This window comes from Enhydra lutris, unplaced genomic scaffold (genome assembly GCF_002288905.1).
Source record: "Enhydra lutris kenyoni isolate GAN:26980312 unplaced genomic scaffold, ASM228890v2 scaffoldscaffold52, whole genome shotgun sequence".
In the NCBI taxonomy this organism is placed as follows: Eukaryota; Metazoa; Chordata; class Mammalia; order Carnivora; family Mustelidae; genus Enhydra; species Enhydra lutris.
This window is the reverse complement of record NW_019154136.1, coordinates 12,147,100-12,219,188: the sequence shown is the minus strand read 5'-3', so window position 1 is coordinate 12,219,188 and position 72,089 is coordinate 12,147,100. Positions and strand designations below refer to the sequence as shown.

The 72,089-nt window shown below is 46.1% G+C and overlaps 1 protein-coding gene across 1 annotated transcript; it reads right to left on the bottom strand.

The window, feature by feature from the left end:
- Positions 1–32,349: 32,349 nt before the first annotated feature.
- LOC111157144 (matrix remodeling associated 5) lies at positions 32,350–58,558 on the bottom strand. Its single transcript, XM_022518401.1, has 7 exons — positions 58,388–58,558; positions 56,174–56,389; positions 50,719–50,848; positions 50,118–50,508; positions 42,837–47,801; positions 39,291–40,191; positions 32,350–35,368 (listed from the first exon to the last, which is right to left on the bottom strand). The coding sequence occupies exons 1-7, from the start codon at positions 58,432–58,434 to the stop codon at positions 33,460–33,462; spliced, it is 8,559 nt and encodes a 2,852-aa protein (XP_022374109.1). The 5' UTR covers positions 58,435–58,558; the 3' UTR covers positions 32,350–33,459.
- Between the last annotated feature and the right edge of the window lie 13,531 nt (positions 58,559–72,089).

The following is a 72,089-nucleotide window of genomic DNA, read 5'->3' as shown; positions in this document are numbered from 1 at the left end:
TGATTTGAATCTTCCTGAGTTGCCTCTCTCTTCTGCCAATCTGGTTAGGTCATGCCATCAGGGACACATGTGTGCAGCTTTCCCAGTGCCAGGTGATGGTGGCCACATGGTGAGCCTTGGGAAAGTCGCTGTTGAGTAAATGAGTGATAAATAAATGAGCTGATTCATTCCTGATAAGACCCAAGTACACTGGAAGAGTCATCTACAATGCGGGCATATCAGAACTTTGATTTATCTCCAAACAGTCAACCCACAGCTCTCAAGGAGAAAAACACCACATTTTAATTTCATGTGTACCAATTATTTCTATAACTTCTCAAAATTGTTTTGCTAAGGATGTAGCCAGATAAACAAATGCCTATAAGCTCAATTGCATAAAAGGTTTTACTCCAAGTAGAGACATAATTTAGCTGAGTTTCAAAGTGTTTTTTGGGGGAATCACTGATTCATAGAGGCACCAAGGGCTATGGCCTCAGTTCTTACTGGCTCAGGATGACCTAACCCCAGAATGACATCTTGTCAACCAGATGTTCCCTCTGTCAGGAGAACGTGATCCTGGGCTCATCCAGCTGGATGTGGTGAGAGTGCCGTCCTCTGTTGTGTTTGGTTTCCGGGTTCAGATTGGAAATTGCACACAACCTAACTAAACACGTAACCATGGATGGTCACAGACCTTGTCCTTAGCTGAGGGTGGGCTGGTTCTCTGGTGGTTCTTCTTGGATGTGGTCAAACAACACTTGGGTAGGTTTGCTTGACTCCTATACCCCGAAAGCTGTGTGCTGTGGCACTGTTGCACACAGCTCAAAAGCATCAAAGTTTATTGGAACTAAAAAAAAAAAAAAAGGCATTTTTTTCCCTTTTCCTTTTTCCTTTTTAATTTTACTTTTTACTTTTTCCCCATCTGGTTTTGGAACATGTTAAAAACAACAACAACAACACTTTTATTTGGAACATATTGCTCAAAGTCCACTAACTGATGGTGAAAATAAAATAAAAATAAGAGTCTCGCTGCAAACCAGAATCCAGGTCTTTTAAATCATGGAACTGTCTCTTTGGGGTTGCTTCCCCCTTCTGTAACCATGGCATGCTACCAGCACTCTGTGACCCTGAGCTTGGGAATTCTATCATTCTGCTCAAGAGACCTGACTGGTGGGCATGACACAAGGTTTCTCCCTCCCCAGAACCTGAGGGGGGATCTTGGCCCATTTTCCAGAAGGAAGAAACCAGGCACTGGGTCACATCATAAAAATCTGGCCCCATGTTAATGGTCTTTGCCAGGGAGGTTAACCCTCCCTTCTGAGTCACAGATAGACATTGGTGATGTCCACCAAGATCTTTATTGTTCCTGTTCCTTCTTTTCCTGAAAAACGTAGGGGAGCTAAAACTTCCCAAGTTAGCACAATACGCCTGCCTCTCTGGTCTGTGGGGTTTCATGAGCCTGATTCCCTGAGGGGGCAGGGATAAAGAATTCCCTTTCCAGGATAAGAGCAACCAGCATGTTCAGTGGAATTCCACCCTCAAGGCCATAGCAAGCATGCTTCAAAAGCTGAAAAAAAAAATGCCTTTAGACATATGACTGTACTTGTATCTTTTAATATTTTTAGGATTTTTAGCTTAAAAAAATTTTTTCTTTGGCTCCAGACATCCCTTGGCTTGTGGTCTCACTTGAAATCTGCCTCTGTGTTCACGTGGTTTCTGTGTCTGTGTCTCCTGTTCTGTTAGAAGGACATCTGTCATTGGATTGAAGACCACCCTGACCCAGAAGGACCTCATCCTCGTCCTTATTTTAATTACCTCTGCAAATGCTGTATTTACCAAGCAGATCCCATTCCCAGGTAGCTGGTGTTAGGATGTGGACATATGTCTTGGGGTTACCCTTCAACCCACTACAATACAGATGCTTCCTAAGTGAAGTGGGAAGAATTGTGTTTCCCAGTGAACTCATGCTGTCCCAGGCTTTGGTGGGTTGCTGACTTTTGGGGACAAGAGGACGTCTTCCTGTTTCAAGCTCCATCCTTGGCAGAGCATTTAGTGCTTACAGAACTGTCTGTGTTTATGTTCTTCCAAGATGTCTGTAAACGGCACTGAAGCTCGTTATTCATGCTTCTTTCCCTTGTTCTCACACTGGGAAGCCTAAAATACTGTTAATTCACCAAGGAGCATTTCAGACCATGTCTGAGTCAATTATGTCACCCCCACCACCGTTTCTTTTTTCCACAAATTCCTTGGTATTAAAACCAAACACAACAATAACAGTACCAACAGCAACTACGGCATACCAGTTTTACTTAAATCACTGGACTCTAGAAAACATTGCCCCCTTTGCCAACATCCTGTTCCTGTGGCCACGGCAAAGTTAGGGTAACAGATAGGGGAACAAAAGGCTTTGCAAAAGGTTTCCTTGTTGGTAGACACTTGCCCAGAGTACACCATGGTTCATCCTAATGACTATAGGTCACCATTTCAGAGCAGTGAGAAAGCAAACGGTTGCCTGGTTCCTACAAGGAGCTCTCCCTCTTTCCAAGGTGGGGGATGAGGGGAGTTTTTGTGAATCTGGACACTGTTCAGCAGAGGATCATACCCCCCCCCCCAAAATGGCAGAAGCGTTCTTGGAAGCTCATCTGGCATTACCACCTGCTCCCCGGACGGATGCGAACGTGTACCACATTCTGTGAGCAGGTGCGTTGATCTATACATGGTCTTGGGGAGGTTGTCCGTGATCTGTCCTTAGCAACGATCCCAGCATCATGCATTTCCTGGAGGTCAGAAGAGAAATGGACATGGGTTCTTTGGGTGCAAACACAACATCAAGACTCACTTGGTCTGAGCAGGGATCTTGGTCATCGTATCTATGTATGCTTCTGAGCAATGCCCAGTAGGACTCAAGCATCTCCCAGTTGCTCCATGAATGAACCCAAGGACAAATGAATGCATTTGGCCCCACACAAGCCAAATTCCTCAGGGCATCCCAGATGCTACCTACAGAGCTCCAAATGTGGTGTTCACTTTTAATTCATGTGAACCATACATGCACACTTGTTCCTTGCCAATGAGGCAAAACTGCTAAGCCTACATTCTTTCTCAACATACTTCCCACAATGGAGGACAAGTTCAGATTTTACCTTTTTCCTTCTAGAGCCTCCGGGCTTGTCTTCACTTTGCATTAGCTGAGTTCACCCATTGATTGTCTTTGAAAAAAAAAAAATGATGTGATTTATGGGCTCTATCTGTCAGCCACAATTCTGAAGCACAGATGATAAGCATGTGTTTTTCATAGATTTTCCACATAATGCAAATTTTTACAGTCCCCCGTTCCTTTTCCCTGTAACTGACTGCCATTAAATGAGCTTTTGTAGGATGAATGCCATCTTCACTAAATTCTGGGAACATGCTAAGATAGGAATTTGGCATGTTACTGTGATCCCATACCGCTGAGTTACCTACTGGGAAACCTTGAGTTTATTTGTTTCACTTCTTTGGGCATTTGCCTGGCGGTTCTCTCTGCTCTGGTGTTGAATCAGAAAAGTCATCTGCAGGAGCACCCAGCTGACTCAGTCAGTAGAGCATGTGACTCTCGATCTCAGGGTGGTGAGTGTGAGCCCCATGTCAGGTGCAGAGATTACTTCAAAATATAATCTTTTTAAAAAATTAAAAAAGAGGGGCATCTGGGTGGCTCAGTGGGTTAAAACCTCTGCCTTTGGCTCAGGTCATGATCTCAGGGTCCAGGTATCGAGCCCTGCATTGGGCTCTCTGCTTAGCGGGGAGCCTGCTTCCCTCTCTTTCTCTCTCTGCCTGCCTCTCTGTCTACTTGTGATCTCTCTCTGTCAAATAAATAAATAAAATCTTTTAAAAAATTAAAAAAATAAAAAGAAAAGAAGTATCATTTCCTACCTTCTGTGGTTCTCTGCATATGTGTTGAAATGAGTAGGTTAATGATGGTCCTGAAAGTTATTTTTTATATCTTAGTCCCTGTAGTCTGTCTGTAGATATAATTAAGTTAAGTGTTTTGAGATGAAGAGGTCATTCTGGATTAGTCACATGGCTCTAAGTCCAAAGATGGCTATCCCTCTTTTTTTTTTTCCCCTTAAGATTTATTTGAGAGAGAGAGTGAGCAAGGGACAGGGGCAGAGGGAGAGAGAGAGTCTTTTAAGCGGACTCCATGCTGAGCAGGAACCTGATGCAGGGCTTGATCTCAAGACCCTGAGATCAGGACCTGAGTCAAAACCATGAGTCAGTCACTTAACCTACTGTCCCACCCAGTACCCCAAGGATGAGGATTCTTGTATGACGTGCATAGAGAAAATTTTTTTAAGCTTTATTGTTCTTTTTAAAATTGTGTTATATTGGTCACCATAGAGTACATCATTAGTATTTGATGTAGTGTTCCAAGATTCATTGTTTGCATATAACACCCAGTGCTCCATGCAATCCGTGCCCGCCTTGATGGGTATCAAGGTATCACCAGGCTCACCCAACCCTCAAACCCTCTTCCCTTCTAAAACTCTCCATTTGTTTCCCAAAGTCCATAGTCTCTCTTGGTTCTTCTCCCCCTCCAATTTCCCCCCTTCACTTTTCCTTTGTCCTCCATGTTATTCCTTAGGCTCCACAAATAAGTGAAACCATATGATAATTGACTTTCTCTGTTTGACTTACTGCACTTATCGTATTCTCCTCTAGTCCCGTCCATGTTGATGCAAAAGTTGGGTATTCATCCTTTTTGATGGCTGAGTAATATTCCATTGTGTATATGGACCACATATTCTTTATCCATTCGTCTACACTGTTGGTGGGAATGCAAATTGGTGCAACCACTTTGGAAAACAGCCTGGATGTTTCCTTCAAAAAATTAAAAATAGAGCTACCCTATGACCTGACAATTGTATTACTGGGTGTTTACCCCAAAGATACAGATGTAGTGAAAAGAAGGGCCATACGTACTCCAATGTTCATAGCAACAATGTCCACAATCGCCAAACTGCGGAAAGAGCCAAGACGCATAGAGGAATAGATGGACACACAAGGAGAATGCAGTGTGGCTGTAAAGTCAGATATTTCAAGAGATGTGTTCATAAGACAAGGAATCCCTACAGGTACCAGAAGCTGGGACAGGCAAAGAATGAATTCTCCCTAGCATTTGCCGAGGCAGTGCAGAACACCTTGATTTTGGACATCTGGTCTCCAGAAGTATGAGAGGACACATTTCTTTTGCTGTTAGCCACCCAAATTGTGATCATTTGTTAACAGGAACCACAAGAAAACTCATGTCCCAGATGTCTGCACACTTGAGATTGTGTGCTTGTCATTTCTTCTCTTGTTTGAAGCACACGTTTGGTCAAGGTCAACATTCAGGGAATGATTGCTTTCCTAAAGCACCATTCATTATGATGCTGGGCTATAAGTGACCATTTTTTTCCCCCATCATGGCTATATTACATTATATTCAGACATGATTCAGTACAGAAATTTCATGCATTTGATTTCTCTGACACCTCACCTCCTTATCAAATGGAATGCATTTTGCATTGTGGCTGGATGGCATTAAGTTAAATGGAAACGGGGTGCTCCTTGTAGCCCTGTGAAGACAATTTTATTGCCCTGATGCTTATCAAATGCCAACTATGAGTCCAGCACCAGTAATGAGCAATAATGCAGAAATGAGCAAATCCAACGGGTTTTGAGACAATGGAGGTTACCATCCAGCAGAAATAAAAATGAGGATTACAGTCAGTTTTGTTATTCACAGTTGTGATGTCCTACAAAGTCACTATAAGCACTGAATTCCTAAATACTGAACTATAAATACAGGATTAGGGTCCTGGGAGCCTCCGGTGGCACGACCATACACAACCTATGTGTTTTTATTTAAAGACACCTTATCGACTAGACATAGTTGATTCATTTACATTGAACTCACGGCCAACAACATGAGAACTCACGCCTGAACAAAGCTTACCTGACACATGTATTTTCTCAGTAAGGCTCACCCCAACTTTCTTGTCCTTGGGAGCAGTGGAGAGCTCTTTAGTAGTACACATGGAGCCATTTTAAACAGAAAATCACGAACAAGAAGCACAAAAACATGGCACCCAACAGACCACCTGAAGAACACTTGATTTGATGCTTGAGAAGGGAAACGAGGAGGCAGAGTGTCATCCTGGTCTTGCTTAGCTGACATTGTGTGTAGCAGGAGACACATTTTTTTTTTTGGCCACTCTGTGCTTGTCTGAGTGATGACAGCAAAAGTGCCAAGTCTATTGACAAGCGAATTACCAATCAGCTCTAGTGGTGGTAGGTGTACTGGTGGATATGGATTCTGTAAATAAGGAGGACAAGTGTGCTTGGAAAGAATATCCATAAGGCTCAGGTTTGCAGGGGCGCCCTGGGTGGCTCCCTGGGTGGCTCCCTGGGTGGCTCCAGCCCCTGGGTGGCTCAGTCCATTAAGCATCTGCCTTTGGCTCAGGTCATGATCTCAGGGTCCTGGGATCCAGCCCCATGTTGGGATCCCTGCTCAGTGCGGAGTCTGCTTCTCCCTCTCCTTCTGCTTTCCCCCCCACTTCATGCTCTCTCTCTCAAATAAAATCTTTTTTTAATTAAAAAAAAAAGCTCAGGTTTGCAAACTTTTATAATGACACACCACTAACTCTTTGGGTCGTTAGTAAATTTTTCTGGCTTTGGATTTTTGTTGTTTTGATTACTTTATGAAGAACATGTTGTGTGAAAACCACTGTGCAAAGGCATTTCCATGCTTTTCTTTATTTTTAAATTATTTTTTATTATGTTATGTTAGTCACCATAGAGTATGTCATGAGTTTTTGATGTGCTGTTCCAGGATTCATTGTTTACCTATAACACCCAGTGCTTCACGCAATCCATGCCCTCCTTAATAACCATTACCAGGCCAACCCATTTCCCCACCCAGTCCCCTCTAAAACCCTCAGTTTGTTTCTCAGAGTCCATAGTCTCATGGTTTGTCTCCCCTTCTCATTTCCCCCCTTTCATTTTTCCCTTCCTTCTACTAATGGAATATTAGTCAGCCATCAGAAATGATGAATACCCAACTTTTGCATCAACATGGTTGGGACTGGAAGAGATTATGCTGAGTGGAGTAAGTCAAGCAAAGAGAGTCAAGTATCATATGGTTTCACTTACTTGTGGAACGTAAGGAATAGCATGGAGGACATTCGGAGAAGGACACATGCTTTTATTTTTCCCCTTACTCCACACAAACTGGTCTGTGCAAAAGTCACTACTACTGCTTTTTTTGTTTTGTTTAGTTTAGTGTTTTTTTGTTTGTTGTTTGTTTTTTGTTTTTGTTTTTGTTTTTTTAAATTGCACTTGAAGGATTTGGAAATATGCCCAAACTTGAAAGTAGTTACTCTGGGAATCCTTTCTGGGTCAGAGGAATATCGAAAGTTATTATTGGACATAAAAAGGTGAATGGCTTCTGTCTGCACTTCCAGGTTTCTTAACCCCTTCTTCTGCTCTTCCTCTGGGTCCATGTGTATTTTCCATGTCCCCCCCTTCCTTGTCCACACCCATGTCACTTCTCTGTCCCCATCACTCTGTGCCAGACTCCTAGCATTGCAAATCCCAACTGAAAAGTCATTTTGTTCCAGAAAATGACCAGATTCGTCTACCTGCAGTGAAACTTTCTCCTCTTCTCTCCTCTTCTTTCTTCTGGGGCTTTGTTCCCACATAATATTCGCACTTGCTGGTCTGCTTTGTGTCCATGATCTTTCTGCAGATGTCCCCAACTTCCCCAACTGAGTCTCATCTACACAGGCAACGACTCTGTCAGCTATACTGGCCAAGGGGCCATGCGTACACTACAGTGTATTTTAAGTGTGTACATGTTCATTCGATTGGTGGAAACCTATCAACAACACAGAGATAGGCAAGATGGGTTCAAAGACCTTCATGCTGGCTTGGATAGGTGTGCCGTGATCTAAGGTGTGGGGGACGAGAGTGTGTTTCTGGTGCAAACAACAAGGAAGAGTAGTTTTTCCACCTATAGGTTGAACGCTGGAGTGCTGGCCAGAGTTTTTACAGACCCTGGAGACCAGCTACTTGGGTTACAATTCTGAGTAGCAGCAATCCTTCCGTTGATGCTGATGGTAAGAATTAGACAAGCACAGGTAGGTCCACACCCCCACACTGCTGGCTGTATCAGGAACCCTCCATCTACATAGGCCCACACCACCATTAGAAACATATTAAACACACTTGCTTGCCTGGGGACACATATTTTAAAGCCATATTTTTAAAACCGCTAGGCTCAGAGAAATACATATGGTTTTAAGAAATGGATTTGCACTGGAGCCTCTTAAACACAACATTGAATTGGACAGGTAAATGAGATCCAGGTGCCTCCTTCTCCTTGGTCCGACCCGTGATCTGAATCTGCTGTGATAGGCATTTCCTCAGCTCTGATGCATGTGTGTGGTTGTTCCTCTGCTTTGCACTGAACCAGTAAAAGGAGGCTTTAAGGCATTTCGTGAGCTCCCTTGCAAGTTATTTTTAAGAGCGAAAAGCATGCAAAAACATACGTATCTACCATTATCTTGAGGTGGGGCAAGAGGGAGAGTCTGTTTGCTTTTTTGTTAATAATGTGCATGCTTTTTGGTACTATATTTTTAAAAATTGGGGTAAAAAACACACTATATAAAATATATCATCTTAGCCATTTTTAAAGCATATAGTTTGGTAGCTAAGTATATATTCATATCGTTGTGCAACATATCTCCAAAACACGTTTCATTCTTGCAAAACTGAAACTTTATACTCATATAGGCCATTTTTCTTTTTTAAAGATCGTTTTATTTGATCTATTTTATTCATCATGATAAGTGCACTCCTTAACACCCATCCCCTATTTTCCTATCCACCCACCCCCTTCCCCTCTGGTGACCCTCAGTGTGTTCTGCAGAGTTAAGAGTCTGTGTCTTTTTTTTTTTTTAATTTGATAGACAGAGATCACAAGTAGGCAGAGAAGCAGGCAGAGAGAGAGGAGGAAGCAGGCACCCTGCCGAGTAACGCTGGGCTCGATACCAGAACCCTGAGATCATGACCTGAGCCAAAGGCAGAGGCTTAACCCACTGAGCCACCCAGGTGCCCCAAGAGTCTGTGTCTTAATTTGTCAATATGAGTGAAATCATATGATATGTGGAATTGAAGAAACAAAACAAATCAGCAAAGAGAAAAAAAGAAAGAGAGAAAGAGATCAACATTTTTTGCTGAGTCATAGTCCATTGTAGATATAGTGCTTGATACTCGACAAGTGAAAACATTTTTTAAAAATGTACATTTAAAATGAGATTAGTATATAGAATTGTTTACCATCATACAAGATATGCAGTAGGCATTCAATTAAAAAAAAAGCTGTTAAGAAAATAATAATAAATAATTGCATGAAGTTGGACTAATGAAACACACTCTATCGTTAAAGCCTGTTTCCAGTGTTCTGGAGAAATGTTCTCAGATTCCTCCAATATTTGATTATTAGGTCTAAAATATAGGAATATTGTTTAAAAACTGTGTAAAATTGTAGAAATCTTGACAGTGTTTTAAGGCATAAGAATCCATAAATACACAGATGCACACAGGTAGATAACAATTTCTGCCCTTTGGTGGTTTAGAGGAAGAAAAATAAAATCTTCCTCTACCCTCTTATGTTCAGTCCCTGGGACCCTGTAAATTAAACTGACAAAAGACAAATTATCAGGAGAAAAGTCATGCTCATTTTCTTCAATATTAATATTTTTAAGTTAAACTGTTTACCAACACATTAGAAAATAATCTAGTGAAAGAGAAACAGCATTAGCAAAAAAGTCAATGGCCTGTATTCAATCTACAAGAGATTTTTGTAGATTGACATAGTATCCTGCTACCTTGCTAACTTATGAGTTCTAGTACCTTTTTTTTTTGTAGCTGTCTAAGAATTTTCTAAGATGATCATATCCTCAGTGAATAAAGACAGTTCTACTTCTTCCCTTCTGATAGAGCTGTCTTTTATTTACTTATTTACCAATTTTTAAACCTTATTTCAATAGCCAGGATCTGTGGTATAATGCTAAACCCAAAGGATGAGGATCTGTTGTAGGGTTTTTGTTTTTTGGGATTTTTCTTTGTGGATGCCTTTTTATAAAGTTGAGGAACTTTTTTCTTTTCTCAGTTTACTGAGAGTTTTTAGCATGAATGGATGTTGGATTTCAGTCAAATTATTTCCCTGCATCTGTTGAGAGGATCATGTGGTTTTTCTTTCTCATTCTGTTAACATGGTGAATTCCACAGATGGGTTTGAGATGGCTAACTCATCTTGCTTGGCCATTTTGTGTTTTGAGACCTGTGTCAACCCCATTAGAACAAGCCCAGTGATAGAAAATGGGGGCCTAGCTGTAGTATAGTCTTGAGGGGATTCCAAGTCCCATCTATCCTGAAGGGTAAACCCCAGGAGATTAATGTTGCACTGCCTGGGGACCAGGAAGGAACAATGGGAGATGATAATAGGGTCATGTCTCTAATCTGTGTCAGGACATTCAGTAAACAGGCTCCCTTTCTCTGTTTCAGTGCCTGTCCAATTCAGGTGAACCACATGGCTGAACTGGGTAAAATCTTCAATGTCTGTCTTGAATTTTCTAAAGCTGGAATGAAATCCATTGTTTAACCAATGCAAACGCTCTCCATGATAGGAGCTGAAAAATCACTTGGAGGTCTGATTCCCCAGGAGAACCACAGGAAGCTGTAAATTCTGATAGTTTGAAATGGCGTGTGGCTGTTTGATATAAAACAACCATGAGTAAGGAATCTGATCTGCCATCAGCTACTTAGCTGGTTAACACTGCTTTTGCTAGCTGGTGAAGATGTTTTTGGTCGTGGTGGCCACATGCAAAACTCTTCTCCATAAAGTCATTTTGGAGCCCGAAAATGGCAGACCCCAAATGTGCCAGGTTTTGTTGCCTTCTTTGCATTTCTAACAGAAATAAATCCCATGACTGAGTTAGAATTGCATTTGCCTGGCTAATGGCAAATACTGACATTGTGTCTGACCAAAGTCTTGCATAAAATAAACATGATGCATTCACATCTCCCTAACATACTGGCTCTCTTAGGCTCCAGATGTTACACATTAAATCATTATGATACATTTTATGATGTAGGACTTTTTCTTGGTTTTACCTTACCCTGCTATAGCATTTTATATTTTTTTTTGCAAAGACCTTGCTTCCTTTCATTTTGCTGGAAGAGGTGATACGTTCCCATAATAGGATGTATCTCTTTTTGCCATTTGGTTGTACCATATTCTGGGTACTGCTGTGGCTCTTAGACCCTTGAAAGCAACATCTGTGACAAGTCCTTCATACCGTCCCAGGAGAGAAGACAAAAAATATGGGTAGAGTCAAGGTTGCCATGAAATACAGAGAGTGCTTAGGAACTCTACTAAGTATTGGAGACACGAAGGTAAATGACAACAGGAACTGCTTAAATAGTTCACTTAGATAGAGAGGGAAAATTCATAAGAGGAAACCCCACAGGGTGGGTGTTATATTGGGTTCCTAGAAGAGGTAACCCTTGAACCAGACCTCAGAGAATGAACTGGAACCTACAAGATGGAGAAATTAGGCAAGAAGTTTCCAGGTAGAGAAATGTGTGAGCTCCAAGGTTGGGAAGGCACACATGCTGTTGGAACACGGCAAGAATTTCAGGGTGTGTGGGGAGTGAGGGAACAGATAGGCAACTGAGGGTGAACTTGAGGGCATAAACTGGGGGCTGAGACCTGGAGGGGCTCCCAGCATTAAGGGCTCAGGAACATATCTTTTGTCAATAGGAGGCCAACCAAAGATTTTCATGTCCTATTATGTTACTGAATCGCAAGAGAGGCAAACAAGGACATACTTTTTTAAAAAATTGAAACAGAGCTGACACAAATTGTTACATTAGTTTCAGATGTAGAACATAGTGATTCAACAGTTCTGTGTGTTGTGCTGTGCTCACCACAAGTGTAACTACCACGTGTCACCATACAACACTATGGTCATATCATTGAGTGTGTTCCCTATGCTGTGCCTTTTATCCCCATGATTTGTTCATTCTGTAACACAATTCAGTGTATACATCTTACTCCCCTTCACCCATTTTGCCCATCCCCCAATGGCAACCACTGGTTTGTGGTCTGTATTTGCGGGTCTGTTTGGCAACGGCCATTCAACAAGGTCTTTGGACCCGCCATGCCAGTAGCCTTCATTTTTGACTTCACCACACACTTAGGGCAGAGGCCCAGTGCAAATTGCTCTGTAATCAGACCATTTCTATTGAAAAGGAAACTGGTCCTGTCACTTGGAGCTGGCTTCAGTAACGCGGTCAAACCCTGAGATGAATTTACAATGCAAAAACAACACGACTCTTCACATCCAAGTCTGGTTGGTGAAGGTGGAGGCTGAGAGCCTCCGTCCTGCCCACGGGCTTCCCTCTCGTTGACACATTTGTTTCCATGGCTCTGTCTTTAGTAGACCGTCCCTTTGCCTTTGCTGGGGGAGAGCTGAGTTCTGCCAGTCAGCCCGATGTTGCAGCCACGCCAAGCGAATGCTTGGTGGATTGTTGGCTCACTCCGTGTGCCAACAGCCCTTCCCACTGCTCTGTCAGCCCGCTAATCCCTGAAGGGACTTTCGTTCCAAGGTGGCCTTCTGCCTTCCAGCTGCATCTGTACTGCTCCCCTGAATCCCTGCACTGTGGAAACCCCGTGTACAGATCAGCCTCTGAACCGACCTGCGTGTCGAAGCCTGCCGTCCCTGCTATAGGTCTGAGGCAGCCTGGTGTTTACGTTTTGGGTAGAAGAGGTTCCACTAGAAGCAGCAAATAAATACCACAGAGCAGCTGGGCATGCAGGGACTTGCAAACACAAGTCAAGGGGACTCGCTCTGCTCCTTGAAGAGAAGGCGACCCAGAGCAAAGAGTAAGTTTGAGAGTTTATAAGAAATGTCTGTGTGGCTCTGGGACTGCCAGTAAATATTTCAGTTACAGACATATTTTCCACAATTAATGACTGTATGTGTGGGCAGGAAGTGGGGTCGGTAGGAGAAGTTGGAATAACATTCTAAGACCATAAATCTTTAATGAGTGTGGAGAAAGAGGGAGAGAGGGAGAGAAGGTGCCACCGTCCCAGAATACAGAGTCCTCAATTGTTGAAAAAAAAAACAGGATGAGAATAAGTTGTGCCTTTCTCATGTCCTCCTATGTCCTAAGCCAAGTGTTCTCTAGACACTCTGTTTCTCTACCACCTGGTCCTTCACCATTCACGGCAGGGAGATACCGTTGCATTGTGACCCCATGAGCCACAGCCGACTCAGAACCCAACAACAAGGGCTGTGTAAGAACAAGGTAAAGCTAAGAACTCACCAAGGACCTAAAACTGCCATTCAAAGAAGTAAGAATTTCTATATCCAATAAAGATAGCTTTTGCCCCAAAACGCAGTCTCATTGATTGGGTGGTAGGGTTTTCTTTCCTCGGCATGTGGCCAAATACTGGCCTTCTCATCTCCATGCATTGAAAGATGGGGATGATTTTCACCCTTCGGTGATGCCAGGTGTCAAATGCCTGGGTTTCAGATGCATTGCTACTGATTCAAAGTATTGGGGTGTCTGCAGGCCAGGTCACTGAGTCCCGTGACTGCTTGGGTCACTTTGTACAAACAAATATTGGAGGAAGTCTGTGCCCATCTGGTGCACAGAAGACTCCCCTCTTCTCTCTGGTTGTCAGTAAAGACCCATCAAGCCTGCAGTGTGCATCAGAGCTGGAGTCACAAAGGGCCGTCAAGCTGTCTCTTCAAACTTCCGCCCGTGGCTCTGGGGACTGCGGGGGCACATGTAAAATCCAACCCAGCATGTGGAAATGTCAGCCAGATAGGTGAGTGTCAAAATTTCTCATCCTTCTGAAAGTCAGATGAAGGGTAGCTATTCCCCCCAGTCCTCCCCCTCAGGGAGTGTCTGAATCAGTAAAAGCCATAACTGCCATTTTTAAGGGCACACATTTAGCTTTTGCTTAGGATGGGAACACTTGTTTTTGTTTTTTCCCTTACAATCTCAGGAAAAAGTCAGCTAATCCTGATTCTTTGCGGAGAAGGTCTCTTCTGCATGAATCACATGAGGATACTCTAGCACACGGCTTATTTTATGCATTCATGCTAAGTTTTATTTTTTTGTTTGTTTGGTTGTTCTTTTTTAAAATTTTATTTTATTTTATTTTTTCAGTGTTCCAAGATTCATTGTTTACGCATCACACCCTGTGCTCCATGCAATACGTGCCCTCCTTATTACCCACCACCAGGCTCACCCAATCCCCCTCCCCCTCTCCTCCAAAACCCTCAGCTTGTTTCTCAGAGCCCACAGTCTCTCGTGCTTCGTCTCCGCCTCTGATTTCTCCCAACTCACTTTTCCTTTCCTTCTCCTAAGGTCCTCCACACCAAACTTTATGTATTTGAAACACAGTTTGCAGTTGCTTCAGGATTGGATGTAGAAGGGAGAGCACCAACACCTTCATGGAAGTCTGGGTGACATGGGTGACTGGAAAGACATGGGTGACAGAGAGGGTGGTGTGTTGGAAATGTTCAGTGATTCTCCCGACATGCATGGGGGTCCCTTTAGTCGGTTCTGTGCACTCTGCCTGGTTATGCATGTGCTTTGCTTCTCCCGGCCAAGACCCTCTGCAGAAAACCGGCCTTGGCTTCCTGGAACTGCCTCCCTCACGTCCAGAGAGGTGTGGATTTAGCTCAGCCCTCAGCCCAGGGTGGTATGAACCCACCCTGATGCATAAGTACCATCCAGAGTCCCTTGCAAGTTCAAGCAGAGGCTTCCTTTTGCAGAATTGGCTTGAGGTCCTACCTGGCTTGCTTTATCTTCCTCCAAATATCACTCACACAATTGGTTTGTTGGGAACACTTCTTCTCGTGGTCTGCTTTTCAGAAATCAGACCTAAGGCAGATGAGTAAACCAATGCTTGAAAATAAAATGAGCACCTGGGTGGCTCAGTTGGTTAAACATCTACCTTGGGCTCAGGTTGTGATCTCAGGGTCCTGGGATCAAGCCCCGCATTGGGCTCTCTGCTCAGCAGGGAGCCTTCTTCTCTCTTTTCCTTGGCCTCTGACTCCTGCTTACTTTCACTCTCGTAAATAAATAAAACCTTTTAAAAAACTAATAAAATAAAATGAGGCAGAACCTGAAGATCTTTTTTTTTTTTAAATAACTCAATTTACTTATTTTTGTAAGCATTAATGATAGCTTGGTTTTGCTTTTAAGATGAATGTATTAAATAGTTTAGGTTTTTATTTTTCTCTGTGGTGTCTGTCCCCAAGAGGATCAATGCTGGCAATTTACAGGCATGAATTGTACTTTCTTTGTAATTTGAGTCTAGGGTCCACAGCCACACAGAGTGCTTTCCCAGGACATTTCTGAATAAGCAGGAATATTACGCTCAATAACATACTTATCTGCTCTACAATATGTTCTCCCCCCTCCCCCCCACACCTACAGTGAACTGATAGTGGGTCTATGGCCATGTGGGCCTTAGATGGGAGAAGCCAGACACCCAGATCTCTGCCTGTTCAGAAAGGCCAGGACAAATGAAAAGAGAAGCTTCAAAGACCTGGAGAAAGAGCAGGGAAGTCTTAGTATTTATACTTTTTGGAAAAGAACTAGTACTTCCTCTTTATCTCAACAAAGGAGATGAAACTCTACTTTTGTTTTCTTGAAGGAAGTGAGTATATTAAACTTAAGAAAATTCAGTTTTGTCTTATAGTTTAGCCATTTTGGCAGATAGCTAGATAGGTTAGGATGGATGGTGGATAAGGATGGATGGATGGATGGATGGATAGATAGATAAGAGGGGATGGGTGGATAGATAAGAAAGGATGGATGGATGGTTAAGAAATGGATGGATGGGTGGATGAATGGTTGGATGGATGGATGGATGGATGGTTGGATGGATGGATGGATGGATAGATGGATGGATGGATGGATAGATGGATGGATGGTTGGATGGATGGATGGATGGCTGGCTGGATGGATGGATGGATGGATGGGTGGATGGTTGTATGGACATGTACACTGACAGGGAGATAGATATGAAATTCAGAATTAGAAAGTTTCTCATGACTATCCATTGGCTGGCATGCCTCTCCATGATCTCAGTCTTGGGTGACAATGTGTCCCATGTTTTCTAGCCAGGTGAGATTGTGCTTTTGGTGTACATTATCCAGAGGTCCACCATGTTGTTGTTGCTGTTTCCATTATGCTCCACATGCAGGGAACTACAGGAGAAGTTCTTAAGGCAATAATACTCTTCATTCACTACAGAACAGACTAGCACGTTGCTGTGCAAAGTGGACATCAATTGCCCACACACTGGCGTTCAAAGCCCAGCTCTGTTTGTTCCTCAATGTTCCACCTAATGGAAGTTCCTTTCTCTCCCTCAACTTGGGCTAGAGGTCAAGTGGTTAATGAGGGTCTCCAGGGAGATCTGGAGGATGACAGACTTCAGTGTAAAATGTCTAGCCCAGGGCCTGGCTCCTGATACTCGGTAAAAAATCGTTAATATTCTTGGCCATATAAAGGAGAATTCCACAATGTGCCCATTCTATTTGATCTGGCAGATACATAACCTATTCAGAAGCCTGCTCTAGGCATGAACAATGGGGAGCCTGGTTCAAGCCAATGCTGGATGGCGGTGGGAGGCTGACGGGCAGAGCTGCATTCTCCTGCTTCCATTGCAGACTCTCAAGGGGCGTCTCCAGCATGGCCAGGAGCAGAGCTGAGGTGTAGCGGGTCTGACGTCAGAGGCTCAGAATATCACCTGTCTTCTTTGAGTCCCAGCCGCCACCTGGAAAACCGACAAGTGATGCACCGTTTACCCGGCATTCCTGACAATCTAGAGAAAAGCACTAGCTCTGCGGTCAGCCAGTATCAACTCTGCAGGACACTGGAGCGACCTTTCCCTTCTCTTAAGTTGATGACCTTGCTAATTATTCTAGTTGCTCCTTAATGACCTCTGACTGAAAGCAACACATTTGGTGGCACAATGCTTCACACAACATACAAATGAACCAAAACCACTTTTGCTTTGTGCAGAAATAGATCTATTATTCAATTTGTTACCAAGAAAATATTTCAGATCTGAGCCAGACGTCACATATTTCCTTAAAATCCACAACACACGTGGCAATCTTCATCTCATGAAGACAAATCCATCCAAGTGTGCATATGTATTATTTGTTGGTCTTAACGATGCTGGTCTACCCTCTCCATCACAAGGCTCTCTTCTGTCTCTGTGATCGTCTCCCGTATCCTGCACCCATCTGCGCATGCTCTGTGGTAGGACTTGGGTTTGAAAGTTTCTATGACCCCGGTGTATGTGGTTTCCACTATGACACATCATTTTACGGCCTTAATAAAATAAGAAAATTACAATGGAGGGTTTTCCGAAACTGATGGCAGTACTTTTTGTTCCGCCTGACCCTTCCTTTGTGTTGTCATGGTTACAGTCACCGAAAAATAAAATACAAATCCAGCAGACTGTAACAGCCCGCAGGCACCATTCACCCCGACCTCTGCTTTGCTGGTGTGTCCCTTGTGATGTGGTCTCCAGCGTGACTCATTCTATAGGCAGGCAAAAAGAGCTTTTGTGAGCTTTTGGTACAAGTGCAAGCTACCAGGGGCTCCACCCTTAAAGCTGCTCCCCCAGCCTGGATGAGCCCAGCTTGCTTTATTTATGCTGGCATACCAGATGGCAGTCCATGGTCCATTTGTTGGCACCAAGGCTGTTTGAACATCATTTAACATTTTAGACTAACGAGACTTGGGCTCACCTCACTGACTGTCAGCACTCTGAGACCGTGACCCGTACCTGCTGGATCTCCCCTTGGATGCTGGCATCCCAGGTTTTGCAGAGCAGACATGTGATTCTTCCCCACCCCACTGGTTTTCTCTTGCTGGTTTCTGTGGTGGCAGGCAGCAAGTAGCAGTGGAGGCTCTGAGTCACTGGTCCCGGCTGAGAGGTCGGTCTGCATCCCGCTGTTGACTTTGGACCTCTGCAGGTCTTTTTTGCAGACACCTGGAGAGAAAGTTCTGTGTCTGGGTGTCTTTGTGATGCCCCAGGTCCCTCCAGGTGGCCATGCATGCAACAAATCAACCCGGGTCCTCAGTGTTTCGGTGTGTGGCTTTGCAGACCAGCCGAGCCTCTGCCCCTGGGCCACCATTGTCTGAGGGGACTTTCCAGAACTTTGTTACAAAAGGCAGGATTTTCTTGGTTGGTGCTTTATTGCCTCTACTTGGACCGGCTCATGAGGGTTTTAAGGGCTCATAAACGTTCAGGAATTTGCAATCAGCACATGCTTGCAATTGTGATTATGGGATCCTGAAGTCAAAATCAAAACCACCCATTTTCCCTCCTCGTGTGCATGGCCCAGACTCCACACTGTGTGTGTGCCAACTGCCATGGGGCACTTGCCCCATACCCATGCCTGCCTTCTTCGTGTGTCTTTGGCTCAATGTGTATTCATGAATATCTAACTACCTCTCCCCCAACAAGTTAAACTTCACAATAAGAGAATCGGTCAAAACATTTTTTAATGTAATTGCTTCTGAATCTTCTGTCTTTAAATGGACATCTTGTCATTTCTAAATATTTGCTCAACATTTACAATCCACCATCTAGAAAAAAAGCTTCCAATGGAATAGCATCAAAGTGGGGAACTTTCAGTCTTCTTACTGTTGTTAACAGAGATACATCACCCTTTGTCCCTGAGATCCAAATTTTTTTATATTGATATTTATTTTTTATTTTCAATTCAATTAGCCAACATATAGCACAGCATTAGTGTCAGGCGTAGTGTTTCACAATTTGTCAGTTGCATATAACAGCCAGGGCTCATCCCACCATGTACCCTCCTTAATACCCATCACCCTGTCACCCCATCCTGCCTCCCACCTCCCCTTCAGCAACCATCAGTTTGTTTCCTAGAATTCAGAGTCTCTCATGGTTTTTCTCCCTCTTTGATGAGTTCCTATAGTTCTTCTTTTCCATGCATTCACCAAATCCTAAAGACCCTTCCTCTCTGATATTTCTCAACTTTCTTTTCTTCTATTTTTGTTCAGATCACCTTAAACTAAACCTTCACTTATCCTTTTTTTTAAAGATTTTATTTATTTATTTGACAGAAGAAGCAAGAGACCACAAGCAGGGGGAGCAGCAGAGGCAGAGGGAGAAGCAAACTCCCCACTGAGCAGGGAGCCTGATGCGGGGCTTGACCCTAGGACCCTGGGATCATGACTTGAGCTGAAGGCAGATGCCCAACTGACTGAGCCACCAGGTGCCCCCAAACCTTTGTAATTCTAAACCAAGCTATGAAAATTGCCTCCTAACTAATTTTACCAGAAGCCCAGTTAATTTTTCTCAATGGGAATCAATCCAATTCTCCATCCCCTGCAATTAATTTTTTAAAAAAAATTCCTTATTGTTCAAATAGTCTATGGTAGTGTCTTAAAACAAGCAAAGTGGAAAATCTTGCATCCCTTCCATGTTGACTATCCAATTCATTTCAGTATGGAACAGACTTCAGAGCATAGTGCAAGGTACATCTGCAGTGTTCTCTGGTACCCACATTCCATGAAATCCACATCCAGACTAACTTGAACCACTGCCTGGTTCCCAAGACACCAGGCCTCTGCATCCCTGTGTCTTCCTCAAACTAATTTTCTGCCAGAGAACCTTCCCTTCCATTTCTGTTTGAGCAAATCTTAATCATCTGTGAGTCACCCTCTTCCTAAGACCCCTTTACTCTCCAAATGTATTACCCGTGTACAATTCTCCCAACCAATCATGTTAATGAGTGTTTAGTAGGAGGTCTACTCGGTCATTGGGGACACTGGGATATCTTCCTTATTTTCTCCACGAAATAGTGAATTGTTATCAACATCAGGTGTTCGGTAAACATGAGGAGATGTGAATGAATGAAACAGATGTATGGAACAATGTTGAGTCATCCTATCTGTCTAGCTTAGGAGCTCCATGCAAGATGGACTAACCTTGGAATAAACATTTGACCTCTCTTAGAAGCCCCATGCAAGATGGACTAACCTTGGAATAAAAGTTTGAGCTCTCTTAGGAGCCCATGCAAGAAGGAATAATCTTGGAATAAAAGTTGGATCTCTCTATCTCAGGAGGCCCATGCAAGTTGGACTAACCTTGGAATAAAAGCTTGATCTCAAAAGGAAATTCACTTTGTAAACACATCAGGTTGATGTTCATCAGACATTAAAACACCTAAAAGAATAAAAATGGCACCTTCATCACATAAACCCTCCATAAAGCAAAACAGTTTGCTACCTTGAGTTGCTTACAAACACAAGACAGAGTCTAGGAAAGGAAACAAACAAACAAACAAATCCATGTTTCCAAGATCCTAAACATGCAGACATGCAGAATTTGAGTGGGTAGTGAAAGAACATGAATTCTTCCAAGTTATGCTCTTATTTTGTTCCTTTTTCTAACCACGTGGAACTCATTCATTGTCATTTCCGTAGAGCACTCTGGTACACAGAGGGGATGATTTCTGTGGAAATCAAAAGGGCCAGGCTGGGTGGGAAGCTGATTTCTGAGGAGGTGAGCATGTGGACCTTCAACAAGAAGAACCTTTAGAGAGAGATGGTGGTTTGCAAGGATCTCCTGTGAATTGCACCATCAACGTTCCACCCCATCTATCCCTTTGGTTTCAGGTCTCGCTCAAAGTCACAAACCTTGATTCATCAATCCTGTGGTTTGGACATGCTTACTGAAGTGCCTTCTGTTTATTGCGGTAAACGATTTAAAAAGGGGGGGGGGTCTTCTCTGTATTTGATGTAGATAATTCCAGGTAGGAAAGAGTTGTTTATGTATTCATGAAGTGGATTGAAAGTCCTGCAAAGTGACAAGGTCCAGGGTGATGCATCATTTCCTCAGGGAAATCTGGGAGCTCCTGGTCTGACTACATATGTGCGTTACAAACTCTGAAAGCATCTTCTTTTTTTTTTTTTTTAAGATTTTATTTATTTATTTGACAGACAGTGATCACAAGTACGCAGAGAGAGAGGAGGAAGCAGGCTCTCTGCCGAGCAGAGAGCCCGATGCGGGGCTCGATCCCAGGACTCTGGGATCATGACCCGAGCCAAAGGCAGAGGCTTTAACCCACTGAGCCACCCAGGTGCCCCTGAAAGCATCTTCTTTATATGACATATCACATCTGTGTGCATTAGCTGATTATTATTGAATCTTTCCCTCATTACTAACATTTTTATCTTTTGTCCCCTTGTCTGTACGTGGAATATGGTCAAAAGATATTTACTGAATAAATTAATGCATGAATGAGATATCTTTCATAATAAGTGACGGGCTAAGAAAACCAGCTCTCTGGTTTCTCTAGGAAAACACACACACTCTGATTTGTAGTGTTTGCCCATTCCCATGGTGTAAATCCTCCACTGTGGTTGATTTCAAGCTACCTATGGCTGGACAGACAGCTCACAGAATTCCTGGATGTTTGATCATTGGCTTCTCAGAGCCAAGATGAGCCTCTCTGGTGCACGACTCATTTCCAGTGATGTGAATGCGGTCTTTGATTTATTTAACCCCCTTCCCAACAAAAGAACACACTTCATAATTCAGAGTCAGAAAGATTATTCTTAAATGTGGTGAACATTTGCTTCAGGCTGCCTGGTGCAGATTTTCATGAGTAGAAATGCCCCCAGTTGTACTTGGAGCATCCGGCAGAACCGGAACCAGACTTAGAACCAGAGGTCTGAGGGTGACCTAGGAAAACCTGTTCCATAGACCTATTTCTTCTGCAAGAATCAGAAATGTCGCCAACCATTTCTTTGGAACTTATAGCCAGTAGACCGAAACAAGAAAAATAAATAAGAACTATGACTATGGAGAAGAGAATAAACTCAAAGTGTTCACAGGCAATATCATCTTTTAAATAGCTTAGCTTAAAATGATGCAGATTTAAAAAAAAAAAAAGACCTCCATAAGAAAATTTAGCAAATGTGTTTGAGAATTCTATGCAGGAAAGACTGGACCCTTTTTGATACAGAAAGATGTTTGTAAACGAGGCACAACTTATGACCAACTTATAACCTTGCATGGGAAGACACACATATAAAACATATGTTAACATATAGCACATAATAACATATGTAAAAAAAATGTCTTAAAAACTTTGCAAAAAAACTCAGGCAAATTTGGCATTTTGGTTGAAATCTCAGTGATTTTTTTTTTTTTTTGCAGCATGAAGTACATTTTATTTTTTATTTATTTACTTTTTAAAATTTTTTATTTCTTTTCAGCGTAACAGTATTCCTTGTCTTTGCACCACACCCAGTGCTCCATGCAATCTGTGCCCTCTCTAATACCCACCACCTGGTTCCCCCAACCTCCCCCCCCCGCCCCTTCAAAACCCTCAGATTGTTTTTCAGAGTCCATAGTCGCTCATGGTTCACCTCCCCTTCCAATTTCCCTCAACTCCCTTCTCCTCTCCATCTCCCTATGTCCTCCATGCTATTTGTTATGCTCCACAAATAAGTGAAACCAAAATCTCAATGATTTTTGTCATGAAATATTTAAATAAAATTTATCTCAAGGTAAAGATGGGCAAGAATACACATGATAATAGGAAAAAGATTAAGAAACTTCCACTGTGGCATTAAAATGTATTATAAAATACTCTACAACAGACCAGAGGAAACAAACATAATGCAACTTCTATCCCTGGGGAAATGCTAAATTAATATGTGACATTAGAATAATTGGTTTAATATTCAGTCCAAGAAAAGTTAGACTTTCATCTTATAGCACAGAGTCAAGTAGGTTCCAAATGTTTCATGTTTTAACATTTAAAAAGGAAAAATATTATAAAAGCAGGTAGGGGACTATCTGGTCTCAGAATGAAGAAAGGCTTTCTAAACAGAAGGGAGAAACCAGAAAAACATGAGAGACGCAGCTACCAGCAATTTTAAAAGCTTGTGTACTTCAAACAAACAAACAAACAAACAAACAAACAAAAACTGCAGTTCTACAAACAAAGTCGAAAGGAAAAGGATGAATAACAAAATGTCACAAAATATTGCTACAAAATACTGCCAGGACACTAACGCCTGTTGGAGCATTTGCTATATTTAGGATGTGCTAATGCCTTGTTATGTCAATTATTCTTGTTACTAAAAAAAAAAAAAAATGTCTAAACAGCTCAACAGAAATGTGGGGACAGGCTAATAAATGCTTCCTTTATGAAAGTGCCAAGTTCAGTAGTTTGTTAATTAATGTGCTTGAACGATAGAAAGGACAAACTTCTTTTCTAAGTACCAAATGAGGGGCTGTTAATATGATAGCAAGTCTTGGGCATAAAGTAGTTTGGTCCCATGCCAGTGTGGAGAAAACAGAAAATGGAAAGCCTTTGGCAAGAACCTCAGATGCATTCTTATTGTCTACTGTAGCAATCCTACATCCCAGAACTTTGGACATTAATGGAAGATCCTTGGCAGAGATAGCCAAGAAAATAGGAAATGATCCAGATGTCTACCAACGCAGGATTAAAGAGTTTATGGTGTATCCGTGCACTGAGATATTAGTCCCATTAAGGACACTGGAGTAAGAGAATCATAGATTGTTATGGAAAGTAGGTGGACTTTAAACCACATGGTTTGGCACATAAATAGAACTGAAATATATATATGTATACACACACACACACACACACACACACACACACACACATATATATATATATATTTATTTTTGGCATATACACTTACCCATATTTGAGGACATTCAGTGTATTTTGAGTAGTGTGATCGTGAATAATTTTCATTTATTCCCTTTTTTCTGGATTGCTGTATCTCATCTATACGATTTACAATATGAAATAGAGGCTGTACAAAAAGTCACTGTAGTACAGACCTTATGTGTGAAAACAGTAGAAATGTGGTCGTTCTCTCCCAAGTTCCTCCTAGCCAATTCCTTCTGGCCCTCTAACAACCTGGCCACATGGTGGGTGGCCTTCTGTTCACTTTTCTCGTTTCTGCTGGAAGGCTGTCAAGAAAGATTATTTTCCCCCATTTGAGATGTCCTAAATCCAGTATTTTCTGTAGGAAAAAATGTCCTCTCTTTTTTTTTCTTCTTATTATTATTGGTTTAAATCCTGGCTTGACAAAAGTCTCATTTTCCAGAATCAACTATGAGAAAAATGAAACTGCAGTGGGTACCAATCCTGTCCTCTGAAAATTGTGTTTTTAATCTTCCTTTTACTATTTATTTAAAATAGACCTCAACCTCCTCCCATCATCCAGAAAGAAAAATAGAAAGAAAATTTTAAAAAGCTTTTAACCAGATCTATTTTTATAAGCATTCAGAGCCAGATTCTGAGGGAATATCATAACCTCCACCATCTCGTTCATGGTACCATTGAATTATTTAGACATATTGCACAAAAGCTTATACAACATAAAACAATAAAAGGGACTTTGTGACTCTTTACATTATAAAGATTCTGTTTGTTTGCTTTTTATTATTGTTTTAAAATTCACATGGCCAGACATTAATGGAAAAGAGCCCGTTTTTTTTTTTCCTTTCCCAAAGCAGCCTGTCTACATTTTCTTGTTCATAACAGAAATGTTGAATTCAGTTTTCACTAGCAGCACATTGCTGCTGCTCTCAAAGCACTTTATGGCTTTTTAAAAAAAAAATAAAACACACTTTTCTCTTTCTGTTTCTTAAACGATCAAGAGAGAAGCCCTCAGCATCTGGACGTTTTAACTAGAGCATTGTAGAAAAATTTAATGTGCGGCGCCTGGATGGCTCAGTCAGTTAAGGGCCTGCCTTAGGCTCAGGTCATGATCCCAGGGTCTTGGGATCAAGCCCCACATTGGGTTTAACTGTGCATTGGAGATCTGGCTTTTCCCTCTTTCTACTGCTGCTCCCCCTGCTCGTGTAGGTTCTCTTTTTCTCTCTCTGTCAATAAATAAAATTTAAAAAATCTTTTAGAAAAGAAAATCTTAATATATGCCATGTTTAAACATCCACCTGAAATTGTGACCTGGACTGCAGGCAATCTTTCTGGGGCTCACAGAGGAGAGAAATGTGGGATTCCCCGCTCCCACCAGTAGTTCCTTGATCTAGAAGAAATCCTGAATGCTTAAAGTCCTACTATACATTTTAGATCACAGCATGTAACAGACTTTGAAAACCAAGACTCATGTTCACACTTGAGTTATCCTATCTACCCATCAAGAGGATCATAATAACGGTAAAAGTCAGAGTAGCTGGTTTTTCCGCATTTCCATAGAAAGGTCTTTCCAAGTATTAGCTCATTTAAACATGATTGTGTTTTTATGGTTCATGAGCTAATGTGGGACTACACTGTGGGTAAAATAAATGGTTTGGCCTCTTATGTGGGACCCTCCTATGGGTAGAATAAACCCCAGGTTTGCAGAGGCATAAACCTAATAAGCATGGGTCTCTGCTTTAAAGAGTGAAAATGGTTCTCAAGACCTATGGTGGCCACAAGAGGAAGGGTTTCGGAAAATAGTAGCATAACAGAGCTTGCATGTTAGCCCATGCCAGGTGTTCTGGATTCCTGTCTTATCATCTCTATTGCATTATTTCAGCCTGGAAAAGAAACACCTGATTGGTGAGAATTGGTCATAGGATTGGATCTGGAGGCAAGGGAGTCTGGAAAAGGTGGTGCATCCTTTCTTCATCAGCTTAGACTGAAAGGAGACCTCTGATTGGTGAAAATTAGTCCCATGACTGGATCAGGAGGCAAGGGAGTCTGGGAAAGGCAGTGTATCCTTTCTTCGTCATCGGTTCAACCTGGAAGGGAGACATATCATTGGTGAGAATTAATGGTATGACCCCATTTGGATGCAAGGGAGTCTGGGAAATGTGGTGCATCTTTTCTTCATCAGCTTAGACGGAAAGGAGACCTCTGATTGGTGAGAATTAGTCAACATGACTGGATCTGGAGGCAAGACAGTTTGGAAAAGGTGGTGGATCCTTTCTTCATTAGCTTAGACTGAAAGGAGACCTCTGATTGGTGAGAATTAGTCATGACTGGATCTGGAGGCAAGACAGTTTGGAAAAGGTGGTGGATCCTTTCTTCATTAGCTTAGACTGAAAGGAGACCTCTGATTGGTGAGAATTAGTCCCATGACTGGATCTGGAGGCAAGACAGTTTGGAAAAGATGGTGGATCCTTTCTTCATCAGCTTAGACTGAAAAGAGACCTCTGATTGGTGAGAATTAGTCCCATGACTGGATCTGGAGGCAAGACAGTTTGGAAAAGGTGGTGGATCCTTTCTTCATCAGCTTAGACTGAAAGGAGACCTCTGATTGGTGAGAATTAGTCCCATGACTGGGTCAGGAGACAAGGGAATCTGGGAAAGGTGGTGTATCCTTTCTTCGTCATCAGTTTAATCTGGAAGGGAGACATATCATTGATGAGAATTAATGGTATGACCCCATTTAGATGCAAGGGAGTCTGGGAAATGTGGTGCATCTTTTCTTCATCAGCTTAGACTGAAAGGAGACCCTTGATTGGTGAGAATTAGTCACGTGACTGAATCTGGCAGCAAGGGAATCTGGGAAAAGTGGTGTATCCTTTCTTCTTCATCATCTTAGTCTGGAAAGGAGATGCATCATTGGTGAGAATGGGTCACATGCCCCTATCTGGAGGCAAGGGAGCCTGGGAACTGTAGTTGGTGCCTGGGAAATGGCACTTCACCAACATTTTGCAATATGACTGCCGATACTTGACACTTCAGAGATAGCTAATTACCTTCGGGTCATGAAAATCACATTTTTTTTTTTTTTAAAGATTTTATTCAGTTATTTGACAGACAGAGATCACAAGTAGGCAGAGAGGCAGGCAGAGAGAGAGAGGAAGGGAAGCAAGCATCCTGCTGAGCAGAGAGCCCGATGTGGGGCTCAATCCCAGGACCCTGAGACCATGACCCGAGCCAAAGGCAAAGGCTTAACCCACTCAGCCACCCAGGCGCCCCGAAAATCACATTCTTATGGATATCTTAGCAAGGGAAGGGACTCACAGACTAGGAACTGTGAGCCAGATTCAGATCCAGCTATCATCTGTGGTAGGGCTGCTTTTTAAAAATGTCTTCTATGTACCAAAATGGGAACGACCTTCAACAGATGAAAGTATAAAGAAGATGTGGTCCATACACGCAATGGAGTATTATGCCTCCATCAGAAAGGATGAATACCCAACTTCTGCTTCAGCACGGATGGGACTGGAGGAGATTATGCTGATTAAAATGAGTCAAGCAGAGAGAGTCAATTATCATATGGTTTCCCTTATTTGTGAAGCATAAGGAATAGCATGGAGGACATTAGGAGAAAGGAGAAATGAAGGGGGAGACATAAGAGGGGGAGAAGAACCATGAGAGACTATAGACTCTGGGAAACAAACAGAGAATTTTAGAAGAGAGAGCGGTGGAGGGATGGGTCAGCCTGGTGATGGGTATTAAGGAGGACACAGACTGCATGGAGCCCTGGGTGTTATACACAAACAATGAATCATGGAACATTACATCAAAAACTAACGATGTACTGCATGGTGACTAACACAATTAAAAAAAAAAAAAGAAAAGAAAAGAAAATGGGAGTGACATAACAAATAAAATATTAACAAGAGTTTTTTTTTTTTTTTTTTAATTCGTGTTTTTGGGATTGAAAATGTTTACTGAGTTAGGCATTCCCTCCTCTGTGTAACTTTTGAAATTATCCAGCTCTGCACTTGGAATCCCATCTCTTCATTTCTTCATCTTTTCATATGTATTCTAAGAGAAAAAAGACTTATAAAATAAGAAATAATGACTGAACCTATATTAAGATGTGAGAAAGGGGTTGGATACCATTCAGGATTGTGGCATTTTATTTTATGGGTGGAAGGTTTTTCATAGACACATAAGACCTACCTGGCTAGATGAGGTACAGTCGGTGTGGCAATGGGTCCTGAAAGGTGTCAGGTGTCATATTTTTATGGCATGTCAACCAGTAGCTGCTAGGGCATAGTGCACACACTGTGAGATTTATGTGGACATTTTGGATAGTAAAAGACTTAGCAGGAAATTTAAGAATTGATTTGATAGTCTGCTCGAATACGAATCTTTGAATCTTGATTCCCAATATAGTCATACATATATAATTTTTATATTGATTTGTATATATGTTGTACATGTATATATTATGTACTCTATTTAGCCATCTACCTACCTCTCTCTCTCTCTCTCTTTCTCTCCTGCTTTTTTTTTTAAGATTTTATTTATTTATTTGACAGAGAGAGATCACAAGTAGGCAGAGAGGCAGGCAGAAGGAGAGAGGGGGGAATAGGCTCCCCGCTGAGCAGAGAGCCTGACGCGGGCCTCGATCCCAGGACCCTGAGATCATGACTTGAGCTGAAGGCAGAGGCTTAACCCACTGAGCCACCGAGGCACCCCCTCTCCTGCTCTTTTGTTTGCATACCCTCACTGCTTTGCTCTCACATCTCAATGTGTTTCTGATAGTCTAGACCAGGGCTGGACTTTCTTTTTACACAATCAAAAGGTGTCACAGAATTTCTAAAACAAACAAAAATGTATCTTTATCTTTCAGATGATTGACGCTACCCTAATATGTGGTAGGCACAGCTGCAGGATTTTTGTTTTAAATAGGAGTTTTGACCATTGTCCCATGATCTGCATGTTACTCAGTGTTTTTCCTAATAATCCTATAAAATGAGTGGTATCATTGCCGTCTAATGGACAAAGAAACAGAAGCTCAGGTAGGTTCCATCTAGGTTCTCATAGCTGGTAAGGGACAGAACCTAAATTCATGCCCGCCTCTCATTGATTCAAAGCCTGGTTTGTCCTGCTCTATTTTAATAAGCCTCATGGTTGAGCCAAGTCCAACCTAGTACATAGCTTGCTTCTGTTCTGGTTCTGGTTCTGATTCTGCTACATGGTTCTGGGTGGCCAGATCACAGCCAAAGCTGCATGACGTGGGAGCGGACTATATCATCACTAAGAACTCTTCCTCAGGATTCAGGTCTTCCAACAGTGTTTGTGAAGCCTAAACTGCTTGGAAAACCACAGCTAATTTAAAAGCTCTGGAAATAAAAGCACCAAGTATGGAAATAACAATGCATACCAAGTACGTTCAGTGGGTAAGTCTCTGTTCTAAGCACAGTATTTTCTATCTTAACAATGACCCTATAAGGTGGGTTTGTAGTGAGCTTCCTCTTCTCTCAAGTCTGGAAACAGAAGCACAGAAGCCTAAACAATTTAACTTAAATAAATAATGAGGTTCCGATGTCTATATGGGGAGGAGACACCCTGCAACTTGGTGGAAGTGAGCATATTAGATCACCCCACAGAACGTTAAACCATAAGGAAATGCATGGTGGGCTGTGGTATATGTTCACTGCACAAAATCCTGGGCAGTGGTATAAATTTTCCAGACCACCTCTTAGCACTAAACCTGCCACTTGACGATCTCAAACCTTGACATAGATTATAGTCACGGGGCTGCTCCCTCAAAGACTCTCGTTTAATTGGTTAAAGATATGGGTTGGTGTGTTGGGTTGATAGATGGTCCCACAAAAGATATGTCCACTTCCTAGACCCTGAAACCTACAAATGGATCTTATTCAGGAAAATAATCTTTGAAGACATAATTAGGTAAAACATTTCTACATGAGTTCATACTTGATTAGCCAAGTGGACCCTAAATGCAATGGCAGGTGTCTTTATAAGAGACAGAAGAGAAGACACAGACACAGAGAAGAAGCCATGTGAGTACAGAGGCAGAGGTGGGAGGGATGTGGCCACAAGCCCAGGCATGCCTGGAGCCCCAGAAGCTAGAAGAGACAGGAAGGAGCCTCTCTGAAGCCTGTGGAGGGAGCATGACCCTGCCCCACCTGGATCTCAGCGGTCTTGCCCCACCTGGATCTCAGTCATCTGGTCCCCAGAACTGGTAGAGCATAAATTACAATTCTTCTAAATATCCCCTCAAATTTGTGATGATCTGTTACGGCAGCCCCAGGAAATGATCACACCAGCCCCAGGAAATGATCACACCAGGACGTGAGGAATTTTCAATCCCCCCAGGTGATCCCAACACAAAGCCAAAGAGGAGATCTACTGGCTTCTTAAGATGTAACAAGGTTAACTGTTAAGAAGGCTGAACAGCCAGACATTTGGGATGTAGTCAAAATGACCTTGGACTTTCCTTTCCAGAAATATCAGCTCCTCCTGGACTCCAGAAACTCCCACACTGCCCGTCTTTTGTTTGGTCTCACTCGATAAAAAGTGGAGAAAAGGCCCACATGGGATGCAGCATCCTGTGGTCTGGATTTAGTCTGGTTTTAGTGGTCAGACGGAGGACTCCCTCCCCACATCTAGACTCCAGTCCTGCTTCCCTGGAATGAGATATACACATGCCATTAGAAACCCAGTTGTAAAGAGAATTACCTGGGTTGGATTTTGTTTTCCAGTGGAACCCTGAGAGCAATCAAAGGTGGACGACTGCTGCTACTAAGGATTTCGCTTCAAGGCACAGATTTACGAGCCCATATACTAGATGTTAGAAGTTGTGGAGCACAGGGGTGGGGAGAGACACACTCTAAGTTACTGTATTATCTACAGATTGTAATAGAATCATGTGTGATTCCAATTAATGATCTGAAATCACACACATTCTCATTCTGGGCAAACTGATTTAAGTGTGTTTGCTCCTGGAGGAGCAGTCCTTGTCTCCCACCCATCTCATTCTGCCCCACCATCCATCTTATGACTTCTCAGTCATAAAAATGTCCCTTACTCTTCCATCTGATGTGGCCTTTGAGTCCCCTAGAATCTGAAAGCTCGCTGAACCACCTGTAATGATTCTGAATGTTTCAGGCTTGGAGTAAGCTGATCTGTACATTTGTTTTATAACATTTGACAAGACATTGAGTGCAGAGGACCAAATGCCTCTTCATGCCATCCTATCTTGCCTACAGCAGAACATGGCAAGTCTTTAAGGATGTACATTGAGCCCACCCATGAAAGTATGTCATCAATCCATCTATCATCTATCTATCCATCCATCCATCTGAAAATCCCTGTCTCCCTTCTTCTCTCCCATCATCCATCCACCCATTCATCTATACATCCATTCATCTATCCCTATATCTATCATCCATCCATCATATCTATCTATCATCTATCAATCATCTATCTAACGACCCATTCATCTATCCATCCATTCATCTATCTCTATATCTGTGTCTGCCTATCTATCTATCATCCATCATATCTATTTATCTATCTACCATCTATCTATCTATCATCTGTCTATCATCTATCTATCTACCTAGCTATCTGTCTTCTTCATCTTCATCATCATCATCATCCTCCATATTTCTAGCATCTAGGGCACTGGTTCTGAACTGGGGACAATTGAGCAGTAACATCTGACAATATCTGGAGTCAGCTTTTGGTTGTCACACCTAGAGTGGGACGTGCTACCTGCATTTGTTGGGTAGAGACCAATGATGTTGCTCAACACCCTGTAGGGCATGGGATGCCCCACTCACCCAGATGAGTACAGACATTGAGAAGCCCTCTAGCTGAAAGTCCATGTGTGGAGCATGAACTCTTGAAACAGGATGTGTTTCCTACACATCTGGGTATTTGCAGGGCCCCTCCCTGTGCCTGGCACATATTAAAGGCTGTGCTGCATGAGGAAATGCATGGATTAATGAGTGAGACGTCCTCTGTGCATACCACAGCATCACAAAAAGCCACACACTCTTACTTCAGTGACTGCCATTCATCAAAGATGGACAACACTGTCCTTCTGTCAATGGTGCCCTTCATGTTTTCCTAAAGCTTTATCTTGATTTTTGTTTTTCTTCTTCAGGGAATGACCATTTTTGCATGTTTCAGGAAGGCTAGTATATGTCCCCCAGATGTGGCTTTCCTAAAGAAAATTTCATGAGCGATTGCTAAGGAACCACGTTTCCATCCCCAACCCCAGACGGTCTTGCTCCATATTGGAACTGTCATGCTCCAGGACCAAGGGATCCCACCCTGTATTCCTGTCAAATACATCTTTGGAGCCACTGCCTTTGACTCTGTTTCCTTGCCTGCTACACCCTTGCAGAGAATAGAATAATTCTAAAATTGTGGAAAAAAGCAGTTTTTCAAGAATTGCGCTTTACCTGCAAAATTACTCAAAATGCTCTTGCCCTGGAAAATAGGACTATTATCATTGCCCAGTTACTTGGAAAATATTATTTTATTATCAAATGTACATTATATTGACCTTAAAAATACAGTAAAGCAGTCATGGGGATAACACGTGTCCTAGTTTCCATGAGCACACATTAATAGGGGGTTGGATGGGGGAGACAGTTCCGGGCTTTTCCAGGAGGCTTTGGATTCACTGTGCAGGGTCATGGCTTAGCTCTCTCCTGCCCTCTCCCCCAACTTCAGCTCTCAAGATAAACCCACAAACAAGGAAATCCAGCATCCCAGCCTCTGAAACCATAGGGTTGCTGGGGAAGGTAGTAAAATAGCAGTTACTGAATTTGCTCAAGGAACTATAGGGGATTTGTTTTTACAATTATTTTTCCATGCCTGCTCGCGTGTATCCAAGTCTTGTAAAGACCAATAATTTATTATTTTTAATGAGACAGAAAGCATTTCTTTCTTTCTAGCCTCATCGTCTGATTGGAAAGAAAATATAAAATGTCTTTATGTAAGACATTATATAAAAAGTGAGCTCCAGGGAAAGAGTGAGTACCATTATATAAAAAAAAAAAGTGAGTTCCATATAAAATGGTAGCTGTATTGTATGGAAGTCGTATGTTACAAAAACATCAGTCCCTGTGGTTCTAAGCCCTTAGAGGGCAAGCTGGAGTTCTAAAGTGACAGGAAGTAAGTAAAAGATGGGTAGTCATTCTAGAACATTCTATCATGTTAAGACTGCAACAGGTTAACTAGGGGACGTGTCTTCAACAAGGCAGCAAGGCACCGGTCATCTCTATGGTTTATGTTCAGTGAGTGCTCCTTAGGTCTGCTACACATGCCCAGTGGAGCACATATGGTGTCTTCAGGATGCGCCCATCTCCTGCGAAATGCCGGATGGGAGTAGGCGGCATGCTGTAAATGTGAATGAAAGTCCCCGGAGAGGCTGAACCGTCCTTCCCATGTCTGCATCGCTTCCTTTTGCTGGCAAGCAGAGGTCAAAGTCAACATGAACCTGAAACCCGGCCAGGGGCCACTGAGCACCATGACAGATCAGTTAAGAGTTCTGACCAACAGGACGCGGTGTCTTTCCTTACAAATGATGCTTTGTTCTAACTTCCCAAGCAATGGCGGTGGAGTCCGTGTCCTGGGAGGAGGCATTTCAGTAGACGTGGATATAAGTAGTCTTTGAGTCAGTGCCTAGGATGTTCTTTGCAGTGCACTTGTAGAAGCCTGCGTCTCTGTGCGTGGCCTGCTGGATGGTCAAGGAACCTTGGGGGTGAAGGAATCTGTTCCCATAGAGACGGGCCTGCGCCCCGGCCGTCAGGTGCGATTTGTCTGGTAGGTCCCAGGAGATCTCGGCTTTGGGAATCCCCATGGCCATGCAGTTCATCTTGACAGTGTTGCCGGGTCGCGTGTAGATGACGGGTGTTGGCTCGCTGGTGATCCGGGGAGGATATGCTATCACGATCACCGGAAAGTTCATGACGGAGGGGCCGTACTCAGTGTCCACCTTGCACACGTAGGTCCCCCTGTCAAACACGGAGGCATCACGGACCGTGAGGGTACCATTTTCCCAGAGGGAAAAGCGTCCCCGTATTTGGGGGCCCTCTAAGAGCATGGTGTTGGGAAGCGTCCAAGAGAAATGAGCCGGCCGGCCCCTTGGAGGAATGCAGGACAGCTGTAGGGTTTCCCCGTTGATGATGCTCACCAGATTGTGGTACTGGTTGCTGATCTCGGGTTTCACGCCCACCTTCAGAGAGACCAGCCTCTCCGTGTAGCCGGCAGAGTTCCGGGCCACGCAGCGGTAAGCCCCGGCATCCATAGAGGAGAGGCCACTGATGTGCAACATGCCATCACCCTTATGGTAGAACCTCTGTAGCTGTTGGCCACTCTGGAGCTCCGTCCCATTGGGAAGGACCCACAGCAGGGTGGGCGTTGGCGTCCCTGCGGCCGAGCAGTTGAGACTGATGGTGTGGCCGGCCATGGCCGTGATCTTCTCGCTGACGGGGTCGTGGAAGATGGGCTTCTCCACGGGCTCCAAGACAGTGAGCTGGACAATCAGCCTGGCTTCCCCGCCCTCATTGCGGCCAATGCACGCCAGTTGCACAGAGTCACTCTTCCTGAGACTCCTGATGTCCAACGTGCCATTGCGATGGATGGTGATCCGGTTCCCATAGTATGGGGCTGGCAGAACCACGCCCTCGGGAAAAGCCCACAAGACTCTTGGGGTGGGGACGCCTTCTGCCTGGCAGTCAATGAGTTTGCGGCTCCCGCCAGCAGCGATCTCCCGCACGGTGGTGATGGCGTTGGGGTGCCCGTTGATGGTGGGCGACTGGACGTTGACGTGAATCCAGACCGTTTTCCTGTCCTCCCCGGCGCTGTTCCTGACCACACAGGTGTAATTGCCGCTGTCTGAGCGCTGGGCTTTCTGAATGAGGAGAGTGCCATCCTGATAAATCTGATACTTATCGGAGGAGGCAGGGATCAGCCTGTTGGTTGGAGAAAGCCACGTCACCCTGGGTGTGGGCTCCCCTTTGGCTTCACACGCTACCGTGACCACATCACCGTAGGGGACCTGGACCACAGAGTATGTCTTGTTCCGGATGGCGGCGGGCTCAGTCACCACCTTGACCCGCACCCTCATCTCATCCTTACCAACCTGGTTTTCAGCAAAGCAGGTGTAATCCCCTTCCTCCCGCATGCCCACCTCATTGAAGTAGAGGGTCCCATTGTTAAAAACAACGTAACGCTTGGTACGGCCACCACCGTCATCAGACTGCATAAAGGAGTTGACCAGGCTGCCATCCGGGAGGCTCCAGGAGATCTCGGGGTTGGGAAGCCCAGTGGCCACACAGTCCACTTTCAGGTCACCCCCGTAAAAGACCTTGTGGTCATTCTCCTCCTTGTGCTCAATCTTGGCTGGTTTCATGACCACGTTCACCTTCAGCACGACAAAGTCATCTCCAACCTTATTCCTGGCAACACACAGGTAATCCCCTGCATCTTTGTCCGTGACGGATTTCACCACCAGCGTCCCATTGGCAAACACCTTGATTCTGGTGTCAAAGCTGACCAGAAAAGAAAAAGAGGAGAATGTTAGTCTCTCGTACATTCTATTCTGGCTTTTGGTCACTGGAATGAAATGAAAAAATATGGTTCTCAGAAACTATCTGGGTACATGGTTGCTACTGCAAAATGTCACATTGGTTCTTCAGGCTGGCCTGGACACTGATTCAAGGGTGTAAAATGCAGTCAAAGACTTCTACCCTGTTAGTGTGGGTGTACGTCCATTGCGTATTTGCGTGGTGGTCAGGGCACAGCTTGTAGTAATGATAAAATCAGGCAAAATGCGACAGCCGTGGAGAGAATGAATCTGAGTGAACCCAATAAAGAAGTGCACTTCTTCCTGAATAAAACTGTTCACATGCAATGTTCACCCTTGGCCATCTTGTATTATGTCATCTCCCATTATGAGGCAAGAGGACTGCCAAGTGGCTACTGTATACATCATGTGATTGGAGTTATTTCCAGAGTTTTAATGGTAACATTGGGTTCTTGAGAACATGACAAGATCAGTGTGATGTGTTCTTACCTAGAACTTATACCTAAAGCTGGATGACATTCACCAGCTAGCACGCCCAGTGGCGTTGCATTCCCCCGCGTGAAAAGATGACTATGCACCTCTGGGTTAATTGAAAATCAAAAGATTTTCAGTTTAAAGGAGCCAATAGTGGGGAGAATGACAGGAAGGTCTTGGCTATGCATGTGACCTTTTTCTAAAAGTCGGGGTGTCCTTGAGTGTCAGAATTCATGCTTTGAATAAGAGGTGAAAAGACGTGGGAGGTTCTTCCTTTTGATTGAAAAATCAGAATTACACATAATTTATGACGGTTATATTGGGGAAGGAGGCGGTTGAATTTAAATCCCCAAACAGTTCCTAAACATTGCATTATTTGAACAGCATGGGTGGAACTGTGTTGTAGAGCTACAGAAGAAGAAGAAGGGGGAGGAGGAGAAAGAGAAAGAAGAAGGAGGAGGAAGAGGAGGAGAAGGAGGAGAAGTAGGAGGAGGAGGAAGAGGAGGAGGAGGAGAAGAAGAAGGAGGAGGAGGAGGAGGAGGAGGAGGAGAAGGAGGAGGAGGAGAAGGAGAAGAAGGAGAAAGGAGGAGGAGGAGGAGGAGAAGAAGGAGAAGGAGGAGGAGGAGAAGGAGGAGGAGGAAGAAGAAAAGAAGAAGAAGAAAGAGAAGGAGGAGGAGGAGAAGAAGGAGAAGGAGGAGGAGGAGGAGGAGAAGGAGAAGGAGGAGGAGGAGAAGGAGGAGGAGAAGAAGGAGGAGGAGGAGGAGAAGAAGAAGAAGGAGAAGAAGGAGGAAGAGGTGGAGAAGAAGGAGGAGGAGGGGGAGGAGGAGAAGAAAAGAAGAGGAGGAGAAGGAGAGGGAAAAGAAGAAGTCTGCCTATGGTAGAACCGACCTGATTACTGTAACTAAAACACAAACAACTACTAACAATGACCACATAAACTGTTTTGTTGGATGAGAGTGCAAACCAGGTCAGCATAAATCAGTAGGAGAGGAGCAGACACAGATATTTCAATGTGTCTTAGCATTTAGGATCCAAAACTGTGTGCAGTAGCTCATGTCTGCCAGCGTTTTGAAACTTCAGAGTGGTGATTCCAGCCTGGGTTGTAGTCACCGTCCATGGAGCGACCCAGCACGACAGACGTGCCTACCCAACACTAGGGATTGGCCTTCAAGAAAAGATCCAAAATCTGTATTTTTAAATAGTCCCGATGTGTAGGCAAGGCATAGAGCCCGCCCTTTTACAAAACCCACATGCGTTGTTTAACCACACGTTCCTAAGAATGTCATTAGTCAAAATTTATTAATAAAGAAGCCGCAGAGACAGCGATTTATGACTTATGGGGAGTTACTAGCCGAACCGCTCGCATTCGTAATGAGATCACATTCTTTTGCTGCCGTTCATTCAACACTGTCTGAGCCGTGCCAAGAAGAGCTGAAAACAGTTCTCCCGCACATGGCAGGACATCTGCTGAGCTGGGAGATAGTCCAGGGGAAACTGCGTACGTGGTATTCTGGATGGAGCATGCGAGGTTCACCAGGCACCACCCAACTGTCTAAAGTTACCCCTCAGGCTGCGAGAAAGCACGTTTGCCTTGTTCCTGCATTCGGAAGAGACAGGGGAGGCCGGGCACTGCTGCTCAGAGCCCCTGAGTGCTGGCTTCCCTCCTCGCCTCCTGGGTGGGACTGATGTCCATATGCATTCCTGCCTGAGCAGCTGAGCTGTGGATGCTGAAGACACAGGGTAAGCCAGGGCTTCTCCATCATGGCACCGCTAATGCTTCCATGATTCCATTTTGCCAACCAATGTCTCTGTGCCCTGTATCTTGAGACAGGACATGAAGAGACATTGGCTCTTTTGGACGTAGCCCATGGTTTCTCAGCCTGAACACTGCTGACATCTGGGGCTGGATGACTTTGTGAGGTAGGGAGTCCTGGGTTCCATAGGGTGCTGAGCAGCTGTCCTGGTCTACACCTACCAGATGCCAGTGGCAGACTCCACTCTAGTGTGACCATCAACAATATCCCCAGTCATTGATGGGTGTTCCCTGGTGGTGTATCTGTCTAGCTAAAAACGACTGAGATAGATAGATAGATAGATAGATAGATAGATAGATAGATGATGGATAGATGGCTGTACCAATAGACAGATGGATGGATAGATTCATAGATAGATAGATAAGATGGATGGGTAGATGAATGTATGTATGGAGATATATATATAGATGGGTAGATAGGTAGCTGATGGATGGATAGATAAATATAGATAGATGATAGACAGGATGGATTGTTAGATGGACCTATGGATGGATAGGTAGATGACAGATAGATAGATAGACAGACAGATAAAATGGATGTATGGATGGATAGATGGATGGATGGATGGATAGATGGATGGATAAGATGGATGGATGGATGGATGGATAGATGGATGGATGGATAGATAAGATGGATGGATGGATGCATGGATGGATTGATGGACAGACAGATAAGATGAATGGATGGATAGATAGATAGATAGATAGATAGATAGATAGATAGATAGATAAGATGGATAGATGGATATATGGATGGACAGATGTATAGATGATAGATCAGTTATCTTTCCTGCTAGGTCAGAGTGTCTCAGCCTGGGCACTACCAACATTTGAGACTGAATGACTCTCTGGGGTGGGTCATCCTGGGCACTGAAGGGCTTTAAACAGCATCTCTGGTCTCTGCCCACCACATGCCAGTGGCACTCCCCCATTCCCTGAGTTAGGTCAATCAAAAATGTCTCCAAACATCGCCCAAGGTTCCCTGGGGCCAAAATTGCCCCCGGGGGTTGAGAACTAGTGCTCTAGGTCCATACATGTGGGAAATGGAAAGCACTGGATGAGAATCTGACTTTCTTTGCAGCCAAAATAAAGTGTTAGAATTGGTTGTGCCCAGCCGGTGGCATAGTCATGCCTTTAACCTTTTTGTGTTCAACACCCTTTCATCCTTAAGCTAAAGTCCTTTTACAATAAGATGTGCAACTGCCTCTGTGTCTTGTTGAAATCATGCAATACAAAGAAGGCAACCCAAATGTTGTACCTACTATTATCTCTTAACACATTATTAAAATATAATCTTTAAAACAAAAGTTATTTGTTCATTTTTACCCCCCCTGCGGGGTGGGAAAGGTGAAGGACAAAGTCCCAGTGTTTGTCTACAGTTTATAAAGACACGATCTCAGGAGAAACGCGCCCCTCCCCTGCGCGGCACAGACGGGGAATCAGACTTCGTCCCGGACGCATATTCCCTTCTCTGACCCGCCCCGTGGAAAGGATTCCCAGGATGGCCCCATGCACGTTTTAGGATGCGGCCCCCAGCACCCAAAGGGGAAGCAGGTGCAGGAGAGCAGTGACCGACAGCGAGCCCGGAGCGGGCACATACCTGAAGAGAGAGTCCATCATGCGCTTGGACGGCAGTCGCCAGAGAATGCGTGGCCAGGGGTCCCCCGAGGCGCTGCAGTCCAGGCGGAGGGTCCCGCCGTAGCGCACGTCTGTCCTCTGTGGGGAGGTGCCGGTGATGCGCGCGTTGGCCACCGCGCGCTGTACAGTCAGCTGCACCGTCCTGCGCGCGGAGCCCACCAGGTTGGCGGCCACGCACTCGTAGCGGCCGCTGTCCTTGGGCGCCAGGTTGCGGATGTAGAGCGTGCCGTTGGGGAAGACGAACAGGTTCCCGTTGATGAACTGCGACGGGCGGATCTGGGTTCCGTCCCACAGCACCCAGCGCATGCTGGGCAGGGGCGCAGCCTTGGCCGTACAGTGGATGTGGATGTTGAGCCCCGGGGGCAGCGAGATGTTCTCCAGCTTCTCCTGGTGGATGACTGGCGGCAGGGCCGCCACGTGGAGGCGGATGGCCAGGCTGTCTGCGCCCGCCGCGTTGCTGGCCACGCACTGGTACACTCCCCTGTCTGAGAAAGAGGCCTCTTTGATGGACAGGGTCCGGTTTTCGTGCAGCGTGATTCTGCCCTCCACGCGGGACACTGTCTGCCACACCCTCCTGTCCGGGAAAATCCAGGAGATTTGGGGAGCTGGGGTTCCCTTGGCGAGACACTCCATGGCGATAGTGTCTCCCAGGTACACGGTGACGTCCTGGTAGTGGGAGGCGAGGATCTGGGGCTGCTGCACAGTGACAGTCAGCAGGACGGCCATCCTGTCTACCCCGTGCAGGTTTTTGGCGGTGCACAGGTACTGGCCTCGGTCCTGCACCTGCACCTTTTGGATGACAAGGGTCCCATTCTTCAGGACCTCGAACCGTTGCACTCTGGTGTTGGGGGTCATGAGAGCACCTGCAAGACAGAACAGGTGGAGTCAGGTTCTGCGTGGACACACGCCTTTCAGGAAAAACCAAGAGGCACGACTGTTAGTGAGGAAGCCGAATTCTCCCCTTTATGTCCCCAACAGCAACAGCAGAGAGCAGCCCCACCTCCAACATGGAGAAGACAGAACTTTCCCTTGCAACATATTCAGCTCTTACGCCGATGCTCCCTTCAAGCAACAGGCAGCTGACGTGGGTTTCGCGGAGTGTTCTGGAAGCTTCCATGAGGCCCAGGCCTTCCCCAGGGGACCTCCTGGTCCCTTCAGCTCCTAGAGACACAGGCTTGCCTCCCTGGGACGGGTGTTGACCTCCTGAGCTCCCCAGGCCTGCAGCCACCTCCCACCTCTCCCCGGCCATGCTCTGGAGTCCAGCACGCGCCAGCATGAACAGGTCATTCACTGCCCATTGTGGCTGCATTGGACGCCAGCTTCTACAATCCGGGGCCTGGGCTCCTCTCTCTCCTCCCCTGTCCTCCCTGTGTTGTATGACACATCTCCTTGGGGGCTCTGCCAGAGAGAGGATCTGTGCTAACCAAGTGTTCCTGATGCTTGGACATCTGGGTCAGGATGACCTTAGTGGGAGGATGGCCCCTTCCAGAGCTAGGCAATTCCTATACTCAGCAAGCCATTCACCTTCTACATGCAAAGCAAGCAACACAGAGTCCAAACCCGCACTGCCTTGTCTACGGGGCTCTCCCACATGCCCAGGCCACCATGCACCTGCCTTCATCGTCCCAGAGCAGGTCCTACGGAAATAGGGGGTTGCTTGTGCTCCAGAGGCCACTGAAATCACTCCAGCCAGCCGGTGCTAAGTCTGCTTGCCCTGCCTCTCCTGTTTCTTCTCGCAGAAGCCACAATAAAGGTTCCTGTGCACGTTTCCCCCTCTCCCTCTGCCTGCCGACAGACCCCGGTGCTCCCCTGTGTGGTCCCCTCCTCGCGGAGACTGAATAATAAACGGTCTTCTGTGGCAGGCATTTCCTGATGGGCTGGCCCAACCTTTCTGAAGGATAACAAGTCCCAGATTTAAAAACTGGAAAGCCCTGAGCTATAACATTCTCTTCATCTCCCACGCAGCTGGGTTCCGGGGTCCTACTTCCACCGCCAGCCATCGACTGAGCTCTGGCCAGCTCCCTCTGCTGTAGCCGGCAGGAGAAGCTGACTCGTGGTGAGGCATATGCATGTGTGTGTCTCGTGAAGGGGCATGGCCCCGGATGCTCTGGTATCACACAAGATATACAAAACCCTACAGATTAATACAAACGGGATTGCCCAGTAGGGAAACAAAGGCACCATCCTTTTAGCATGAAAACCCCATGGTGTTCCCCATTCGCCCTTCCAGCAACATTCCTTATTAAATTGTTATGAAAACGTATGACATCAATGTTGAGCTGATCAAAGACGACCGTAATTCCCCTGCACCCAGAGCCTCTGCTGAACTTTGGAACATTTCCAACGTGGGTGAGATAAGCCTAAGCAAAGAATGCACAGGTCCCTCAAGTGCTATGAACATAAATCATCCCTGTATCACCAAAATGGAGAAGAAGAAGAAGGAAAAAAAAAAAACCCTCTGATCAGAATCCAGGCCTCAAGGATATGGCCGTGTTCATGGTTCAGAGAAGAAAAGGAAAAGGGACAAGATAGGATTTTCACGGAGGCTGTGGCTTCTCAGATGGTACTTTCCGCTGTCACCAGGTAATTTTTTTGACCTTCAAGAGAAATGGTCATTTTTACAAAGCCTAGTGCTCTTTGGACATCCCAGAATTCCAAGTAGAAGTCAATGTTACGGGCTGAATGGTGTCCTCCCAAAATTCATACTCTGAAGTCCCATCTCCTAGGATCTCAGAATATGACTGTTTGGAGATGGGGTCTTTCAAGAGATAATGAAATTCAAATGAGGTCACCAAGGTGCACTGTAATCCAAGATGACTTGTGTCCATACAGGAATAAGGTATGAGGACACAGACTGCACAGAGGGACGACCATGAAAGGACAAGGGGAGAAGATGGGGTCTACAAGCCAAGGACAGAGGCCTCAGGAGGAACCAGCCTTGGCCCCGCCTAGATTTCAGACTCCCAGCCTCAGCCCCGCCTGGATCTCAGACTCCCAGGCTCCAGGCTGCAACGCTTTGTAGGGGAGCTGAAGCAAATTAACGTGAGCATATCCCTAAGTTCAAATCAAAGTGATGTCTGATGAGCCCAGAATAAGCTGCTTTATATCTGGTGCCAGTGGAAGGGGAAGGGGGACCTGCTCACTCCTCCTTACCCTCATGGTACCCCACATGGGTGGTGGAAAACTTCTGTGCTAGGCTTCTCTGGGAATAGGCAAGTGGCTGCATCGTGAAATGTTCCCAAGCCTACGTCATTCCCTACCCAAAGAACCTATGACATGTCTCCATAGTCCCATTAAAATATCATATACTTTAGAGCTGAAGGAAGAGCTCTCGGTCCTTACTTCCTAACCCCTTAAAGGCATACCCTTATATCTAGGTTCAGATGTCCCTTTCCATCCCATCCATCTGTCCTTTGCCCAAACCCTATAGTTTTGCCTGAGGTGACAGACTCGAGGAACCTCCTTCTACACGAGTTCTAGTTAAAATGCAGACATGTAAACACCTTACCTGTAGAAACCTTTGTCCACGTAATGAAAGGTGTGGGCTTTCCTGTGGCCTCACACGGGAACACGGCGTCTGTCTCCGCAGTGACAGACACGGTCTGAGGGGATTTGGTGACGATTTGGGGCTTTTCCCCAACCGTCCAAAAGTTGGATGCGGGGGGTCCTGCAGCAGAGAAGAGCTTTGAGCTGCTCTGATGGAAGCTTCTGGAAGGCTGGCCAGAAGACGCCATGAAGGGTATGGAGCTCCGGGTGGAGTAGGCCACAGGGATGTTCTGTAAGTTTGTGGAGGGTGGCCCCGTGGCCTGGGGTGCGTGCGATAATGGAGGTGCCGGGGGACCAAAGTCCACGTGGATGATGCTCTGAGAATGTATCCTATTGTACGGACCTGGGTTGACTTTTCTCTCTCTTATCACGGGGGCAGGAGAGGTAGGCGTCTGGGGCTTCAGAGTAACTCCCAACTGCGGGAAAGACAGAGTCCTATTGAAAAAGAAAGGGAATCTTCCATTGGGATGATGGGGAACTCTTGCACTTGGAAGCTTGCCAACGGGATCTCTGAGATCCGGGATGTTGTTGTTCCCAAACACTTTGGAGTTGCTATTGAACTGGTCCATCCCTTGGTCAGTCAACTTAGTGGGGATGCCAGGTTTGGGCTTATGCACTGGAACAACGGGAGTTGTCCTACTTGGTAATCTTGGAGTCGTCAACTGCTTGTTCTCTGGCAAAACCCTTGAAGGATACGCCGTTATTCCTGGTTTGTTGGTCAAGTGACGAGGGGGCTGGAAAGTTACAAAGAATCTAAAGGAGCCTTCTGTGGCCGTATGTGGTGGTCTCACTGTCCCCCTAGGCGGGATCGGTTTGGCAGGAATTCTGGCTGGCTGGGGGAACATTTGGACTCTCCCGTTCTGGTGGTTACCATCGCGGCCATGTGGAAGACTGTTAGGGGTCTTTCCATCCAAGGCTTCCTTTTCCAACTGCTGCTTTGGAGCTGGGTTAAATTTATCCTGGTTGGAAGAAGGGGTAGATAATTCATTTGGTGTCCATATATGTTGAGTCCCCTCATTATTCACTGAGGGTGCTTTGGCTTCTGGAATCCCCACGTAATTCAAGAAAACGTTTTCCTTGGAATCTGTTGATGTTGGAGGTGTTTTTGTAGGAAGAGGTGTGGGCTTCGTGAAGGTCTGTACCAAAGACACAAGAGTGGTGGCCAGGGGTGGGGATGCAGTCTTCTCCATCTGAACAGGAGTTGGGGTGTGATGCCGAGGTCTAATTTCAGCTGGAGTGCTTTCGTGATGATCTTGAGCACGGATGGTGGTTTCTGCCTTACTTGAAGATGGTTCTACTTTTATGCTTGAGACAGTGGTTGAAACAACCTCTTTTTCTGGTTGAAACAGTGTAGAGGCTGCAACGGATGGTGGAAACTCAGAAGGAACACCCAGGTCCTCCACCTGTTTAAGAAAAGGTGAGTCTGTAAAGGTTTCCGTGGAGCTGGCAAGAGGTATGTCTGTCTGCAGCCTCCCAGGCTGGTCTACCCTTGGGGTATTCCAGTGTGAGGTTCCTGGAAAGCCAGAGGGAGCAGATTCCTCTTGAAATTCTCCCACAGTGGAGACCTCCGAGCCAGGAGGTGATGTGGCACTAGTGAAGGAGTAGTCAGGGACTGAGCTGTCGGTTTTATAGTCCTCGATGTTTGTGACACCATAATTCTTCATTTCTTCTCCATCCCATATAGGCTTAGGGGTGACTGGAATCTTCTCTTGGAATTTATTGGATGGTAAGTGCCTTTTTGTGGTAGTTGTCACAGCATCTCTCCCATGAGGGTCCCCAGTTGTCAGGGAAATGGTTGTCGATGAGAGTACAGTTTCCAAACCAGGGGCAATGACATTTTTATGTTTGTTTTCCAGAGAAGGGCTGGGTGTGGTTGCAGAGGCTGGAGAGCTCACCGTAGAAGTGAAATACCGATGTTTATTTGGTCTCTTCCCGTGTTTCCTTCGTGGGGTCCCCTTGGCTATGGGTTCTGCCTGCTTCTCCATCTCGGACTGCTTGGGGATACCAACAGTACTGTCAACCCAAGATTTTGCTCCCGGCGTACTCCACACGCGGTCTGGAGCCTTTCCTTCAGGTGCTTGAGTTGGTCGAGTAGAAAACGCCTCCACTGGGGCGAAAGTCGTGGGCACAGTTTGTTTATGACGGTGTCGGAATCTGTGGGGACGAAATCTCCTCCTCCCATTGGGTCTCTTTCGAGAAGGCTGAGTGGTCAGCTCCAGAGGCAACGTGGCCTTCTCGGTTGGCATCACTGCTGCCACCATGGCGGTGACTTTGTCAAAGAGAGCGCCGAGTGTGGTCTCCCTGGGATGTTTAAAGGGAGTGACACCATTTACTCCCAGAGCCGAGTCAAGAAGAGTGGTAGATCCCACATACTTTCCCATACTCTCAGGACTTTGGGAGCTTGTGGGGTCTCTCTCTGGCATATCTCCTTCCTGTAGTGCCTCGGAATTCTCCTCTCTGCCCTTTTCAGTCAACAGGTTGCCTTGAGTGCTCAAGACACCTTTCACAAGGTGTCTGTCATCTGTTTCTCCCTGTGGATGTCCTTGTGATAGAGCATCTGGCTCCCCCAATGTGAGCCCTCCTATGGGTTCCGATGTCCTGGAGTCATCAACCCATAAAACGGTGGTGGGCAGAAAGGGAGTGGAGGTCAGCTCTTCCATGTTCTCTGCATCTGGTTGTGGGTTAGTCTCCAAATCTGGGGGCATATACGGTATAGTCTCCGACTCAGCCAAAGAGACAGCATCCAACGGAGACTCATACTCATTTGACGTAGGCTCTGGAATGGATCCAGCATCTACTGGAGGCCAGCTCTCTGTGGCTGTGTTTTCACTGGTGGACTCCTCATAGACCAGGTCTAGGGTTTGCAGAGTAGGAGAAGACTCATGAGGCATGAATATTGGGGTGCTGGCTGTAGCCCACTTTGGGTCAACTTCAGCAGGAGTTGTATCCTCAGTGTTAGAAAAGTCATGGTCAATGAATTCTTCCAGATGTGTGCTTGTGACTTTGGGCTCAGAAATAATTCCTCCATCCTGTCCACTTTCCAGCCCCATCTTGGTTGAGGACACAGTACTGGAAACCTCATCCTCCTCACCAAACAGAGACACATCTGCTGAGGTTTCTTCGGCACTGGTTGTGGTCCATGCAGGAGATATCGAGGGAGGAGGAACAGCAGGCAGAAGGGGTGTCACTTCTGGACTCACGGATGGAGGAGTGGTGGTTTGAATGACCTGGGGTATTTCAGTTCCTTTTGGGAGATTTTTCCCACGTACTCTCGCTAAAATATCTGCCCAGTGCTCTGGATTAATCTGTTTGTTTGCCATGTTTATCCTTCGCCTGGACTCAAACACTCTGCGACCTTCTGCGATGTTCGTCTCAGGTTCTTTTTCAGAATTCTTCCAGGGTTTGAGTTTTCTTCGCCCTTTCTTGGGTTTTTTACCTTCGGTGGTGGCATCATCTTTTGTTTTGATGAGTACCTCTTGGTCCTTTGTATGTAGACCTCTCCTTGAAGTGTTCTCCTCATCTCCTATGCCTGAACCCCCTTCGTCGTCCACGACATCTCCTAGCACTCTGGAAAGAGTCTTCCCACCTGGGTGTCTGCCCTTTTTGGATGACCTGCCAGATCCTTTCTTGTTCACCATGACCCCCACGGTAAAATGATCTGCCCCTTGCTGGTTGACAGCCACACATCTGTAGTAACCGCCATCACTGACTTGGACCTTTGGGATGGAAAGAGTTCCATTTGCCAACATGTATGTGTGTGAGCTGTTGGCCGAATTATTAATTATCCGTTTGTTTGGAAGAATCCAGCTGAGCTGGGCTTCAGGGATAGCCAGAGCACTGCAAGGCAACATCACTGGCTCCCCTGGGTTCTTCTGAATTGTCACCATATGACCATCGGGTGGCTGTGTGGCAGGTGGTTGGACAAGGACCCTGTACACCATCCGGTCCATTTCATCCCTCACCTGAGCAATGCACTGGTACAAACCCGAGTCTGACTGCTCTGTCCATTTGATCCTCAGCCAGCCACTGGTGAGGATGGAGAACTTGCCGTTTTCGTCCTCCATGGGTGCTTTGAGGACTGAGCCATCCGGGAGGACCCAGAAGATGGACGGACTCTCAGAAGCCTTCACGTTGCAGCTCAGCTGGCATGGGCTCCCTTCCAACACAGTCTGAGCTCTCTGCACTGCTCTGTTGGGCTCAATCATCACCCAGCTTCTGCTCCGAGACTGCCTTGCCTCTTTGGTGGGTATTGTTAATGCATAGTGGGAATAATAGGACAGCAGCACCTTTTTGGCCGTACTCTGACGTCGGTTGAGCTGGAGATCTATGGTCGGCTGCATGACCCATTCCGGTTCTGCGACAATGTGGGCTCTGACGCCCGTGTAGTAGAGGGCATCATCGTCCACATCTTGCCTGTACTGGTAGGTGACCTTGGGGTCTTTGCTGAGCATGAGTTCTTGGTTCAGCCTCACAGGGACCTCACTGTAATAGGCGATGAGTTTCCACAGCTTCTCATAGTTTTCCCGAGTCATCGGACACTCAAAGTCCAAGGCAACCGTTGCGTTTATGTCCATCTCTTGAGGGTCCGTCTGGTTCAAGTGAATTTTGTACACATCCATTGGCTTCTTGATGTTGCAGACCAAGTTCACTGTGTTCCCGTGCTCATCGGTCATGTTCAAAGAGATGTTCCATGGGGGGAATTGGAACCCCTCCAGAGAAAGCTGGCTGTCACCGTCCTCTTCTAGATCCTCCTCCTCCTCGCTGTTCTTACTCGTGTTCTGTCGCAGAGGGGACTCTATGGAAGGCTTCAGACAAGTAATGTCCTTCAGCTTGTGAATCTCTTGTTGGTGCAGTGTGGGGGGACTGGAGCACATGGCGCATAACTGACCACCTTCATAGGCTTTGTCCTTCTTACACTTCAGAGTCCCTAAAACAGATAACCAAAAAACATCCTATAAGTTAACGAACCCAAAAGTGGCATGTCTTGTACACAGCCAGAGGACAAAGTCTCTGTGTGTGTCTTTACATCCTCAGCGCATGGCCATCAGGATTTAATACCTTACATCTGTGACTTCACCAATGACCTTAAATCCCTTTAGCACACAGTGTGGTAAGGAACTACTGTTTTTAGAACTACTTGGCAATGAATAATGAATACTTCTTTCTAAAGTATTTTTTTAAAAAGCAATTCTATTCACACACATTATACAATTTACCTTCTCAAAAGGTCCAAGAGAATCTACATAAATTCAACCAATGAAAATAGTTCCAGGTTCAAGGACCCACTTTTGCCATGAATCACATCATATGTACCATTTATAATTCTTTTTCTTTTACTATAATTGTGCATTTCAGGCAGTATTTATATTTTGGATTCACATTCTACTCTTGGCTTCCTGAACATCAAGTCTTCCAGAATGTTCTCCTAATCTGGTCACTGCTCTGCTTCTTTCGCTGTTTTGTCTTTCTCAGTCCCCTGACCCATTAGTGATTCAGTGTTCCATGACTTGGGCTAGACCCCGTTTGATCTCGCTCTACCCCATCATCCATGGCCTAACCCATGTGTAGGTTTCTGTCAACAGCCATGATCCATTGATGGCTCCCGTATGTGCTTCTCCAGTCAACACACATCTTATGAACTCCACACCCAATTCTCCACTTGATGTGCCTATTGCAAAGTCCCAAAGTCTCCTCCGACTAACATTTGCAAGACCAAATTATGTTCTCTCCCTGCTCCAGACCTAGATGCTCCTTCTATACCAATAAATAGGAACCACACTTTCTTGCATTAGGAAAAGGAGAAAACTACAGTCTTCTTGATATCTGTCCTTTTGTTTTCATTCCCACTGGGAATAAGCCAGTCAAAGGGCCATCATCTATGACTTGGAGGCACATGAAAGTAGGACATCAGGTGTGTGTGTAGGAAGGTCCTAGATGGGCACAAGACAAGACGCTAAGTAGAAATTGAGGACAGCAAGACCTCTTAAAGGTGGTGATTTAAAAATAAAAATTAAGATTTTATTTATCTGGAATTGAGAGAGAGAGAGAGCATGAGCTGGGAAAGGGACAGAGGGAGAAGCAGACTGCACACCGAGCACAAAGCCCCACGTAGGACTCCATCCCAGGACCCCACGATAGTAACCTGAGCTGAAGTCAGATGCTTAACCTACTGGGCCACCCAGGCGCCCCAAGATAGGTGATGTTTTAACAAAGCCCTGAGTGCTGAAACTAAGCCAGACCCTGGAACATCTAGCAGATGTTTGGTCTTCATGGGTCCAATGACACTGAGTGCAAAATAAGTTTGGTAGGTGTAAGGAAGCAAACGGACTGCAGTGTGGCTACAGTGAGTGACTAAATGGAGGACTCTCATGTTGCAGAAGAGGGGGCACAGTTGTGTAGGAACTCCTATAGGATTGTAGGATTGTATGTTCCATCCCAGCAGCAGTGGGAAACCAGTGGACTTTCAGGTAGCAGTGGGGCAGGACCACATGTTCCCTGTGACTATGTGTTCTGACAACTGCTCTGTGTGGAGTTGTTGGAAGGAGGGGTCACCAAGGCTGCAAAGACCTGCCCAGAAGCCCCGACTCTCCTCCTAGAGAGAAGAAAGAAGCTACACCCAGGTTGGGGGCCATGAGGATGGACAAGAACCAACAGACCTGGGATATGGTAAACCTAATGGGGTCAAGGATGGGTTTCAAGTTGTGGCTTGAGGAAGGGAATAAAGGAAAGACCAAAAAAAAAAAAATCTTCCTTATTTTGAATCAAAATCTATCATTTTTGCAATATCTACACATCACTCCAGGTTCTCTGGATCAAGGCAGAACATCCCTCTCCCCATTCTTAAGAGAATAACGTCATAGCTACTGCTGGCTTTCCCTCTTCCAAACTTCCTTGAACACCTCCTCATAGGACAGGGATGCACAGAAAGACCTCCATTTAGCTGTAACCCAAAGCTTCATATGACACTCCAGATATCCAACCAAAGACAATCGTAGTCAACTGTACATAACTGATTAAATGATCTTGACTTTAGATTTCGTGGAGGGATACATCTATTATGGAACAGGGGTGTCTTAACATCAAGGTTGTACACTTTGCATAAATGTTCCCCCCACCCCCTACTGATTCGGTGATGTGCCCTTCACAAGATCAAGCAACGTCAGAACACCAGAGAGCGGAACCTTTCCAGAAGGGTCAGGAATGTGCCGCGGGGAGCCACGTTCGCTCTGCCCTCCTCTCTTACCTTTCCATTTGGTGTCCCACTCCAGAAACCACTTCATCTCACAGTCGCATGACCACGGGTTCCCATGCAAGTAAAGATTCTCCAGGAGCGGCATATTCTGCAGCATCCCCGTGGGCAGAGTCCTGATCATGTTGTCTGCGAGGTAGAGGTGTCTTATAGTAGAGAGTCTGAAATAATCCAGAAACGTCAACGTGGAGAACGTGCCGGGATGCAGCTGGTGCAGCATGTTTCCCTCTAAGTGGAGCAGCCTCAGGGATGTTAAGCCATTGAAAGCTTGTGGGTGGATAAATTCGATCTTGTTGTGGTCGATGTGCAGCCTCATTAAGCTCCAGAGTCCCTGTAGGGTCTTCCCTGTGATCACACGCAGCTTATTATAGCTGAACTTGAAAACCTACAGGGGTGGAGTGGAAAATCCTGTTTATAATGTACAAAGCCACAAGCAGAGAAAGAAACCAGAACAAAGGGCAGGGAATAATGACACGATGCTGGTTTTTAACCTGAAATAAAAGGACAATTTTTTCAATCATTAGGGAGCATTAGGTCGTACCCACTCTTCATTAATGGTCTGCTATTACTGGTGCTCGTAAAAGTGTGGGTTTACCTGGAGCGAGCTGAGGTCTCTTAAAGCCCCGTCGGGGATGCTGGGGATGTCATTGCCGTGAATCATGAGGAGCTCCAACTTGGTCAGTCCCGCAAATGAGGTTTCTGACAAAGCCTGTATACTATTAAATCTAAAAGAAAAAAAAATGATCATAGTAATCGGATTAAGAAATGATAATATTAATTGGATTAAGAAACAGTGAATGCTTAAATCCCATATGGGAAAGATTCTGCAGCCTGCCCAGGAGCAGGTTAGCAAAATGCTGACTCTGAGGTCTACAGGTACCATTCCCAAAGTACGTTTGTTGCTCTGTGTCCATGTCTGTTACCAGGGTCAAAAGGGAAGTGATGTATTTTTATTCACCTTCATTCCATTCAGGAATATTCTCTGGGTATTTGACTAAGAACATGCTCATGGAGCTAGAGGCGATTTTAGGGACACAAGTAGCATTCAGATTCTAAAGGAAGTTGGTCCAAATGTCTCTTCCTTGGAAACTTGCACTGGAAAGTGTCAGCAGTGACGAAATGACACATGGGCTGTTGAATACAGAGAATTAGCATGAATGCAAAGAGGTAGTTTGGGAAGTAGCTTTGCATCATATAAACAACAGAAGGAGGCATTCCAGGCTATACAAGACCAAAAGAAAGAGCTGACCACCCAACACACCGACACCACATTTCACAAGCACACGTGGCCATTTCTGATGGATTCTCTAAATTATTTGTCAACGTTCTGGTGTGTTTTGTGTTTTGTGTTTGCATCCACATGGGTTAAAGATGTTTCCTTGACCAATCTGAAAACTCTTCATTGCTACATTATTGGTAGCACAACGTCAACACCTGCAGAAGGGGTTGTGAGGGGAGTGGAGGGTAGTTACTTTGTACCACTCCTTCTGCTGAAATAGAACACATCTATCCTGACATTCCATGTGACCTCTCCCTATCCCCTGGATAGAAGGAAACAGATCTATCCATCCACGTATCATCTATCTAACTATCCATCTATCCACCATCTATCTAACTATCCATTTATCCATCCTTCCACTGATCCACCCATCCCGCCATCCACCAATCTATCAATACATTCACCTCTCTGTCTATCATCTATCTGACCATCCATCCATTGATTGACCCACCCATCCATCTGATTTATCTATCTATGTATCCATCTATCGGCTTACCTATGCATCCATCCATCCATCCATCCATCATCTGTATACCTATCCATCCATTCATCCATCCATCTATCTATCCATCCATCCATCCATCCATCATCTGTGTACCTATCCATCCATTCATCCATCCATCTATCTATCCATCTGTCCATCCATTATCTATGTACCGGTTCACCCATTCATCCATCCATCATTTATCTATCCATCCATCTATTTGTGCATCTATCATTTATCTGTCTATTGGCCATCTATGTATCTATCTGTCCATCTATGTTAGTGGTCTCTATCCATCTATCCACCCACCCATCCATCCATCCATCATCTGTGTATCTATCCATCCTTTTATCCATCCATCCATCCATCTACCTATCCATCTGTCCACCCACCCATCCATCCATTCATCCATCCATCATCTATCTATCCATCCATCCATCTATCTGTGCATCTATCATTTATCTGTTTACCTGGCCATCAATTTATCTATCTATCCATCCATGTTAGTGGTCTGAACTGGGTGGTCTTGCCCCCAGGGAACATTTGGCAATATTTGGGGTCATCTTTGGCAATCACACCTGGGAAGCTGCTATTGGCATCTACTGGGGAGAGATCAAGAATGCTACTCAATACTAGGCAAAACAGGACAGTCCCACATCAAAGAACTATCCTCTGCAAAATGGAAAAGTGCCCCAAATACCAAGTAGACTGCAGTTGAAAAACCAGAATCTAATTCAAGATGGGAGAGTCGATGAATGGAGGCACTGTTCCACTCACTTACTATTTAGGATTCCACGGTGAAATCTGTCTGGGATGGTGAACCTAACAGGGCATGAATGGCAGAATCGAAACCCCTTCCCATTTCTTGATGCCTGAGAAACAGTAAGTAAGGGGGAGAACAGTATCAGGTGAGATAGGTGGGTTTGGGAGGCACCAGGCAATTTAGGAGCTGGGAGGCCATGGGAAGGGGAGCTCTTCATTTGCTCCAACTTCAATGGAAAATGACTGGAAGGTTTTAAGAAAAGGAGCAACATAAAGGAAGGTATGTGTGAAAACAACAACATTCTACTGTATGCAGAGGGAATAAGTAGGATCACCCGAGAAGACCCCAAAGGCAAGAAAAGTAGAAGGACCAAAAGGAGGAGCAGGTCTTGGGATAGAGGAGGTGAGAGTCAAAGTCTCAACAAACAAGTCCGAAAGATGTTGATGTTTTTCGGTGCTTCTTAACAAGTCCCAGAGTACTCTCTGCTCACTCGTGTCTTTTTGTATCATTGTTCCCCCAAAAGTCTGACTTCCAATTGGAGAGTTGGGTATAATGGTGGTTGTCAAGGTGCAGGGAAAGATAGTGTTTGAGGACAGAGGAACAGCCCTGTTTGGACGCCCTCACCTGTCCATATATCCTCCCCTATCTAGGATGGGGCATACTTGCTACCCTGGCTTACTGTATCCTCTTGATGCTTGTTTTTAACAGACATCAGAGACCAACAGATGCACCTGTCATTGGTGCCAGAGCTATGAATAGGGGGACTGCCTCACCGATAGTGGTGTGTATCGCAAAAGAAATTTTAAAATTAAAAAAAAAAAGGGCAGTGTGGGCATTTGGGAGATTCAGAAAGAGGTCATTCGAATGAATCTTTTCATCAAGGGGGACAGAAATCTTTAGAGGTCTATAAGTAAGACACTAAGTGGATGCTTTTTTTTTTTTCCTCAAAAGTACTTGGAAAGTAATTTTTGAAAAAGCTCTGGGGCTGTCCACATAGTAAACAGCAGATCTCCTTTCCCATGCTGACCGAGGACCCAAACATCTGTGTGGGAATGAAAGATTGCATTAGTGCTTTGCCAATAATCCCTCATTCCTTAAGCGTTTTCACCTCCTTCCAGATGGCTGGAAGGAAAAGCAGACCCTGAGTTCTAGCTGTAGTAGAAGTCGCCCTTCTTCCCCAACCCCCAGCAATGAAATGCCCAATGACAGTCTCATGCACTTGGAGATTAATTTTCAAAGAAAGTGCTGAATACAAGGATGATGGTATTGATTAAAATGAAAACGTGCCGTATGGGTTCCTGTTATCAATGAAGCCTGATGGAAGTAATATATGTGGGCACAGGGTGGGTATTCCTTAACTGGTTTTCTTTTTCCTTTAATATCACGCAACAACATCTCAAAGGACTATCGCCATCAGTAGGAAGAGAAAGCATCTTGATATCTGTGTTCTGGTCCCGTGGCAAAGCTTTTGGGGAGACCATAATGCGTAGACTTTACCATTTAGAGTTGGTTCAAATGCAACCCAGAGAAGCTAGGTTCTCACTGAGAAATGAAGTTTCTCCTGTACAAAATATTCCCATGTAAAGACAAGTAGAGGGAAAACATCACAGAAATTGTAAGTGTGGTACATACGGCTTGACAAGCCATGGTCCAGTGATGTTGCTAGGATCAAGCCATCCCATCATTAACCTTGTGGTTAACTTATGGAGACATGTGGCATCTTTCCCACCCCGGTTCCCAACATGACAGCCCAGGGAAAACGCTGATGCCCCCCCCCCCCAGCCCAGGCCCTCAACACACAACAGGTGGCACATTCATGCCTTCGGGGCGGGACGCACAGTGGAAAACCGCTCTCCTCCATCACCCCCATTCTCACACTTTCTTGCGGACTCTACGAAGGCCTGTTGGACTGTTCCTTCAACCCAGTGCTCTGCCAAGGGGTCAGGCTTGTAGGACACAGTGGCGAATCATATTCGTATAGGACAATATGCTGAGAGTAGCTCATGAGAGCAACAATCCCGAGACAGAACCACATTGCACACCAGCAGATGCAAGAAAGAAGAGGAATCCCACATGGATTCCATTTCCCTTTCTACAAACGTAGCACGGTGTGTCCTTCCCTGATTCAAATCGGTCCTGGCTCATTTTCCTTTCCTCTCTCTCTCATTTCACAAGTCATGTGGCCCCACAGAACTGTAAGGCTGTAAAGGGAACCCAGTTTAGGATTGATATCCCTTCTTCTGGCAAAGATGAACTGCTTCCCCTACTGTGCTATCCTTTCTGTGGGTTGGATTTTTAGATAATCCAATCATAAGGTCTATGAAGATTTTACTGAGAAAACTATGCAATGATCTACTCCTTACAATTAGGGAAATTCCTATCTCACTGTCTTAATTCCCATTTCCTTCTTCTACTGCTACTGGCCTTTAAAAATGCAAGAAGTTTTTTTTGTTTTTGTTTTTTTGTTTTTTAAACTCTGTGCTATAAGATGTCCAAGCATATACACAATTATCTGTTCATTGATTCAGGTTTCACCATTTCATTTCACCCAATTTTCCCATCAGTAGCCAGTCATCAAATCCTAAATTATTTTTGTTGTTTTGCAGGTGGTAGAGAATGCATTTTGTGGAGGAAGCCCAAGTAATTGTTGATAAAGTTACATGTGTGTATCTATAATTCATCGCAACTAATACTGATGTGTAGAAATCATTTCTGCATATGAAATGGAATTTTAAAATATGAGAGTTCTGCCTGAAATGCTGCATAAAAATGTCTTTTAAAATATATTCGTATTTTAGGGGCACCTGGGTGGCTCAGCGGGTTAAGCCTCTGCCTTTGGCTCAGGTCATGATCTCAGGGTCCTGGGATCGAGCCCCACATCAGGCTCTCTGCTCTGCGGGGAGCTGCTTCCTCCTCTCTCTCTCTTCCTGCCTCTCTGCCTACTTGTGATCTCTATCTGTCAAAAAAATAAACAAAATCTTTTTAAAAATAAAATATATTCGTATTTTAAGGAGGCAAAGTCTGCCAGAACCCTTTCTTTCCCCAAGGTCCCAATTACATCATCCAGGTAACTTACTGAACTATGCGATTTATTTTCAAATTATTTTTAATAACTTCTGAAGTCTATTTCAGTAAGCCTAGTTATATATTTACGTGTGTGTCTGATGCATTTGTTCATACCTACTATGTGGAAAATAAGTTATCGAGGAAAATCTTTGGACACCCTGAAGTTGTGCTGGATGCTTGATTATTAGGCCTCATGAGAGTGGTTGCAGCTGATGGATACATTCAGATAATTGTCCCCCCCCCCACAAAGGACTACATGGAGTAGAGCAAAGACCCATCACTCCCCAATTTTGCTCATCTTGAGGTACACAATGCTCGACAGAGAGACCCAGAAAGGGATATATACGTTTGCATTTACATCCATGCACATACATGTATGAAAAAAGAAAAAAAAACATGAAAAAAAAAAAACACCACGCAAGCAAAGAGGCTGAAACTGTTAAGAATGTGGTACAAACCCCAGATTGATTCTTTCCACATGTTTAGAAATCCCAGCGGGCACAGAAGCGAGGGAGCGAAAGGTGCAGTGGACCTCGCTAGGAACGTAGCAGGTGCAAGGATGAGGACAGGCCAGCGTGGGTCGAGGATGCCCCCAGAGCAGGATCAGCACCACGGAGAGGGCTGGCCAATGCGCCTGCGCTGGCATCTTGTCCCGGGGCCTAGTTCCTGGACACCTGTCGGGGAACCACACAAGGAAACCCGATTATGGCCAGGTAGCTCTTACGCTCCGCAAACGTTGTTCCAACTGTGCGTTGGAGTTTGGACCTTCCCAAGACATCCCGTGGTATCCTTTAGGGACACAAGCGATCCGAGCCAAGACGCACAAAAATTCCTTTCCTCACCTTTCCCTCCCGTTAACTTTAATCATCACATAGGATGTCACTACGAACTGCGGACTTTCACACTAGGATTTGGAGATCTCCGTCTGGGACGAGCGAGGGTATGGGATGGACACACACACACACACACCAATATATATACATCAGCCCATATATACCTATGAGTGTATATATTTGTATATATGTGGGGAGGAGAGATACATTTATGTTTCCATAACAATAAGGTAATTAAAATAACTGTGTATCCGCCTCCAATGTCAATTCCGAGCCGTTACATTGTGTACATATTTGAATTAAAAAAAAACAAAAACAAAAAACACTTCTCCAGCGGGTCATTATTAACAGTGTTCCCTTTTTTTAAATAACAGGATTTAAAGTTTTCACTATATCTTCTGAAAGTGTTTCAAGAGTTTGCATTCCCTAAGGCAGAATGCATTCCATTATATGCAGGTTTCTGTGTGATCCTTATCCTTATTATTATTATTATTATTATTATTATTATTATTATTTTCTTGGAAGAACCACAGGTTTGCAGTGATACAGCGTCGTTGTTCATCGGGGACACAATTCGTAAAATCTGACATTAAATGGCGAGGAGAGGAACTACCTGGTGAGAGTTACGTTCAGGCAAAGGAAAGCAATCTGTGAAGTCATACACAGAAAAATGGAAACGCTTGGATATTTCCAGGAACAGGCGGCCTCAGCGGTCTCGTTTAGAATACCTGTGGTTATTTATTTTTCTCAAGCACTGGCCATCCCTTTGTCACCTTATATGCTTGTCATCTGTTGAATGAAGTTTCCTTAAAAATAGCAATGCCTGTGGAAAGTAAAGTGCGCGCCACAGAAACGCGGCTGCCCTGGGCCAGTGCTAAGTGCTGATATCAAAGTCATCCGCGCACACAGGTTACGGGTCGCCAAAGCCCGGAGCTTTTCCATCCGAGAAATACATAAGCGCTTAAGCCCGCGTGCGTCCTCTCTCTGAGCGGACCGTGCAGGCAGCCCCGCGAGAGGGAAATTCAGGCTCCACCTCTGCGCTCGGGGGCGAGAGGGTTCCTGCAGCCCAGCCGGCTGTAGCCTCCCCGGCCGCCTGCGTGCTTGGCCCCGCCCGCGCCCACAATGCGCGCTGTGCCCACCGGTGGCCTGCGCTCTTGCCAGGTCCTCCCCGGGGATCGAGAGCGCGCGCCCCGGGGAAGCCCAGGCCTGGCGCCGCGGGAGGAGGCTCCCTGAGCCGGCTGGGCCGCGGGGGCCCGCGGGGAACCCCGGAAAGCCTGGGCCGGGGCGGGCTAGCCGGCGCCGCGGCCCTGCGCCCTGGCCGTGTTCCAGCGCCGGTCCAAGGGAAAGATGGGCTTTCCCGGAACGCAGCTCGGGTGGCCCTGCTGGGACCCGCACACCAGGAGCCACCTCTGCGGGGTGATGACTTCTGCAGCTTCCGTGCGGCTCAACCCTTGGCGAGACGAGGGTCTCCCCCCTTTGCGAGAGGAAGAGGAGGAAGGGGGGACCTTCAGCGCAGGGCGCCGAGGAACTCGGGGGAGGCCCCGCAGCTGTGCTGTCCCCTCCAACGCAGGGCGGGCTCGCTTTCCCTTGGCGGTCTCCCGGGTCCCTCCTTGGAAATCAGGTCAGAGCGAGGTTGCCAGGTCAGGGAAGGAAGGGGTATGGGAGAAAGGAATCCACCCGCAGGATTCGGCTTCTCTCCTGCCTCCGCACTGGCCACTCAGCTTCAGGGCCAGGGACAGTGCCAGGCGTCTCTTCGCCCTCTCGCCCCCGCCCAGCCCTTGCCTAGGCCGACCCCCAACTCCATCCCCCGCGGGCGCCCAGGCTGCCCTTGGTGCTCACCTGTCCTTTGGAAGCCGCGACACACGGGAGCGGGACGCCCTGAGCATCCGCGGGGCCGGGGCGCGCGAGTCACCTCCGGGGGTCCGCCGGGGCCATGCCCTACCCGAGCCGGGGGCGAGGCAGCGAGGCTTCCCAGCTCGGCGCGGCGAGCCGTCTCCCTTTTATTCGCGTCGTCGAGAGGCTTCCCCGAGTCCACGCCTCGGCCCACCCCCACCCTGCCCTGCCCCACCCCGGGGAGACCGGGCGCGGGCCCGAGCCAAGGGACCCTGGCCGCGCGCGCTCTGCGCTCAGCCCTCCTCGCGCCTCTTCATTGCGCCTCGGCCCGGGAGGGCACGGCTCGCCTCCTCCCGCTGGAGGAGCGGCCGCGGCCCAGCGCGCACGGCTTTGGGGGAGAGTGTTCCTGGTCCCGGAGGCAGCCCGGGGACCAGGGGCAAGGGGAGAGGCGGGGAGCGCGCGGCGAGCTGCAGCACACAGTCCGCGCCCGGAGCAAGCTTCCTAGCAGGGCTGGGAGGAGGCTTTCTTTCTTCCCGGGAAAGCGAGAAGGAGCAGGGTTTGCACTCCTCCGGGCGCGACGGAGTTTTGTCTGGTAGCTACTCGGCACCCGTGTGCAGGCGGGAGCCGGCTGCGCCCAGCCGGCAGCCCCCAGCCCCCCGCTGCAGGCCCGGCTGCAATGTGAGACCCGCCGCCACGCCCTCCCGCCTCTCCTGTTGCTCCTGGACGCCGGCCCCTCTGCAGCCGCCAGGGCCCTCCTGCCAAAAAGGTGGAACCGCGCTCCTCCCACCCGAGGAGCCTGCGGGGGCAGCGCCAGGGCGCAGAACTGTGGGGAGCCTCGGGGTGCTAGCTGGGGGACGTAGGAACGACCTGGGGAGAGCGCAAGGGACAAAAGCTGCAGAGCGTGGTGTGCCTATAACCCAGAAGGGGAGGGAAGAAAGGCCATCTGCCTTCCAGAAGGAACCAGACAGGGAGGAAGGGCTCAGGTAAGAACAGTCTTCAGCGGAGGACCCCTGACCCGCCCTGGGGCAAAAGGACGGAGCCACTGAGAAGAGGACCCAAAAAAGGCTGCCCAAGTGCCAATAGCCCGGAAAGGAAGATTCCAGAGGTTGTGGCAGGACCTGACGGGCGCCCCGCACTCTGCCCAGGGCTATTAGGAGGTGGCCCCAAACGAGCCTGGGGCTGAGTTGCTTCGGATGCATGGAATCTGGGCTGCCTCAGTTTCTCCTGACAAGCCCAGCGTCCAGAATTCCTCTCTGCCCCTTGCCCATGGTGGCGCCCACAGGGTAGGTCCGCAGGAGGCACTTTATCCTGAATGGGTTGATTGCCTTGTTCTGTTGTGTTAGTTTTCAACTATGTGTGTCGATATGTTTTTCAGGGATTCGTTTTAGGGATTCTCCTTCTGGGTGTGCCCCAGACCTATCGACTGGATTTGTAAAAGTGTTGTCCCCAGGACATCTTCATGTATTTGCTCATAGTATTGCTGTCCCTCTACTCCACTGAAGGGGAAACTCACATCATCCTCCCCATGGGTGTCCTCTGTGGGACCTCACGGTCAACTTGAGACCTTGCCAAGTCAAGGTGATCCTGACTCAGAAGAATGGGTGGGCCCCCACACCCAGCTGTCTCGCTGCCTTGTTAGGGGTACCCATGCCTAGCATTCTGGTACTTCTGCCGACCTCTTCCTCCACCAATTCCTCCTTTATTAAATCTCCAGTGGGTCACCCAAATGGGGACGGTTGCCCTCCTCCTCAAAACAAGTTCTGAAGTTGGGTCTGGGTGGTACATGACATCCAAGGTCTTCCCAGATGGTCCCAGTGATGTGGCATCTGCTAGCAGGCCTGATTTTGAAGGATCAGTGGATCTTCATGGAGATCGGAGATCCCGTGATCTTCTCCTCCCCATGTCCGTGCAGGTTCTCTTCTTGAAGTACCTGCTCAAGTCCATTCTTTGCTGCCCAACTTCGTGTCATAGCATTTCCCAACATCCCTGCCCATCCACCTGGCCCTCTGCTTATAGCCATTTACCTACCTGATGACGTGTGTTCAGGCGAAAGGAAGCAATCAGCATCTTCTAATTAAATGGTAATATTGTGAAACCTGGAAACTGGCATGGCAATGACCATACCTGGGGGGCTCAGTGGAACTCACTTGGAGCATGAACAGAGTGCATGACCAGATGACGTTCAATTCTGCTAAGAAACGTGTAGGTTAACTCAGTCCATGACTTGTACAACAAATGCAGGAAGATATCATTATGGATTCTCAGTGATTCCATAATTTAAAAGAAACAACACTTTGGTGCATTTAATCCTTTTGTTTTGACTTTGGTGTTGGCATCACTGCCCAGGTCTTTGGTGGCTAACCCCATGGGCGGGACCCATGTTCTACCTGTTGAGTCTCCACAGATGCCAACAAGGTTCCTCAAATGCAGAAGGTTTAGAGATGCATGTCGGTTGAGTTAAACTCACCTGTTTGCTCACTGTTGTCCTATGGGGCAGGTTGGGGAGGGGAGAGTATGGAGGGCAGGTCAACCAGCTAGGAGAGCTTGTAGCTACCTCTAATGTGCTTGGAGGAGAGGAGTGGTATTGACCTCAATATTGGCCAGAGTCCATAAACTCTTCCCACTAACCAAATGCGTGGAACTCAGTAGATGTGTGGTCCCTCTACAATGTATCAGTTATTACCTTTCTGTGTTCCTCCATGAACTACCAATTCTTGCCTGAAACCAGAATTTTGACAAAAGGTGTGCTATGGCCTGGACTGAGTCACCTCCAAAGTCGTATGTGCAAGCCATACACCTCCACAGGATGGTATGACCAAGTGGGGCCTTTCGAATGTGATTGGATTGAGATGAGCTCATAAGGATGGAGCCGCCATGATGGGATTCATGCCCTCGTAAGTGGAGGAAGAGATCCCAGGTCCCTGTCTCTCTCCACCATGTGAGGTCACGGAGAGAAGACAGCCATCCATAAGCCAGGAAGAGGGTCCGCTCTAGGAGCCAGATCTGCCAGGTTCTTGACCTTGGACTTCCAGCTTCCAGAACCACGGGAAACAAATACTTTGTTCTCTAAGACCCCCTCCCCCCAGCCTATGATATTTTGTTATGAATGTCTAAGTTACGACAATACACTTGGTCATAAACTCTTGCCTAATGTGGTCTTTGATCTATCTACAAGAGACATCTGTTAGCACCAAAACACACTTTTTAGAGGCCCCGTGATACCATTTACAGGGGCAGCGACTCCTGGGTGCCGAGATGCCCCAGAGGCAGGCTGGTAGCTGGCAACGTTTGGGAGGCAGTACCTGGAAAAGACATCGCTGAGATGTGCGTGCTCTTGAAATCCAAAGCTCAGCAGCTGGGCATTCAGATGGAAATCCTGATGACTTTCTTGGACCAGTCCCCCGCCTCCAGTTCCTGCCCTCCACCACACTTTTCTTTTTAGGAACAAAGGCATCAGAAACGCTCATGGGTGGGAAATCCCTACTTTCTTTTGCATCAGGGGACCTGCCATCCGTGAGGCTCATATCATGAAAACCTTAGCACTGTTCCTCTTATGAGAAGGGTATGGACGTCCCCTGGAATGGCATAGCAATTGGTAACGGACTCAGACTTCTGGGCTCGAGCCACCCCCATGCTCTTTCCAGACCATGCCATGCGCCCTCCCTAAAATCAGCTTTTCCGAACACAAAAGAAGGAAAATGACATCCACTTGTCAAGGGTAGGGTATTGACAATCGGGATAGGAGGCAGAGAGAACCCAGGAGCTGCCCCGTGTTAGCGTCTGTCTTTGGGCGAACCTATCCTCACTTGTTTTTAATGCATTCTCGCAGTTTCCACCAACCCCCCACCCCCTAGTCTTACCCCCAAGGCGGGATCGCTGGGGGATACACTGGTTCTTGAATAACGTGAAGCTCATAAGGGTAGTGGGTTTTGAATGGGAGTTTAATACTCCAAGAGACGCCGCGCGTGGCCAGGGCATGACGTGGCTCTTGGCTCAACAGGGACTTTTAAAGTCAGTTCTGAGTCCCGCGACGGGCCCCCTTTCCTGTTGCTGCCAGGGCTGACCCTCCATCCTGTGGGATGACCCAGAGACAGAGAAAAATGTCGACTCAGGAAATGTCTACTTGCATAGCTCAGGAACCCAGGGTACGCCTTCTGGGTCGATGCAGGCTACTGGCAATGTTGTCGAACACAAGGGGGTATTTTTGCTGTTTGCTCATAGGGAGTAGAGTCCGAAATAGCCTGGTCGGTTGCGTATACTAAAAGGCTTCCAGGTTTTCTCAGCAGCGTAATTTGAAGTGGCACAGGGTGTCAAGGGAAGGAAGGGTGCCCGTCGGAGACACTCTGCAAATCTCCACAGCACAGCGGAGTTACCTTTGCAAAACAGGCTGGAGAAAATTCTGCTCCGCTAGTAGGGCAGCAACGTACAGAAACATGTCGTGTGTCGTTGGGAAGTCTGCGAGGCCCCTTGTGGGGGACACACCCAATGGGGTTTTTGGGGAAGAGGAAGGGCGTCCATCCATCAGTGCCCCTTGGCTGAGCAGAAGCATCTTGGCAGAAGGAAAGTCATAGGCATAGGCTCCGTCACTCTGGGTCTCCAAATTCTGCTTGGTGGAAAACCACGGCAGGGGGATGAGATCATGGAATTATTCCTCCCTCCTCCCCCCTGCACACTGCCCAGGCCGGTGGCCGGCTGGCAGACGGGGGCAGGCAAGGAGATGGAGATGTCAGCGCTCACTGAAGCTTCCCCTTGAAGACCTCAGCTCTGGATGGCCATTTGCCAGAAACTGAGATCCGTCTCACTTTTCAAAATGAAAACTGCCAAAGGTCTCGACTTGAAAATGGTCATCTGAGAAAGACATCCTACACATGAGGACTATTCAACATTCTCAAAAGGTATTGTGCAAACTTTTCTTTTTTCTTTTTCTTCTTCTTCTTCTTCTTTTTTTTTTTGGCCTGCGTTCATGCCGACTCTAGCAATGCAAACCAAGTCCCTTCAAGGTCATTTCTTTCAAGGGCATTTCCAGGGGAAGCTGATCTAGAAGGCAGAAGGACAGAACATCCTTTACAAGCTCCGTCGGAGCTCTGAAGGCTGGTGGGACCCAGCATCTTGGCGGGTCCCCGAAGGAAATTGTCCAGAGGATTCCTCTCCCGTGCGGCTGTATGAATTCAGGACACCAGGTAAGGCTCCTGATTTTTGGTGACGTCAAGTGGAAGAAGTAGCCTCATCAGTGGACAGAAAATGCATTATAGAGAGAGTTTAAGTCATTCTGGAAACACACGAGTAGGAAAAAATCGTCATTCCCAGTGGCCCTACCCTGCATGCCAGGAAAGAGAAGAATGCTGACTTCCCCCGCTGGGCAATGCAGGTGTGTGTTTGTAGGCACAACAGCTTAGAAGTCCAAAAACTAAACAAAACAAAACAAAAATCGAAACCAACACACAACCCCAAACTGAATTTCAAAGTTATCGACATGCTTCCGTGGTCTTCAAAGACCTAAATAGAATGCACTTGCGAAAAAAGTGGAAGGAACGCATGACTCAAGTGGTTATAAATTTTTTAGAGGAGAAAATGACACTCCTACACAAGGCACTGGATTCTTACCAAGGAGGAAAAGGCTAAGAAAATATGTCGACGAAACAGAAACGGTGTCGTGTGGTAACGACTTCTCATTAGGATTCAAACTCGGATACTACCTGCATGAGTTTCCTGGGGCTGCCTTGACAAATTAGTACCATAAACCAGGGGTCTGAAGAACCTGGTAAAGGAATTCATCCCCCTGACCCCATCTTTGGAGACCAGAGTCAGGGATCCAGGCAGGGAAGGGCTGCTGAGATCCAGGTGGGGCAGGGCTGCTGAGATCCAGGCTGGTGAGGGGCTGCTAAGATTGTTTCCCTCTATGACAGGTGCTGGACATGATGCGTTCCTGTCCTCAGCTACACCTGTAGAGAAGACAGGCTACCTTCCCCTCCCCCAGCCAAGCTATTACTGCAGATTTCCTGTTACTGTTGGTGTCGCCTTGCTGTCTCCAGATGTCTCTTCCAACAGGGCGCCAAATAACTCAGCCTTATGTGGTCATCACCATTCTGTGCCAGAAGAACCCGGGTGTGCTGGTAAGCACCTGTCCACCTTCCCGAAACTTCCAGGAACACCTATCAGTTCCCCCAAGGCAGCTCTCTGCTAAAGGCCACTTTCTCCTGGGCTGAAAAAGGGAACATGGCTGCGCATCTTCGGAAACCAACAGTTTTACCAAAGCCTTCCCCATTCTCTGACACTTTTTTGTACATAGATAGAGTATATATAGAATATATATGCTGCTGCCCCAGGACCTTTGCACTGACTGTGTCTGTTATCAGATTGCTTTGCTTGCAAATCCCTCCATGATCTCCTCCAGCCCCTTGTCCTGGTCTTTGATCTTTGGCTCCCTTTCGGCAAGTCTTGCCCTGACCATTACCCCTACGCTTTCCAGTCTTGCCCCCTGGTTTATTTTTGTACAGTCTGGAGCCGTGCAGATGTACGTGGACCCTAAGAGAGGCAGACGTGACCAGCAGCTTCAAGTCGAAGGTTAGCATCCCCGGGGACAGCACAATTTCATGATTCCCAGAAACATTAACGGGACCTTCTCAGTGTCCCTTAAACCCATACACACCTTCCTGCTTTTCCAAATTTGAGCTGAGTTGCCTTGTTGTTGTTCTTTAACGTCCAGTGGGGTAAGTTCTCCATGATAGAACAAATCAGGTTCAGATATAAATCCCACACTTTAAAAAATATATATTTATTTGAAAGAGAGAAAGTGAGTGTGAGAGAGAGCATGAGCAAGGAAAGGGGGAGAAGCAGACTCACAGCTGAGCAGGGAACCTGACAAGGGAGGGACTCGATCCCAGGACCCTGGGATGCTAACGCACACCTAAACCTAACTTTTATAAAATGGTGTCATTTAGGAGAAATGATCATGGGAGACCAAGCACTTTCTATAGCAACAAAGCTAGGACTACCCCGTTAAGAAAATGTGCAAAAGAAAGCATACGTTTGCTTTCTTTTCTGTCTTACGTTGTTTTATTATTATTGTTATGATGTACGATGAGGTCTCCATGAGTCTCCATTCTTCCTGAAAATGACCACCAAGAAATGTTAAGATATTTCAAGCCACATTTCGTGCATTCATGGTGCTGTGCGACCATCGCGACTATCTATGTAACTCCAAAGTGTTTGCAACCTCCTCAAAGAAGGCCCGTGATGTGGTCACTGCCTATCCCCGTGTCCCAGCCACCCTGGCAACCTCACACCTGCGTTCGGACCCTATGCGTGAATTTATCTGAGATGCCAATGGAATCACTCAGCACGTGGCTTTCCTTGGCCAGATATGCATGGCCTCTTGCTCATCCGACCGTCCACAGGACACCATACATTGGATCGTTACGCCCTCCACTTTAGCGACTTTACCTTCAAACTTCTGACTCTTGATTTCAGCTCAGGTCAGGGTCTCAGGTTCGTGAGATGGAGCCCCATGGGCATGAGGCTCTGTGTTTAGTGTGCAGTCTTCTTGAGGGTCTCTCTGTCCCAGTCCCCCACCACACCCCCTGCTCAAGCTCCCTCTCTGTCTCTATGTGTAAAAAATAAATCAATACAATAAAGGTATTTTTCAAAAAGACACAAAGTTAACAGCATCATCGGAGCCCCCGCTACGTCGAGTCCTAGGGGAAAGGGCAGAGCACGCATGAACTGGGATCTTGAAATACGAGAGAGACCCGTGTTGTGAACGACCCGCCCACCGTCTCCCCACGTGTCCTGAGGGAACAGGGAAGAGGCACCGGGGTTTGGTTTACTGAGCTGCCTGGCCTGGATCCTTCAGGGGTGTTATGTAACCGTTTCCAGCAGAGACTAAACATTTCAGGACTGTTAAGTAAGTTAAAAAGCAAGGGAACATGTTGATACATAACCTCAACCCTGGGGCCCAACCACCTATTAAACACCTGGAAAATTATATATATTGTGTGTGTGTGTGTGTCTTTAAGAAATACAGATACAATGTACCTACTTCTCACATATGGAAACCGTATCCTGCATATGTAATGCAAGTGGCAGAATTAATTGCAACTAAGGACACTCTTGCAATGACGGGAGCGTGACCTTGGTGGCGGGAATCCAGACGTCAGAGGACCTGCGTCCTCTCCTAGCTTTGGTTGCTAAAAGATCCATCTGGTTTCGGAAATCAGAGCTATTGAGCTTAACTCCAGAATGGCTGAAGGAGCAGAGATCTTTGGGGTTGCAAAGGAAATGGAATGCAGCGGGGACAGCTTCCTACTTGGTTATATGCCCCCATGGGATTTTATTACCCCGTCTGTGGCTCAATTAATTGCATTACCTCCTTGCCAGGTGCCTGGCCAGCCTTAACGGGTTGACTCTGCACGGTGGTAGCAGTTTCTTTCAAAGGCAGGTGTATTCTACATTCAATCAGCCCCATTACCCTAAAACCCCATCTGTGTACATCCCATGGGCCACAGGTGCACCCCAAAAGGCCAGGTGGGATATGTGTGCGACCTCATCTGCATGGAGCCTTTTGAATGTCACAAAGAAAACGTTCCCCGTTCTTCCTGTGCATTATTTTCTTTAGAATAAATACATGCTTGTACCTGTTCTGGATGAGAGAACTTGAACCAACCTTCATGTATCTACACGCTTTCCAAATGAAGCCCCTGGCCTTGGAGGAACCAGGGGGGCTCCCATCCAGAAGACTGCAGGGTGTCCCTGTCAGCTGATACAGATTACCAATGTATATGCCGGAAGTAAGACATACACACGGCGCTTTACAGGAACGAAAACGTAATTTTCTTTTATTCGAAGCCAGCTCCGTTTTTTTGGCTGTGCGTCCAGGCATGAAGGGGACTGGCAGCATTTAAGTTGTCCAGGACGGTCGTAATGGAAATTGAACAGCGTGAAGGAAAAGTTAGTGGGTAGGTTACAGTTGCCTGTGAGCTCCCAAAGGGAATGAGGGTGGTTCTTTCCATGCAATTTCATCCTCAGGAATGCATGTCATTCAGTTCCCAGAAGCCACCTTGAAAATGATGGGATACCCCGTCCCCCGAGACATGCAATGCAAACAAGAGCTTACATGCTCCCTGAGGCTCGCCAGGGTCTCCACTCCTTGTCACACACCATGAAAACACCAAGGAGCCATTGAAGACTATGTGGGAAGGAGCACTGGACCTCCTCTGCGGAACCCCATAAAAGAAACAGGCTGGAGAGGCCAAGGGAGCATTCTGTAATGGACACAAGGTACGGCAGTAATTCTTCTACTAAGAAATACCACAGAGAGAACAGCAGGGAGAGATTATGTCGCCTTCATGTGGGAGGAACTCTGCAAGCTGTGTGCACACCATCTCTACATGTCCCCAGGCCACAGACAGATGGGCTGTAGATGTGGCCCTGAACATTTGACGGGATCAAGGGACATCCCTTGAACTGAATGGTTTGAGGACAGTGGGCCCAGTTGGCTAAGCCAACCAGCATTGCGCCACGTTTCCTGTCCTCCACATGAAAGGCTGAAATGGGTCGTGACTCTCTGGTGTTTCAGAAGCACGTGGCTATAGGAACGTCCACTCAGACAAAAGAAGAAAATGCTATGTAAATAGGACAGCCTGAAATATGTAAGAGGAAATGTCTTTTTCCCGCCTTCCTCTCTTATGTCCTCTCTTCTTCCCTTCTGACTATACAAAGTATTCCCTCAGACCTGCCTGCCCATCTTGGCTCATGACATCTTCTCCTTGGCTCATGATGCCTTCTCCTTGACTCAACCTTGCAAGCAAGCCAGCGATGTTGGGTCAAGCCTACCTAGGCACCCACTTCTCTGGTTCCCTGTCTTCGGCTTCCACTTCCAAGCTTGTGAGCTCTTGTGGTTCCATTGGGCCCCCCTGCATAACCCGGGACCATCTCCTCATTTTAGTATCACCTGCCCGGCAACCTGAATTATCTCCATTACCTTCATTCCCCATTGCCATGAAAGGTAACAAATTCCAGGTTCCAGGGATTAGGACATGGACAACTTTTCCAGGGGGAGACACATTCTACCTGCTTCTTCCACTGATACTATTAGAGTTTTCCCTTCTAAGAACAGGTCTCCATCCACTGCACCATCTTTTGTTGGATTTCCTCTTTGTTTTAATACACATCCCTTGAATAATCTAAATATTAACCTCTTGTCAGGTTGATATACCACGTGTGGGTAGGTGGAGGGGGATACCTTTCTGTCTAGTTTGTACATTCCTTCTTTTCTCAGAATCCAAATTCATCACCACGATACATCGAGGTACACTTGTTTTGTTTTTTTTTTTTTCAATGACTTTCATCTGGGAGTCATCAAAAACCAGATGGCCAAAATGTTCCTAATCATCTGATAAAATGACGTTAATTTTGTCAGTGTGAGGAAAGCACAGTTGATTCCTTTCAAAGAAGTTGATGCATTCCCTTGATTCTCTTCATCATCCCAGAGTTGATTCTGTAGGCATGAAACCATCAGAGGACGGCTCAAAGGAGAGCTGGAGGCCAAGGCTTCTGTGCAAGTCATTTACTTGGGGATAGAGGGCCAGGAACACAAGTTCAGGAAGTGGAGGGGGGTGAAACGGAGAAGGAGGGAAAGCCAATTTGAGGACACGTTAGTGACTTAGCTGTCAGTGCTGCCAACAGGAGCTGGGCCTGCAGGTCCTTCTGAGGATTTTAATATCAGGGCTCCACAATGGGAGGATGAGAGGGTAAGTTCCTCATCCATGTGGTCCTATCCCCCCATTGGCCCAGGATGGCCCCCCCTCCCTTCTGAATGTGCCTGCCTTCAGTCTTCCAACAGCTGAATGCCTCCAGCCAGGATGGATTCTCAGGAAGCTGGGGAAGCAACAGTAGCTGACATTTGACGAGGTGGGTATCTTCTGATACGATGGATCTGATGGGTCCGATCTGCCATAGATTGGATAGATTCTGAAATATTAGTAGGTAGATTCTTCTGATTGGCTCTTTCATAGCATTTAAAATTACATTAATGCAGGGCACCTCGGTGGCTCAGTTGGTTGAATGATTGCGTTCAGCCCAGGTCATGATCCTGGAGTCCTGGGACTGAGTCCTGCCTTAGGCTCCCTGCTCAGCAGGGGGTCTGCTTCTCCTTCTGTCCTACCTCCTTGCATGCTCATTCTGTCTCATTCTCTCTCATTCTCTCTAATAAATAAATAAAATCTTAAAAAATACAATTTTTGTACAAATTACAAATTTTGTGCAAATTACAAAAAAACAATGCCAACCATAATAGTTATTATTCTTAGTAGAAGGGTCATGTACATGTGTCACTACTGCTTGTCTACTTTCACTTTTCCAGGATGCAATGACCTCACCAATGTTCTGGAGCAACATTATCTCTCCTTCTTCAAAAAGGGGAAGAAAATAAATGTAATAATTTCTGCAATCAAGAATGCTAAATTAAAATCAGAATCTTACCACTGAGAACAGATGTGGCATGGGTTGGGAATATTGGTCCCACTTGTCTCAACCCAACAGAGGGTTTATATTGGCTTATATGGAAAATAAAGTTGGGTAATAACCTAGGGTCAGAATATGTGGGTGGTTTGAGATGGTGTGCATATTTTTGTGAAAGGAACGTAATAAAGATCTTGCAAACTGAGTGGGTGGGTGTAACCAGGTTAATCCATATGGGTAGGTGCATAGATCAATGGAGAAATAGGTAGGATGATTGATAGATGGATAGATGGATGATAGATAGAAAGATGGATAGATAGATAATGGATGGATGGATGGATGATGGATGGATGATGGATGGATGGATGGATGGATGGATAGATGGATGGATGGATGATTGGATGCATGGATGGATGGAAAGATAGACGATGGATGCATGGATAGATGGATGGATGAATGGATGGATGGTTGGATGGATGGTTGGATGGTTGGATGGATGGATGGTTGGATGGATAATAGATGATGGATGGATAGATGGATGGATGGATGATTGGATGATAGATAGATAGATAAAAGATGGATAGATAGAAAATAGATAGATAGTAACTAAAATAAAATGCAGTACCACATGCCAGGCAAGTACTACACATAATGCTTGAGGAAGAGGAAAAATTCTCCACATTAGTCCATGTTAATCAGAGATTCTCCACATTGGGGGAGAGGGTGAGTCAATTTCATATGAAATCCTCCTGCTCTGACGAGTCAACTCTCCTCTCAAAACCAGCTACAACCCACATGACATTGGCATTGCGTTAGCTTTGTGGGGGAAAAGGAAGAAAGGGGACATGGAATGGCAAAGAGAAGCCAAACAAAACCGAGAGAGAGAGAGAGAGAGAGCACATTTGCAAGAATAGAAGCTTTTTTGTTTTTATCCTTAAACTTTAGTTTGCTCAACCACCAAGAGAGTGAAGAGCATGGGTTAATAGGGCAACATTGGGTGACAAAGGATAATCTACTCTCAAGGACAGGTTGGGTGACAGGTGTTTAGGGGACAGGAGGGCTTGGGACATCCAGGTGTCAACTTGTCAATATGCCTTGTTCTCAGGAGCCCTCAATGGACAGTGGGATGTCCTCACGAATTCATTCTGTGGCTACTGTATCTTCAGCAAAGGGAGAAAGTAGGGCTGACTCTGTTGGAATGGTCCCAGCAGCAAAGCTGCCTCAGGACCAAGTGATGGATGGAGCAGAGTTTCCCAGAATGCCTTTCTCCCTCCTCATAGCAAGTGACCCACACCTGTTACATCTCCTACCTGGAGTTCTACATTGACAGACAGCAGCCCAGCCCTCCTTCCTGGGGGGACAGTCTTGTCCCCTGTTACTTTCCAGGGCAGTGCAGATACAGAGTTCCCCAGACATAGTCGGATTGCACGATTAGCTCCAAGACTTCAGTTCCATTAGATTTTCTAATGAATAATGTTTCTTTTTAGTATAAGTATATCCTACATATATCAGGGGTTACACTTAGATGAAAAAATTACCCATCGTTAATCTGAAGCCCCCCCTTTCGCTGAATGTTCTGCGTTTTTATTTGCTAATTCTGGCAACCCCACCACTGGCCATTTGCATCTTCAGAAGTAAAAGATGACAAGGGGGTTGGTCATCTTGATCATGTTGGTCATCAGCAAATGATCATTATTATTATTTCTTCTTGTTATTACGTTGGTTGCTTTGGGTGGAAGAACTTCCCATTTTGCCTCAAATCACACCGTGCTAGGGACCCCGTGTGGTCCCCATCGGCGGTGAAACCCGGTTGCCGTGTCATGTTCGTCAACCCTTGGGCCCCTCCTCAAGGTTGGGATGATCACAGACAAAGATGAACCATCATACCCAAAGAAGCCGAGCCTTTTCTTTGAAAGCAGAAATGTGGTCTGAATGTATTTTTTGAAAATTCAACTCCATATGAGATACTAAAGTATTAATTCTGCTCTCCTTTGATCACACCCGCCTTGTGCCTTCTGGGTGTTTCTAAAGGATGTTCCTCACATTTGCAAACAATTACATGACCAGCATTTGAAAATAAAAGTGACATCAGTTCAAAAGACTGGAACGTCTTCATCCTGGTGCTGGAGTCAGCAGTAACCTTTGATGATCTTCAAACCCTTTGGATCTTTAATCCAACTACGTCCAAAAAGGGGGAGGGGAGAGTTGGTGTTTTTAGAAATTTCCACTCGAACTCTTCTTAGAGGGACCA

Bases quoted from the DNA above. Each gene is read 5' to 3' on its own strand.
- LOC111157144 (XM_022518401.1), bottom strand. From the start codon at position 58,434: ATGCTCAGGGCGTCCCGCTCCCGTGTGTCGCGGCTTCCAAAGGACAG. The intron at 56,390-58,387 runs GTGAGCACCAAG...GTTCCCCGACAG, and splicing joins TCGCGGCTTCCAAAGGACAG to GTGTCCAGGAACTAGGCCCC. The intron at 35,369-39,290 runs GTATGTGCCCGC...TTTTCTGGTCAG, and splicing joins ATGATGGACTCTCTCTTCAG to CTTTGACACCAGAATCAAGG.